Source organism: Lygodium microphyllum, chromosome 8 (assembly GCF_053477565.2).
Source record: "Lygodium microphyllum isolate KBCC chromosome 8, Lygodium_microphyllum_v1.1.10, whole genome shotgun sequence".
NCBI lineage: Eukaryota > Viridiplantae > Streptophyta > Polypodiopsida > Schizaeales > Lygodiaceae > Lygodium > Lygodium microphyllum.
Window position 1 is genome coordinate 102,403,740 of NC_141142.1, and position 72,089 is coordinate 102,475,828.

General features: G+C 39.9%; 1 protein-coding gene across 2 annotated transcripts; it reads left to right on the plus strand.

The window, feature by feature from the left end:
* Positions 1–21,949: 21,949 nt before the first annotated feature.
* Positions 21,950–55,730, plus strand: LOC148032676 (sister chromatid cohesion protein PDS5 homolog A-like). Of its 2 annotated transcripts, none has more exons than XM_087683303.1 (33): positions 21,950–22,392; positions 37,347–37,550; positions 37,652–37,833; positions 42,225–42,342; positions 42,431–42,655; positions 42,738–42,954; positions 43,049–43,197; positions 43,292–43,467; positions 43,544–43,693; positions 43,807–43,855; positions 43,944–44,135; positions 44,235–44,411; positions 44,825–44,979; positions 45,145–45,268; positions 45,370–45,519; positions 45,640–45,684; positions 47,763–47,899; positions 47,997–48,114; positions 48,202–48,360; positions 48,439–48,623; positions 48,704–48,833; positions 48,921–49,061; positions 49,146–49,214; positions 49,397–50,005; positions 50,096–50,209; positions 50,339–50,430; positions 50,604–50,655; positions 50,748–50,834; positions 51,130–51,167; positions 51,509–51,565; positions 51,648–51,814; positions 54,919–55,064; positions 55,156–55,730. In XM_087683303.1, the coding sequence occupies exons 1-33, from the start codon at positions 22,297–22,299 to the stop codon at positions 55,192–55,194; spliced, it is 4,749 nt and encodes a 1,582-aa protein (XP_087539429.1). In that variant the 5' UTR covers positions 21,950–22,296; the 3' UTR covers positions 55,195–55,730. The 2 variants fall into 2 exon arrangements, with proteins under 2 accessions (XP_087539429.1, XP_087539430.1); XM_087683304.1 differs by having other exon boundaries at positions 54,922–55,064.
* The last annotated feature ends 16,359 nt before the right edge of the window (positions 55,731–72,089 follow it).

Here is a 72,089-nt window from a genome sequence, read left to right on the forward strand (position 1 = left end):
AGGTTGAACTCAGTGATCAAAAATAAAATAAAATAAAATAAAAATTAGTTAGCAAAAATTTTCAAGTTCTTTGCATTCCTATTTTGCGTATTTTTCATGCTTAGCTACATTTAGCCATGTTTTCCTTTTCCACTTGTGATTAATGAAAAGTATTTTTGCGAGGCAGGAACCCAAGATGGCTCATCAAGATCGCGCTCATAAGCTTCCCTTCACAGAAGAAGAAAAGCAAAAAATATATGCTGAGTCTGCAAATTCAAGCTTACGGACAGTTGAATTTCCGACTGAATTTCTGAACTGTCCACAACCTATCCAGGGTCGTGGAAACAGAGGAAGCAGCTAAGCAAGTCATAGAAAAGTGCAATATGACCAAATATGTGGAGAAGGTGTAGCAAAATGTGGATCATGCAAGGTGTGTTGAGTTCTTATGAACTTTCGACTCTGCCTCCAAGAGTGCCATGGTGACTGTGGGAAGGCGGGATGCTGCCAGGCAAGTCAGGGTACCCTTAAGCAAGGAACTAGTAGAAAAGGCACTGGGCCTGGAATCAAGGGCCGTAAAGAGACCAAAAAGGTATGTCTTCGCCATGCTAAAAATGGACAGGGTCCAAGTGCGGTCCAACGATGAAGTCAATATCCAGGATATCCCTGATGACGAAATCCGCATGCGTGCTAAAGTCATGCACACCCTCTTCTCCAGCCATCGATACACTGCCTATATGGGCAGAATAAATGTGCATGTGCTCGAAAGCCTCACGGCCAATGCACCAGAAGAGATCGACTAGAATGATTATGTAAGACACACAATCGAGAAGGCTGTCGTAGCTCTTGATCTGGGAAGCCAACCTGCTGGAGGTGAATCCCCAACAGCAAAAGACAGGAAGAATGCCGCCTCCAAAGCATCATTCATTGGATATGGAGGTGTACTAACCGCCCTAATTGAAGAAGCAATAAAGGAGGTAGGAGCAGTAGAGGAGGAGCAGGAGAGACCGCCACCCTCACCACACAATGAAGAATCCTCTGGCTCTGATGAGGAAACAGAAACTGACGAGAGTAGTGATGAAGAAGAAAAGAAAGAAGAACAGCGCCAGCAGTCGCAAAGAGAGCAGCGCACTAAGCACTTCCAACAGCAAAGGGAAGAAGAAAGGAGGAAGAAAGAGAAAGAAGAAGTACAAAAAGTGCAAAGAGTGTCAAGAGCCCAGGAAACAGAGAGGAAAATGAAAGAAAAAGAGGATGCGCAGAGAGTGGAAGAGGAGTCTAGAAAGGCAGAAGAGGAGAAAAAGAAGGGCTGAGGAGGAGGAAGAAGACTTGAAGATAAGGAACAAGAAGATATAGAACTTGCAACTCGCCTATCTGTGGAACAACATCAACAACAAAGAAAGCAAACCCCACCCCAGGAGGATGAGAACCCGGACACGAGCTTGAATGTGCCAGATCCCATCCCGCCGTCGGTCGTAGAGGGCAAGGGCAAGGAGGCCATCACGCCTGTCCCTACCAGTTTTGTGCCAACCAGTCTTGCTGCTTCCGTAATAACCATCCCCACCCCAGGAACTTCGCCAAAGGTCGATGAGAGCAATATGGTCACATGGCTGCAGTTCCTGGTGGAAAGGGAGTTAGCAAGAGAAGCTGGCGTAGCCACCCCAGTGTCAGGAGTGAAGAGGGCAGCCACGGCTGATGTGGAGCCAAGCCCAGAGCTTAAAAGACAGAAAATAGAAGCTATTACCACCGCCGCCACCATGTCCCATCCCCCATCTCCAACAAGCCAGTACGATGAGTACGTTAAAGAGCTGCTCTTGCAGCTAGAAAAGGCCAAGGAATGAAAGAGAACTGCCATGGAAGAGTTGGCAATAGAGCGAGAACCAAGAGCCACTCTCCAGCTGTAGAAAACTAAACAGATAGCAAAGCACCAAAAGGAGATTGATGTGCTAAAGGAGGAAGCCAGAGATGCAGAAGAAGCAAAAACCCTAAAGGAACATGATGCTACCTAGGAGGGAAGAAGAAAAATCCTAATGGATTGCCTCAACGAAGAGAGGGAGACCACTGCTCACTTGCGGCGCAAGAACGACCAGCTCACTGCAGTCAACCAGGAGGCACAAAACCAGCTTGAGAACATCAAATAGGAGACTGTAGAGCTAGAAAAGCTAAGAGAAGAGCAGGTGCAAAGAATGCAAGTGCAGTTGGATTAGCTCAGTGCGCAGATCGCCAATGAAGACCAGGAGCAGCCCTACCTACACCACGAGCTCGAAGACCAAAAGCAACGATTCATGGCTATGACCCTCCATCAGGGGGAGAGCTTGGAAGATATAGAGAAGAGAGCGAAGGAATGGGCTGACCACAACGAAAGGAGGATACGAGACCTGGCACATCGATTGGCTAAAGCAAAAGGAGATAGAGTGTTGGTTAAAAATCAGGCAGAGGTTGCCCAGCTCTCTATGATGGACCAGCAGTACACTTTCCTCAACATGCTGCTTCACTCCACCAAAACTGAAGAAAACGAGGCCAATGATCAGCTCTGCAGAAGAAGCTAGCCATTGCACGTAGAGCCCTAACAGTAGGCCTGCACATACCATTGCAACTAGGAGGCCCGCCACAGAGCCTGGAGGAGCAAAGAAAATACCTTACATAGGTAGGCCTGACGGTGCAACTTGGTTTCACAGAAGAGAAGGTGCAAGAAGAAGTGCAAGCAGAAGGGGGTGGACCAGAGTTTGATCTGGGACCTCAGGAGGAGGACTACATCCCACCACCCTCTCCTCCATGACAATATGAAGTGCAACCCACTGACATGTCCGCTGAGAGAAAAGCAGCCCTGGCTAAGCACAGAAGAGAAATGGTGGAGAAGGCAAGGAAGAAGCTGAACATTAGACCTGTCCCAAGGCAACCTGCGTCTCTTCCACCGCGCCCTGAGGACCTCCATGCTGGATTCCATGCAGAGCTAATCATCTGGGAACATCAAGAATGTGCCTACAACCCCTTCAACTTAAGCTTCAAGCTTCCCACCAAACTAAATAGAGTAATGCCCATTGAAGTTGTAAACGATGTAATCGCTATGGATGCAAGGCTCAAGGACAAGTGGCTTGCGGAGCAAGAGGCCAACCCAACTGCTTGGGGAACCGAGAACTGCGAATTTCGGCATGATAAAGTCTTCCAGGTGCCTAGATCGGTGGAGGGCTACAATTGCCAACCCCACCTGGAGAAGATGCATTTTTTATGTCAACCTTGACACTTGGATGGCGTTTTGTAACACCCTTTCTTCTGAGAGAAACGACCCCACATTCATGCCGTATCTTTGAAGGGTAGGTGTGGATTTTAATCCGTCCATCCACGGCAGTTTTGACTTCCCTATCATCTATAACGCCAATAGCACCTCCTATAAAGATGCCCTTGTATTTACCCTCCCTAATTTGTACAGTTCCATAGATAGATTCCTTAGTGAGTTCACATCCTATCCTGACCCCGCCTTCATAACAGCCTATAATTATCTTAAACTAATTAGGGTCCTAATCTACCAAGAGCCTGCACCTCAAGAACGCCACCTTCCACCCCTTTACTTCAACCCCAATGCCATAGATAGCAGCACCATGACTCCCCTCATGATGCGCACTACTCTTTTGCCATCCTTCTGTATTGCACTGCTTGAGGATCTGAGCGATAGTAAATTCACATAGTGCAACCACCCTTTCCTTTCCACCACCACTCTTAAGACCCACCTCAATCTCAAGGGCTATATGCTGAGCCACAGATTCCTTAACAAAGCCCCTCGCCCTCCACCATCCCCTACCCGCCATTCGGATGACGAGGATTAAACTTCCATCATGCCCTTGTATCACATGCATCTATGTATAACCTCTTCAAAAAAAAAACAAAAAAAAAAAGACACAAGGCAACAAAAGAAAAGGTGAACTGGAAAGAAGAGACAACAGCAAAGAATAGCAAAGCCAAGGGATGAATCTACTACTAAGCAAAGATAAGAGAGAGAAGACTTCACATGATGAGCTTGCAACTTCCCTTCACCTTGTTGTGCACCACAGTCACTGCATCTAGGGTTCTCCCTAGCCCCTTCCCCACTTCACACTTAGGGCACATCAAGGGCAGGACTTTCGGACCTGTCACCCTAAGATTTGCACCGCACCTCCAACGACATATGAACTAGGTCCTCAAGTGTGGAACATTACCAAGGGCTTGCCCAAGGTTAGACCCATCTCCCAGTTCCACTGCCACATGCACCATGCACTACACGGTGAGGCAGACAAACCCCTTAGGAAGTACACAACTTTTCTTGCAGGTTATGTTCATGTTTCAAGAATTGGCTACTCAGCTAAAGAAGATCATCCACGGCATCCTTTAATGACCAAAACTTTTTCCATGTGTCAGACATGACACCATTGCTACTGTTTCAAGAGCTTTTCTGCATTGGATTGGACGGACCAACATGCTTCATGTCGCCAACCATCTGCCTCCTGATGGCTACCATGATTGAACCAAATCAAGCAAAAGGAGTACTCAGTAATAGATCTACCATTGGCATAGATTTCGGAATCTCATCTTTCAAAGATGCATGCCTAACGCCTCAAGATCTATGGATCGCTTATTGATTCCACAAGCCTGAAGATTTTCAATTCAAGGTTGAAGATTTTCAACGCAGCACTGAAGATCTTGAAATCACAGAGAAAGATCTTCAAATAAAAGACAAAGATCTTCAAACCAAAGACACGGATCTTCAATGCGAAGACAAAGCATATCTCTGTCAAGGCAGAGTTCGGGGGAGCTTCTCCAGGATAAATCCCTCCAACACCATCCTCCTAAGGGATTGCTTATTCATCAAGCGTTTCTGATGCTCAAGGGATGACCGGCTACATATTTTTCACTAGCCAACTAGAACCCCTATCGGCCGTTGCAGAATAGAAGCCACAACTGTGTAAGAAATGCTGAGCATCTTCATGAAGCCTAAAGCATGCCGGAATCTCTCCTGGCCATCGTCATTAAACTCCATCACCTCTCATTCACGCCCTCACCTTTGAATCAGTGTCATCTACCCACCAGTTCCGCTTAATAGCAGACCCAACTATCCCACTACTTCCCACCGTAGTGCCATGGGACTGGCACTTGGCTAGGAGGGGGGTAATGTTTACCGTGTTTACCGTAGCACAAAGGAGCGGGAAAATGGAGCAGAGGAGCGGGAAAATGGAAAAAAGGAAATAGCAAAAAAGGCGCAGGATACAAGAAGGAAAAGGTGCCTTGACCAGTAACCAGACCCTGAAATTTTTAAATGTTCGAGCACAACCCCCAGAAAGTCTCAGTGTCGCCCCGAGAAAGCAAAAGAGTAAAAAGCGCACCATTAAATGTGGAAGCGCTCCCGAATTCTTGTAAAAGAGTACCAGGCTCGTTCCTGTGCAAATTGTATGCATTAGTTGGAAATAGGATAAATTAGAATGGTGGGAAATGAGAAATGGGCTTAGGCCAATAGCCGGCCATGTAAAAAAAGGGATGACCGCCCAAAGAAGGGAGGGCATGTATATAAAGTTCAAAAGTGAATGAGAAGCTCATTCTTGTGTGTGGCTAAAGCTTCTTCTTCTTCTTCTCTTGTTTCTTGCCTTCTTGCTTGTGCTTGAGAAAGGGAGTGAGGGAGTGTGAGAGGGTGAGGGAGTGAGTGTGTGAGTGTGTGTGAGTGAGGGATCGTGGAGAAGAAGCTCTCCATCTCCTCTCTCCATCTTCTTCTCTTCTCTTCTCTTCCCTTGTCTCACACATGGCTATGGAGGATGGAGCTCATGGGAGAGGGACTGAGGTTGCTTGAGCTTGCCACAAGGATCACGGAGCTACCGGTGTGCAAGAGAGAGGAGGGTACTCAATCGAGCATCAAGGTAAGCTCACTACACTCGTAAGGTAGGCATGGCGCGTCGGCTATGTGAGAGGTAGCCATGGCCGCTCGGCTTGAAACGCTTGATCAATAAGCGGCTCGTAGGTCTCAGGGTAGAGCTTGTAGCTCCCCTTCATCAGTTTTCCATTGCAAGTCTGTTCAGGACAACATGCTGTCCAGTGTTGTCTAGCCCTTCTTGTTTGGTATTGGTGCCTACCCTTGTACTTAGTTACCTTCTTCCCTCATGCTCACACTGCATACATGCTCATAGGCCACCGTTCCACAAGATTTCACCCCCCCCCCCCCCCCCCCACCCAGCCATACCAATACATCCTCTTTTTGTTTTTTAGGGCAAAAACCTTCCAAATCGAAATGGAATGTAAAGAATGGGATTAGAGGGTACACGGGGTTAGCACATGCAAATACCCAATTACACTAATGGGGTATTTAAGGTGTACAAAGACTTGATTAGGGGACCATTTTGAGAAATACAAATCTGTCTCCTCACCTTCACCCTCAGCTCCCATGGATTCCTCTCTCTCTCTTCCCTCTTTCTCCCTCTTTCTCTCTCTTTTCCTATCTTTCTCTCTCTTCTCCATGTATTTCTCTCTCCTCTGCTCTCTTCTTCTCTCTCTTCTGCAGTCTTCTTCCTTCTCTCTCTCTCTCTCCTAGGTACAGTTGAGAAGCTTCCCAAGGCTTAGCTAAGCCTTATTAAATACATACTAAGCTAAGGAGCAAACATTTGATCGATTTTGAGTGGATACACAGCATACTGTAGAAGTCGTGGACAACTATAGCAACTTAATACCACTATCGTATTTTGGCCATAGCTTTTGCATACAATATCAGATTTAAGCATTCTATAGCTAACAACAAAGAGTTGACGAGAGCTACTTATCTAAGCACTCACAACATTAATTCTACGCAATTTTCTATTCTTTGTTTCACACAAAATAGAATAGTTATTATTTAGACAGCAAACAAAAAATTTCATAATGCATGTTTGATACTTCAGGGATGCTATTTTGGTACTCTAATGGTATGGTTATGCTTTCAGGACTAATTTAAGCTTGAAATAACTAATATTTCACTATCATTTTAGTGATATGATAACAAGTCAACAAGTATTTATTAGTGAAAAGCTTATTCCTAATGCTTATTGATGCTTTATGGGATACTCAGTGATGTATCACTACTTTGGTTGTTATGTATACTTCCTGATATGCTATGACATGCTTTTGAGCTCTATTACATTAATCTTAGCTGTGGTTACATGCCTTGCTTACTTGAATGGCTGATGCAGTTATAGGCTTGAAGAATCTATTAGGTTTTATGCTCCCATTAGCTTATGCTTCATGTATCTTGGATACTCAGTTGTCATGTACTTGATGTTTTGAGCTTGCAATGCTCATTTAACATTCGATTTTGTTCCAATGGGAGTTACCTGCTCTACTTTGGATGTTATATAAAGCTTTGGATTTATGCAGTTGAGCTTAAGCTACTTTCATCAAGACCGTGGGACCCTTACTTCATGTACATGCTCTCTTGACATGTATTGGATGGAATCACCCTACAGTGGGCTAATTTGATCACTTACTTTGGGCATGGCACTTATGCCTATCAATGTATTATTGATGATATTTATATGTTCCTAGGTTACATATTGAGCTTTGCTCTATGGATTATGCATTTGGCAATTCTCTTCTCTTTACCTTGAGATCTCCTATGTGCATGATGTATATGCCTACCACATGCATGGTCACTATCACACTATAGTTGTGACAGCTTTTAGTGTCGATTGTTCCTCGTCTTTCTTTCTTGGTTGCTCACACCTAGTTGTTGGCATATTGCTGCAGCTTATTACAACAACATGTCATTTCAATTTTATGAATTCTATTTAAGGACAATCACTTGGATTTGATAATTACTTGATTATTGTTAATAGATAGCTCATCCTTTTAGTAGTTTCTCCCACTCATGGTTGTGATCTTGGGACTGTTTTGCTATCATTTACACTAGCTTATTTGTCTTAGATTGTGCTTTTATCTCTTGCATTATGGTATTGGGCCATCTAGCATGATCAAAGCACTATATATTCCTACTAGGTATGTATGGATGCATCAGCTTTGATTTTATTATGGTTAACACTAATATATGACTTGATAGCCCTTGGTTTATAGAGAGATTACTTATGTACCCATAGCGGGCCCATTGGGACAAACTACCTCTACTTCTCCTAATTGGAAATTATCTAAGAAACTAAAAAACTAAACTAACAATATACTTCTTCATAGAACACGTAGTAGAGCAAACAACTGTTGCAAACAATATAAAAAGTTTCATAAAGACAAAAATAAACTCCATCATCCAAAAGAAACAATGTTGTATGATAGAACACAAAAGATTTATTTGAATGAATGTAGATCAAGGTGGGAACAATAGTTATGTTCTAAAACTTGATATGCCTAATTGTGCTATAATTGTGATCTAAATTTTCATTTTCATGATTGCATTATCTTTCTTGCATTGATTCCTCATCCATCCTCAATAGGAAGGGGTAGAGGTCAAAAGCATGCAAGGAAATTAGGTTGAGAAAGCAAGCTTATACAACATCAAGCATCAATAGTAAAAGGCAGCCCATTATCACACATGAAATAAAACTCAAGATTTGTACACCCATTGCAACAACACACGAGAGAGAGAGAGAGAGAGAGAGAGAGAGAGAGAGAGAGAGAGAGAGAGAGAGAGAGAGAGAGAGAGAGAGAGGGTTCTAGATTTCTCAAGCTTCCCCCTTTAAATGTATTTGTAAATGTTTTAGGATCTTGGCTAGAGTTTGTAGGCTTGTTGTCTTACCTAGGCACAAGGTGGGATAATTTGGAAAACGAGGATGGATTGTGTGATCACATATAAGTGGTTCTAAAGCATTTACACATGTATACAATGAGAGCGAAGCAATCATGGGATGCAAGGTAGAAGTTGTAGAGTGCAAGAGGGCTGAGAGACAGATGAATACAAGAGAATTATGTGGGTACAAAATGAATGGTACCTTATTCTTTTTTATCTTTACTTATATATGAATATACAATGTGTATATATACAAGGGGTGCTCCTTGGTTATTGGCCATTGACCTTTACCCCAACAACCTTCCATTTAAATGCCAATGCACCTTTGTGGGTGTATAAAAAGAAAGCAAATATACTATCCAATGCCCATCAACATTCTAGAGTATGCAAAGTGTTCCAAAGCTAAATTCACTGTGAGAATATTTGTAGGGTGATCATGCATATGGATCTTGACAAGCTTGATGTGCTTGTCCTCAAGAACCTCCCTAATGAGGTGATACTTTGCCTGAATGTGCTTATTATTGCATGAAAGATAGGGTTTCACACTAATTAAATGGAACTTTATCACAATGGCACCTCTCTTGTAATGCCCAAGTCTCTCACTACACAAGTAAGCCACATAGTTTCCTTGCACATTTTAGTGGCTATAACATACTTTGAATCAATGGTAGATAAAGTCATACGTGGCTACAATCAAGGGACCCAAGAGACTCCACCACTTGTGAAAGTGAAGACAAAACTTGTAGTAGAAAATATTTGGATGTATAGTAACCATGGCATACATCAAGCTACCAACTACAAATGCATAAAGAATCTTGGCCATTTCAGCCTTTTGCTCATCTAACTTAGGGTTGTTGTCCCCTTGGCTAAGTTTCAAATATAGAGGTAATGAAATAGTGATAGTCTTCCTCCTCTTCATATTGAAACACTCCAATACCTTTCCATTGTATTCCTTTTGGGATTAAAAGAGCAATCTTGATCTTGTATAATATGCACACCAAGAACACGACCAACATTCGCTAAGTCATTCATGTCAAAGTTTCATACAACCTTTTCTTTAAATTATCCACATCCAAAATGGACTTCCATGCAATCATCCGCATGAAGAATCAATATCATAAGGCTACCATCTCCAGCCTTCCTAGTATAGAGGTAGTAATAAGTCTCACTTCTAGTGTGCCCTGCAGACTACATAAGGGCATTGAACTTATGATACCATTCCTTGGGAGTCTATTTTAAACCACATAAGCTCTTATGTAGCGTACATACCAAGTATTCCTTGCCTTCCATGACAATTTGCTTAGGTTGATGCATACAAATATCCTCATGCAAGTCCCTATACAAGAAAGCAATCTTTACATCCATCTACACCAACTCCATATCCTCTTTAGCAACGACCATATGAAGGGTAGTCATCTTGACTACTAGTGAGAAGATCTCATTTGCTTAAATCCATTGGCCACATGATCTTGCCTTAGGTAGTGTATCAAATAGAGTTATCTTCAACTTATAGACCCACATCCATATAGCAGTGCATGTTTGCCCTTAGGCAAAGGATCTAATTCCCATTCTTTTCCAAAGAATCCATCTCTAATTACATAGCTCTTCTCCAAGTATGATTGTTATCCCTAGTCATAGCATTAACATAATAAGGAGGCCCACCACAATTTGTGACCATGACATAGTCTAGAGATGGAGTATATCTATATCACATTCTAGAAACCCTTGTAGACCTATGTAAAATTGGCTCAACAGGAGCCTTTGACTATCCCACTCATCTCCTATAAGATATGAGACTATCCACAATCCCATGGCACTCCCATGTAGCATTAGCAAGCTATCCAAGCCCTGCATTATGTGGAACAAGTCATACAATGTGCTCATGTGGTGGATTTTCATCATTCTAAAATACCACTATGCAGAGCTCAACCCTTTTGACACACTACTTATGGATCTTATTCTCATTACAAATGACATCATGGTTGTGTACTACCCTTATAGATTAAGGATCCCACAAGCCATATCCCATTTTAGAGACTCTCTGTAGCCAATAAAAATGCATTTCTTGGACTTGTTATCAAGCTTACTCCACTTATCCTTACGTATATGCATAAATACCTCACAACTAAAATCACATAAGGTCTCTGGCCAAACCATAACTCCTCTAGTATATTGCCGTCCAATGGCTTACCTGGAGACCTACTAAGATCAAATGTATTATTGTCTTTATAGTTTTAGTCCAAAATCCATTAGTGAGACCAACATCAAAGAGCATACTATGGACCCTTTCATAAATGGTCATGTTCATTTTCTTAGCCATACCATTTTGAGGAGGATTTTCAATAGTTGTCAAATCTCTATTAATACCATATCTTACACAAAAGTTTGTAAAGGAATCTGAGTATTCTCCATCATTGTCAATCCTTAAGCACTTAAGATTCTTGTTAGACTAATTGAAAGGTAGAGCCCGAGTGGAAGCACACAAGCGGAAGCAAGAGCAAAGTGAGAGCTATGGCAAATGAAGCAAGAGAGCAAGAGAGAGATATACTGTATGTGGGAGCTCCAACAATCATGATGTGTGATTGGCCTTCCCTTATTCAGATGTCATTGAAATAATAAAGAATGAAGTGATAATGATGGGTGCCTGCCACCTGCACTGTACAGGTGCATGAGTACGATTAGTGTAATAAATACATGGATGGTTAGGCACGAGTAGGAAAATGTGCTCCTAGTGAGGAGAGAATGAGAAAAAAAAGTGACAAAGTACAACAGGATGAGGAATAAATGACATGCCATCCTATGCCCATCATCTTCCTAAGAAAGGCAAAATGCTCCACTAAGAGACTTTTCATGAATAGATTTGCAAGATTATCTTCAGTCGATATCTTGACAAGCTCATTAGACTTGTCCTGTACCACTTCCTTGATGAAATGATAGTGCACCTCAATGTGCTTTATCTTTGCATGGAAGACCAGATTCTTCAGCAATTGAATAGCACTCATAGAATTTAGATGTAGTGTAGGGACCACATTAGAAATACCAAGGTTTGCAAGAGACCAGATTGCCTAACCAAAGAGCCTCCTTGTAAGCGTCAATGGCTGCAACATACTTTGCCTCTGTAGTGGAAAGGGCCGTGCATATATGCACCCTCAACATCTAAGAAACAATACCTTTAGCAAAGGTGAAGACATAGCTAGAGGTGAACTTCCTACCGTTGCATGTCCTACGTAATCAGAGTCAATGTACCCCATGACTCCTGTATCCGCCAACCACCATAACATATGCACATATTTGTAGTGCCCTTAAGGTATCTCATGATACCCTTCACAGTATCCCAATGCCACTTGCCATGTGTAGCTATATAGCATGCCACAACTTCCACTACAAACGATATATCAGGATGAGTGGCTATTATGGCATACATCAAACCGCCCAAACCACTACAAATGCACAGGGGATCTTAGCTATCTCAACCTTCTACTCATCAGATTACAAACAATCGGCATGACTAACCTTCACATGAGAAGGTAAAGGACAACCTATAGGCTTAACATCTTGCATATGAAACCACTCAAGAACCTTTTGAATGTACTCCTTTTGAAAGAAGTAAAGGAGCCCCTTAGAGAAATCGTGCATAATACACATCCCAAGAATATGCAAGGCGTGTCCCATGTCCTTCATCTCAAAGCTCATCCGACCTTTCAAGGTATATAGCATAACATGAGCACTCCTAGCAATCAACATATCATCCACATAGAGTACCAAAATCATAAGGTTGCCAAAATCATATAGCAAACTTCCCATTAAAGATAACATCATAGTGGACTTGCTTAGAGAGTGACAAAATGATTGTAGATTTACATAACTCATCGAGTTTAGCCCAATTCTCTATATCAAAGCATTCGAGCTTTACACCCTCATGTCTTAATGGCTTAATCTATAAATTGTATACTAGAACGTGCCAAATTTGTGCTTTCTAATAGCTATAATTTGTGCCAAGTAAAGTTTGAATGCTAGTACACCACATGCTCAATTGGATGATGCAAGGCAATTATAAATGTTCATTGAAGGTTTTTTATTCTTTTTAGTGTCCAAGTGTGAAAGGAAGAAGAGATGAGAGAGTTTATTGCTAACCATGTTGGCCATTATTCCTATTGGGGAGTGCAACTTATTATGTAATGGAGGTTTCAAAAGATAGTGCACTACAATTCATGTGTTGGAACATCAACGACATTCATCAAAGAGAGGGAATGTTATTCAACTTGCTAGCATTTTTGGCCATCATTACTATTACGGAATATAGCCATCTACAAAATCTAGGTTTCAAAAAATTGTGGACTGCAATTCATGTGTTGGAACGTCTGAGACATTTGTTGAAGAGAGGGATCTTATCATTGAATCTTAGAACCCTACATTGAGAGGATATTCACAGCAATAAAAGCAATCATAGAATATTGGGTGCTTAGAAGATTCTTACGAAGAGAACTTCCTCTATTGTTTGTGTTTTGAAAGAGGCATGGACTAAGTTACTGCTCTTGGAACACAAATGCCAAGGTATGGTCAAGTTGTTGTTCTACTTGAGATATTTGCATGAATATGGTTTGGTAGGAGAAAAAGTCCCATCGCCACCACCAATGTAGTGTGGCATGCCTTGGATAGAAATTTTAGTCACATTAACCAAAAATGAAATTATATATTATGTTCGATGATTTTATACGTAAATAAAAGGTTTGCAAAATGTGTATGACTTTGAAGCATCAAAGGCACACTCACTTCGCTATATAATACAACTATACAATTCTTAAGAGATGAATTACTACCAAGATATATGTTCAAAAGTTCATGATCAAGTAGTTGCTTTGTGTTTTACCAAGAGTGTACGGTCAAGTAGTTACCATGTGTCCACTTTCACTTATGAATAAAAAATGCTAATAAGATTTCAATTACTCATAGGTTCTCAAGTATCCATTCTTCCAATGCATCTTACTTATAAAGAATGTCCATTGACGTGGAAAATCAAAATGGTTGAGTCTTGCATACAAAGTAGATAGCATGTTGCATGTTGTTATTGCACATGTGTATGCAAATTAAGAGCAAATTTACAAAACTAACAAACCTAGTAAAAAATAAAAAACTTATACAAAACCAAAAAAGAAGATACTAGGTGTGTTTAGAGCTCACGCGCGCGCACACACACACACACACACACACACACACATGAAAACAAAATGTAAAATATATTTTCAATAGCTCGTTTGTGCACCACCTATAATGAATATGCAAATATGTATGCTCGCATTTTTTTCCCTTTTAAATACATGAAGTCTTTTACATTAATGCAATTGCTTGCACAAACTGCATATTATGATAGTATGCATGTAATGATGAGCACATATTTTCTTATGATGTTTCTCTCTCTTCAATTAAAGAGTTCAAAATCCAACAATTTTGTTAATAATATCTATTAAATGTCATGTTAGGATAATCAAATTGTGGGAAAAAAAATGCATGTAAACAATAGGGTGACTCTTTGTAGTGCAAAATATAGAGAATGAGACTTGTACAAACCTTAAAGAGAAAATTGATCATACCTACAATAATGAAGATTATCATGTGTAGTTTTCTTGACAAAGGCCAAACATAATAGGCTATTCAATGACACTTGATAGCCAAGTACATCAAAACTACATACCTCTAGAATGTAATTGCACCGAAGTCAAGACACTTTTGACACATGTGCTCATAAGGTCAAGAAAGCCTTTAGCTTGATGGCTACATTATAAGACAACAAAGTTGTCATGAAAATGGGTATGGATTGGAGTTTTTGCACATGATGTCCATCTTGAGATGTTATTTCATGGATAGCCATGTACTTCAATGAATTAGAGCTTAAATAGTTGCTTTGGTAGGCCAAGAAGCATTGGATTGGAGGATGTTGTGTCCATGCATGCCCATACTTTAAGCATATTGAATGACCTCCAAGTTAGAAGTATTCTAAAAGGATGCCGTAAAGTAGCTCTTGTGAAGTTGAGGGAGGTTGAATACATAATCTTATTGCACACAAAACTTAATTGGCCTCATTGCCCTATTTATCATGTATGCAAAACCTTAATGCACATTCATCTTGCACAAGCAAGGACTAGAGATCATAAAGATGTAGGCAAACCATTGTGAAATAAGAGGCCAATGCAATAATAAATGCCAATGAAAGGAAGCCTTGAATATCATTGCAAAAAAATACCTTTCTTATTTGGTTAATGTGGCTAAAATTTCCAATTATCCAAGGCACACCACACTACATTGGTGGTAGTTTTTGAACTTTTTCTTTCAATAATCCATATCCATCCAATTTTCTCAAGCAAATAACTAAGGAAATTTATTTCATGTCAATCTGCTAGGCACCTAGCATTCCTTCATGGCTTTTACTATCAATAACCCCTCAATATAGAGTTCATAGATTCATCAATAATATCCCTCTCTTTGATGTTCCAACATATGAATTAAAGTCCACAATGTTTTGAAATCTCCATTCGTTGCACTTCTCATCATGCAATGATGGCCAGCATGGTTAGCAAGCTGTTGAAAAAAATCCCTCTCTTCAATGAATATTTATGATGTTTGAACATGTGAATTGCGATTCACTAGCTTCTAAAACCTCCATTACATAGTAGGTTGTACGCCCCAACAGCAACAATGGCCAACAAGGTTAGCAATAAATTCTCTTCTCTCTTCTTATCCCAACACTTGGACATTGGAAAGGAGAGAAAACCTTGAATCTTACATTTGTAATATCCTTGCATCGTCTAGTTGAGCATGTGGTGCACCAGTATTCAAACTTTATTACTGCACACTTTACCTTCTTAGACCCTCATCTTGAAGTGTCGTCCATGACCAAGAGCCTCAACTTTAGGCTCAAGCTTCGATGCTAGAAAAAAAGGCCATGACTTTGAGCTCTTGCATAGATGAACGTCACTACTTGTTACACCAAAACTCAACAAAGGCATTAGTTAAAAGTGCCATCTATAGGGTTATCAAGCACGACCAAAGCATTGTATATCCTCACAAATGATGGATTAGTCTAATTTCATTCCCATTAATAGTAATGCATAGTTTATAGAGAGAGATGCTTTTGTACTCATAGTGAGCCCATTGGGACAACTATTCTTCATTCTCCTTCATGGAGGAAAGATGACTAGAAATCATCTAAGAAACAAAGAAACTAAACAAACAATATACTTCTTTGCGAAACATGTAGTAGACAAAAAATTGTTGCATAAAACACAAGAAGTTTTTTTTAACATAAGTAAATTCTCTACAAAAGAAACAATGTTGCCTAATAGAATAGAAAAGATTTCTTTCGATGAGTGGAGATCAATATGAAAGGAATTGTCGTTGTATTCTAAAACTTGATTTGCCTTAGTTGTGTTCTAATAAATGATTTGCTTGATTGCATGATTGTGCTATAGTTGTGCTCTAAAGTCTAATTTTCATGACTATGTTATCATTCCTACACACAAATTTGATAGAGCATCTGTCTTCCATGTGAAGGGCTAGAGATAAAAAACATGTGAGATAATCAAGTCAAGAAAGCAAGCTAGTGCAACATCAAATATCAATAGTGAAAGGTAACCCATTATCGCACATTCACTATTCACGTGAAGAAAATAATCAAGTCAAGAAAGCAAGCTAGTGCAACATCAAATATCAATAGTGAAAGGTGACCGATTATTGCACATTCACTATTCACCTAAAGAAAACATGATCTTTGTACAACTCTTTCAACAATGTGTGTGTGCGTGTGCGCGCATGCATGCACGTGCACGTGTAAGAGTTAAAAAAATGTGTTCCTCCATGGGGAGAGTTCTCTCTAGGGTAAAGGGGCCAATAAAGCGCCCTCCAAAAGGAAAACACACCCCACCCCAATTGAGTTACAATTTTACAAGAAAGATGTGGCTTTTTTAGCCACTTAACAATATAATATGAATTTGTTAAAATCACAAATGCTAAAGTCAAACAATTGAGCCATGTAAAAATTTTTACATTTTAGATTTTGTAAAACCCCAAAGCAATGCATCCTCGAGTGTCACTCTATTGGCCCCTCACTGTCCCTCTTTTATGAACCTTTCATTTGTAACTAAGGCTATTTGATAAAAATATCAAAATATCCTAATATTTTTTCTTTGAGCTCTATATAATAAAAATAGTTTGACCATTAAAAAACATTTATACAACTCACTTGGAAATTTTTTTTATAATGGAGGAGTGTTAGATGACAATCTGTTGGCCCCTTTACCCTATATTTGTCACTAACAACACACCATACTTGTGGTTTTGGGAATATGATAAGAGAAAAAGAAAGTTTAAAAAAAAACATATATTTATTTTTGGAGGTTTGGGAACAATGTGTGATTCCCATGCGAGATCAGTCCTAAGTTCATTAAATTCATCGATTATAATATAGTATAGATGTCCACACATAGACGTGCACATTTGCATAGAGCTCTATATCTAGCGAGCCTTTGCTTCTTGCCCTAGCATTACTAAATGGTATTCGCTAATGCCATAATCATATATTTCATTGGGTGTAGAAAATAAGTTCTATAAATAACAAATTAAGAAAAATATTCATTGAGGTCAAAATGCAAAGTCCAAAATGAGCCCTATATTTAGGACTATAAGATACATACTAAATTAAGTCTAATAGAAGGGTTACGTAAACAACCAATCTAGTGGGTCGTATGGTAAACCGTCTATATAATGAAGTGGAGGAAAGTGAGAGAGTCTCAAATACAAAATAAAAAATAAAAAATCTCCTCCTCTTTGTGTGCTTAATGAGTGAGGATGAGACTACCACATATTGATGATGCCAAGTTATAATGAGTATTGCTAAGCTAACTAAGCTCCTTTGAATATGCATGAACATCTGATGCGACTACGTCTAATAACTATAGGCAATTTTCACTTCTATTATTTCACTCTTTGATTAGAGTTTACTTTCCATTAAGTGTCCCGATTTTGATGTGGGTTGTAAACACCTTAAACAATAGTAATGGACTTGTCACATGTACAACATTAAGCTTGCTTAAATCTAGTTTTGAATCCTGGCAAAAAAACTAGTTGCAAGGGCAATAATGTATACACAAGTAAAGCTTGCATTTGACACATAAATAAATTGACCAATGCATTGCAACAAAAAGTGGGTCCTTGTGACACGTGGTCTTACGAGTTGTTGAGAGTAATTGGGAATAATTGAGAAATTACAACTTGACTTCAATTGTCTCTTAAAAAAAGGGGGGATAAGATAAAGTACAATTACATAACAAATGATTAAGACACTAGTTTCGAGGCTTATGATGCATGATATTGATAATGTTGACCACAACTATCCCTTAGTGAGGTGGCAACAAAAAGGAGACACCTTGTGAGAGAACCACCATCCATATGCATGGGGAGTGTCATTATCCATCATAGTTTCTAACGTAAAACACGCAATGTAATGTAATGAGATGGGCCTTAGCAGGGTGACACTAAATGTATCATTACGCGCTTGCACTTATTGTATAGGTTAATAGAAAACTTGTCTTTGGTCTATCATAAAATACTACCATTCTTGAGAGTTTTAAATGCATAGATAAGTCATTTTTCTTAAAGAAAAAAAGAGAGAGATGAAAGTAATGGTCTTACTAGACCAACCAAAACCATTGGTGCTCATATAGCTTGGTTTTGAGCCCACTAAAAGTTAAAATCCTTGGTTACAATCACTTGCACCTTAAATAAAAGTATAGATAAATTAACAATAACAGTAATCGCAATAATATAAATAAACAATTAGTAGTAAAAAAAGCTATCATTACTAATACAATAGTACAAAGAAACAGAGTGTGAAAACTACTATTGCTAGTACAATAATATACATAGCAAGAAACCCATCTTTGGCCTATCATAAAACACCACCATTGTCGACAGTTTAAAACATATAGATAAGTCATTTTACTTATAAACAAAGAGAGAAATGAAAGTGATGTTTAACATTGCTAGGCCTACCAACATATTAGTGCTCATAAAACTTTGGTTTAGAGCCTAAAGTTAAAAGCATTGCTTCAATTAGTTTCATCTTGATGTTTCAAGATCAAAATGTAGACAATCTTTGCTCAACAATGCATTTCTCATCTTTCTCTCTCCTCTTTTCCCTCTTTGTTTCTAAATTTTTATTCATTCTCTCTCTCTCCCCCTTGAATTCCCTGTCTAATTCTCTCTCTCTCTTTCTCTGCCTTCTATTTTAGTTTATTTTTTCTCCTCTCCTGGTTCTCTCTCTCTCTCTCTCCCTGCTTTTCTTCTCTCTCTCTCTTCCCTTTTATTCTCCCCCCTCTCTCCTCTCTTTTCCTTCTCTCTCTCTCTCTCTCTCTCTCCTCTTTTTTCATTTTTCTTATTCTTCTCTCTTCATTCTCTTTTTAATTTTTTTTCTCTCTCTCTCCTCTCTTTCTCCTCTATTTTTAATTACATATCTCTCTCTTTTTAAATTTAATATTTCCTCTCTCTATAGTTCTCTTTACATGTTCCCTCTCTCTCTCTCTCTCTCTTTTCTCTCTCCTTATTCTTTCACTTTCTTTCCCCCTCCCCCTCGGTCTCTCTTAAAGTATGTAAATTTCATATTTTCCCTATATATAATTCTATTTTTATGTTTATATTCTCTCTCTTCTTTTCCTCTCTCTCTCCGTCCCCTTTTTCTTCTCCTTCCCTTTCTCCTAATTTTCATTTTTTTCTTCTTTCCCTCTCTCTCTTTTAAATTTTATATTTCTCTCTCTCTCTTTCCCCTCTCTCCTTCTCTCTCAAAAAATATTTAAATTAATATTTTTTCTCTTTTATCTTTTTTTCCATTTTTCTTCCTCTTTTCCTTCTTCTTCTTCTTCTTCTTCTTCTGTCTCTTTCTCTTTTCCTTCCCTCTTCTATTTTTTCCTTATTTTTTAAATTTCTCTTTAAATTTTTTCTTTCCTCTCTCTATAATTTTCTACTTGTGTTCAAATCCTCTCTCTCCTTTTCTTTTCTCTATCTCTCCCCCCTTTCTTCTCCCCTCTCTTTCCTTTTTTCTTTCCTCTCTCTCTCTCTCTCTCTCTTAAATTTTATATTTTCTCTCTATAATTCTCGTTCTCTTTGTTCCCCCCCCCCCTCTCTTATTTCTTTTTTGATCTTTGTATATTTCTCTCGGTTTCTCTCTCTCTCTCTCTCTCTCTCTCTCTCTCTTTCAAGTTTTTTTCTCTTACTCTCTTTTCTCTGTATATATTTTTTATTCTCTCTCTATTTTTCTATTTTCTCTCTTTCCCTTTCTCTCCCCCTATTTTCTCTCTCTTTCAAATTATATATTTCCTCTCTGTCTCTCTCTCTGAGTCAAAACTATATAAAAAAGATTTAATTAAAAAAAGACTATTCTCTTTTCTCTTTTCCCCCTCTCTTTGTCTTTTTCTATTTCTTCTTATTTTTTTAATCCTTCTCCTTTATTCTTATTCTTCTTCTATCTCCCTCTTAAAGTGTGTGAATAACTATGTCAAATAACTTTAAATTAAATTTTAAAAAAATATTTAATTAAAAAAAGTTAATCTAACACACACACACAGAACATAGGCCTTACACATGAGAGAGAGGGGGGAGGGGAAGAATAAAAATATTTAATAAAAAAAAGATATTTTCTCTTTCCCCCCTTCTCTCTCCGTCTTCTTCTTTTTATCATTCTTCTTCTCTCTCTCTCTCAAAGTGTGTGGAGAACTATGTTAAAAAAACTTTGAATTTAAAAAAGTTTTAATTTTTAATTAAAAAAATTAAATTAAAAAGTTTAATCAGAGAGAGAGAGAGAGAGAGAGAGAGAGAGAGAGAGAGAGAGAGAGAGAGGATTGATTTAATTAAAAAGGGGAGGGGAAAAGAAAGAGAGAGATTATAAGTAAGAGAGAGGGGAGGGCGAAGAGAAAATGAGAGATTACACGTGAAAAAGAGGGGAAGAGAGGGGGTTTTGATTGAAAAAGGGATAGGTTCGGGAAGCCCTCTGGAGGTTAGGGGGCTTTCCAAACCTACAACGAAAATAATATAGTAGTAAGAAGTAAGATAAAGAAACAACTAGTATAAAATTACTATAATTAATAATACAATAATAAAATGAAACAATGAGTGTAAAAAATTCATATTATTAATATAATATTAACATGATGAAAAAAACTAATGTTAAAATAATTACTACTAATGTAATGATATAAAGAAAGAAAAAGAAAATTGCTATTGATACTAATACAAAATATAAAGAGACTATATGTATATATTACTAATATAAATATAATACAAATATAACAAATTATTAATACTAATAATGTTGTTAAAAGTTCTTTTTTTCTTGAACTCCCTAAAAAAGAATTACTGCTATAAACATAACAAAATTATTGATACTAATATAATAATGTAAAGAAAGAATGAACTCCCTTGAAAAGAATTACTACTATGAATACAACAAAATTATCGATACTAATATAATAATAATGTTGTAAAGAGCCAGTGACACGAAACTCTCTAGACTAGTGCACAAAAAACCCTTTAAGTTTTTAGTGTTGTTAAAATTTCTTTTGTTTTCCCTTAAACTCTCTTGAAAAAAATTACTACTATAAATATATCAAAATTACTCACTAATATAATGATGTAAAGAAAGAACTAGTGTAAAGAGCCTCTGACGAGAAAGACTCTAGGCTAGTCCACAAAAAACCTTTTAAAGTTTTCAATGCTGCTAATTTTTCTTCCCCGCCCCCCCTTGAACTCCCTTTGAAAAAATTACTACTACAAATATAAACAAATTTACTCATATTAATTAATATAATGATGTAAATAAAGAACTAGTGTAAAGAGCCAGTGACGGGGAACTCTCTAGGCTAGTGTACAAAAAACCTTTTAAAGTTTTCAATGTTACTAAATTACAATTATTAACAAAATTACCCCCCTTGAACTTTGAAAAAAATTACTACTACAATTATTAACAAAATTACCTATATTAATTAATATAATGATGCTAATTTTTCTTGTTTTTCCTTGAACTCCCTCGAAAAAAATTACTATTACAAATATAAACAAAATTACTCATATTAATTAATATAATAATGATGCAACGAAAGAACCAGTGTGAAGAGCCCGTGACGGGAAACTCTGTAGGGGCTAGTGCACCAAAAAAGCCTTTTAAAGTTTTCAATGTTGCTAATTTCCTATTTTTTTTTTTCCTTGAACTCCCGTCGCACGCTCGCTCGCTGGCTCTCAGTTTCCCTCTCCTTCGTCCAGAAAGAAAGATTTTGAGTCACCTTGGAGTTTTAGGGTTTAGCAGACGAAGGAAGGACGACCAAGGTGCTCTTGCTCCCCCCCTTCCCTCGACATCGAAGCGTTCTCCTCCCCTCGCACCTTTCCAAATTTAGCTCCGAGACAAAACCCAGCTTCGCTCAACCCTAATTTTGAAGTTCTCCCCCCCCCCCCAAGAAGACCAAAGAATTCCCGCCATGGTGGAATTAAGCTATCCCGGCTCGCTTGGCTAGTCCTCTCTGCCTTTTTGAACTCAAGCGTGATCGAGAAGAAACCCGTCTTCAGACATGGCGCAGGGGAAGAGTATTGAGGCGCAGCTCGTGACCCTCGGGAAGCGTTTGGCCGAGTCTGGGACATCTAAGAGTCTCCTTTCCAAGCTATCGGTGGTTCTTCATATCCCTCTTTGTGCACAAGCATTTGCTTTTTTCTCAATTGCTGATGTAATATATCAGGCTCACGATTGCCCTTCTAGTCGAGTTAGGTGAGAAGGTTACAAGGTGTATACAGCAAAGGCTCGAATTTTTAAATTCCTTCTTTTGCCATCTCCCCTAGCTATTCACTCTACAAACTAGCAAGTATTGTGCGTAGAGAACCAAGAGAGCACCGAAAGAACGTCTCAAAGCCAACTTGTCATGACAACCACATCGTAGAATTTTCCTGGTAGACTCATTACTTGTGTAAGAGTTTGTGGGTATGATATTATTGATGCTTCACACAGCAGCTTCCAGAGGGGAGGCACAACCCCTATGACTAGAATTATTACATTAGTAGCTGGAAAAAGAACAGCTTTCTTAGCAGCAGTTGAATTTCGGCATAAGACTCGTCCTGTTGCAGAGTCTTACAAACATGGAACAAGCTACACAGTTTTCTGGTCAATTACATATTGCGAAGATATGTTTACAGAACTGGTTCTTTCTACTCTCTTGGTTTGGTGGAATTTCAAGGGAACTTGGGTCTCTGATGGGTCAGCCTCCACGTTTTTGTTGTGTGCATTGGACTAGCCTTTCCAATCGGCCTGTGTTTCTGGTCAAAAGATTCTGATCGAGTATTAACCACATGGCTGTCTTCATAGTTTATAAATTAGACACTACGAATCTTAACAGTAGCCCACTATGGATGGCAGGTTGAGTTTCTGTGCATAATGGGAGAGGCTACGACACACTTTCTAGCCATGGGCTTGTACTAATTTAACTCAGCATCATGCTTGGGTTGATAGCACATTGCGAGAGAGCCTTCACTAACATAATGTGTGTGCCAATAGATCAGCATGCAATAGTTGGCGGCTGATTGAACACAATGCTAACAATATAAACATCTCATATCAGAGGACTTATCTCACATATTTATACACATTAGAATTTAAGTCATCACTTGTCTAAATTACTAAACAAACTCTTTTATGTTGAGCAAGCCTTGGATTTGCAAAAGCGGCACTAAAATGTGGCAAGGGTTATGAAAGTGCAAAGTGTCTAGATGAAGCACATGATAGATGTGTACACATGCCTAGTCCAACTATCAATGGATTACCATCAAGTTAGCATTCCCCAACATATCGTTTGAGTGCAAAGAGCAAGATAGTAGATATGTAGAATGGCTTGGATTTTTGGTTAGAATTTGTTCCCCACATGGTGTATGCATGTGACATGGTTGGTAAATGGCTGAAATGCACCTAGGTACGACATTGCCTATATAAGGATGATTTTCAAACTAGCCAAGACAAGTAGTATGTCTTGATGCGAAATCGTGTTGACATAGTAAGATGAGATGATGTGGCAAGTTGAGCTAGAATTATGTCAAATAGTAGGTTAGCTAAGCCAAGAGAGAGGTTGGAGTAGGTTAGACTATGACAATGTTCACAATCTCTTAAAATTAGATGGCTTTACAACTTGAGGCATTATTTATTAGTTGATAGTAGTCTTTAGCTATGGCAACAATGGAGTATAGAGCAACTAAGAGAGTGTGTAGATCAAGGCTAGCAAGAGAGAGTGGTTGGTTGGTGGGTTGATTATGGGTTCAAACAACTATTTGCTCTAGATTGGGTAGGAAGGTGTTCTTTGAGAATTCGAAGACATGGTTACATAGGATTGCACACAAGCATGCGTTTGGTATATATATACATATTATTGCATGGAACATGCTGATTATCCTCTTTTGAGTCATGCATTTAGGAAATGAGCGTCTTACAGTGGGTATTAGAGCCAACTCAATAACCAATGAAGTAGCAAAAGCAATCATATTTAGAGGATTCCAAATTTCTTCATTATTCTCTATCATAGTAGCTCAAGGCTTTCTTCTTTGTAAAGTTGTCACATTGAGAGCTCGTGTGTTGCAATTGGAGGTGTCACATGTAGAGGTCATAGTTACTAGGAATGGGGAACGGAAACGGGAATCCCCTCGGAATGGGGGGAATGCCTAAAGGTAGTTAGGAGAGAACAACACAAACACACACACACACACACACACACACATATATATATATATATATATATATATATATATAGAGAGAGAGAGAGAGAGAGAGAGAGAGAGAGAGAGAGAGAGAGAGAGAGAGAGAACACTTAAGTCTTAGAATCTAGAGAGGGATTATATCAACCATAATTCGTGAAATTAGAGACATAATAATCACGTTTCAATAATAATAAAGATTCAAAACATTGTAATCAGCAATGGATTGTTGCATTCACGATTAGACACTGTAATCAACAATGTTGCATAAGTCCAACAATTGTGCATTGCAAAGACACAAAATATGCACTGAACTTTAAAGTCTAAAGATCCAAGTTACAAGAGCTCCAATTTCCAAGTCAAGATTCTAAAGTTCCAAAAGGCTAGCGGCTAAGTGCTCTGATTCATGGAAGATGGCTCCATTGTGCTTGAATGCTCATCCTGTTGAATATCTTGCCCATCACCATCACCATCATCATCATCATTATCGTCATATTTTTCCCAACGTATAAAAGAATCAGTCTCTGCAACTGATGTACGAGCTAGCAATTGAAGATTGGAGCTCACATAAACTAGGTCATTCGTCCACATTGTACCAAGGTGATTTCTCTTCTTTGAGTGAATGTAATTGAATGAGCTCCATAGTTGCTCTAAACAAGAAGAGCTAATTGCTTGGCTAAGAATACGAATAGCCAAACTCTGCAACTCTGGAGCTTTTACCTTATAGTCCTCCCACCATAAAGCAGCCCTAATATTTGTGCTGTCCTCTAGTGCATTCTTTGTACCAAACATCCCTAATGTTTGCTGATACACAGAGAGCTGATTTTTAATTTTGCGTTGCATTTTACGGCTAGGATAAAGCCTTGCAAGCAATGTGTTCCAAGCCTTGACCACCTCAAGGTCTCTTTTTTGCATCTTTCCTTGAAACTCAGGATCAAGCACATATGGTGCAGCATGCATAGGAGAGTCATACTCATTCCATCTGCTGATGCATAACTCCTTGATCTGCTCATACCTGTCTGCATTGGTTCCAAACTCTCCAACCTCTCAATCATGCAATCCATAACTTCATAGAGCTTCCCAATGTATGGATCCATGCCATCTGCAAGCCTCAACATGTGCATAATAGGATCAACCATTTGGTTGATGCGATTCACCTCATCCCAAAAATCTCTATCAGATATATATGCATTACATAACACATCAGTAGTAGTGGCAACCCCAGTCCAATTTTCATACTCATCACTAGCAAATAGCTCCCTAATTATACCTTTGTAATAGTGCAATTGACCAAGTATAAGAAAGTTATATGCAAATCGTGTATATGAGTATTTGAGAAGTTCTTTGCCACTTCTCTTGCAAAACTCAGCATGCAAGTACTGATGATTACATATAAATGTGATAATCTTGTTGCCTTTCGCAATAAGAGATGCAATTCATGGCAAGTCCCCAATATCCTTCAACAAGTTATCCAAGCAATGTGCCATGCATGGACTAAAGGTGATATGTGGATACATTGCCATTAAAATGTTTCCTGCTACCCTGTTTGTAGGTTCACCATTTGCCATAAACTGCACTACATTTTTTGTCCCAATAGCTTGCACTACCTCACACCACTTGGATGCTAATACATCTGCACTCTTTCTAGTCTTTGAAGCATCATGACTATCAATGAAGTATACATCCCCACGAGAATATGCGACAACACCATGTATGGACCTATGGTGTGTGTAACTCCATCCATCTGCTATCACTGTCACTCCATTTCTTACCCATTGATTGCAAATATTTGCTGTTGCAATCTCTATGGTTGCTTTCTCCTTCTAAAACAATGTAGTCCTGATAGTTTCTGATGAAGGGGGCTTATACATGGGTCCATACTTTGCAATCTTTGTCACCATATTCAAAAAATAAGGTGACTTGGGCTGATTTGAATGCAATATGGTCATGGTAAAAAAAGTGTGCCACTGTTGTATTTGTTCTCTTTTTTCTTTGGTTCCCATGAAGTGTGCAATGAACTTTGTCTAACATCACGACTTGTCGCCACTGATGGCCCATGAGAAGGCTGTGTAGCCACTAATCTTGGTGGTCTTTTGCATGAAGCACTATGCCCTATTGGCCTTGGAGTCCATGTTGTTGGATCCACTGCTATATTTGGCGTCCTCTTGGCATGTGAATTCCCCATAGAAGTGGCTATGTGGTCAAGTAACTCCTGCCTTTTCTTAATTGATACATTGGTGGAAAAATGCAGCTCATTCCCTTCCTCGTGTAGAAGATGGGCTCTCACTTTATCAGTCCCACTAGTGTGAGCATAAGAGCAAAGTTTGCATTTCTAAGGGCGAGCCCCTCCTCCTCTCAATGGCACCCTTGCATCTACCTCATCCCACCATGACCAAGTAGTGCTTCGACTTCGTCCAGTTGTTGATGAAGTACTTGCTAAGGATGATGAAGATCCCATAGACGTCAATGCTGCCATCTATATAGAAGTGACAAAGAATTAATAAACTTCAATGAAATTGCAGAAATTTGCATCCAAATTTTTAATATCTATGTGTCAAAGTTCAATGAAATTGTAGAAATTTCAACTAAAATTTCAACACGAGTATCGAGATTCCTTGGATCTCACCTAATTGCGAGCGGGAGTCAGGCCAGGCAAGTAGGAGAGGTGGGTTGCACGCCAGGTAGGCAGGAGAGGCAGGGCCCAGGCAAGGCAGGTGTGACAGGCGGAGTAGGCGGGAGAAGCGGGAGCAAGTGGTCGACACAAGTGGGGCATACGGGAGTAGTGGGAGCAGGTGAGAGTAGCGGGCGACATAGGTAGGGTAGGCGAGAGTAGGCGAGTGACACAGGCAACACAGGCAGGGCGATTGCGTAATGTAGGTGACAGAGGCGAGAGGCATGGGAGAGATGAGAGGCGCAGGAGAGGCGGGAGAGCCGGCGAGCCAGCGAATCGATCTTAAAAAAGAAAAAACAGCTGCAAGAATGGCTGTTCCAAATAGGAAATGACCTTGGAACGGTCAGGGTTGGTCAGGGAATGGGAGGAAATGGGATAGGGAACGAGTTGGAACGTTCTGTCAGCGTTTCTTGGGCTGGAACTTCCCGAAACGCATTAATCCGTTCCTATGTGCCGGAACGGGCATTCCCCGTCTCTATGGTAGAGGTGTTGATGCTTCACCAAGAACTCATTTTTCCATATGTCTTGAGCACTTGGGACCATTCAAATTTGGTGGATGAAAACTTCAATGCTTGCTATACATGTTGATCTTGACATTATCTTGAGGATGCCTAGTACCAAGAGGGAAAACATAACTCGATTGGTTAAAGGTTCCTTCCCCATTGAGCATGTATGGATTAGGTTTTGGTGAATAGGAGTGCGCTTCTACTTAGTCTCATGTTTCAACACCTCATGTACTTTCTCCATTTTCCTTGATTGAGGGCCAACTAGGGCTCTGAGTATCCCCTAACTTCCAAGCAACACTGAACCATGGGGAGTACACACCTTTAGTGGGTCATTGAATCTCCCTTATGAAGAAGGGATAAGCAAGGATTGCACAAAAACTTAGCATGTTGAAGCAACAATAAGAGGCAAGGGAAGCTCGTATGCACTTGAGTGAATACGATCGTTAGTACCCTTGCCTTCATGTGGCAAAGGGAAGCATTTAAGATTCTTCATGTTGAGAAGAGTTCTATGGATTGAGCGGCTCTTAGTGGGAATTGTACCTCAAGATCCATAGTAAGCCATTGGGTGAAGATGTATTCAACAAATACTTTGCACTCCACAAGTTGTAGAAAAGAAAAGAGTGGGAACTTTTTTGGAAGAAGCAAGAGGATGTAGGCACACAATTTACTTGCTTTAAGTTTCTACCCATGAAATCTTATTCTCTCTCTCTGTGTGTGTGCTACAATGGTGATCCAAATGATGTGTTGGAGGTATGCATGTTTTTGGGATTGATGATGTTTTGAAGGTAGTTTATGGAGGCACCATGTGCATGTGAGGTGTGACATACTATGAGGCTATACATATACAACCAATTGTAGTACTAGTCAAAGGGCAATGGGCATTACCCATATTTGTTGCTGTGATAGTGAGCTAGACTTGGACTAAATTGTGGCCTTCTAAATGGCTTCATAGTTCAAGTATTTATCATTTTTGATATGGTCTTTAGTAAAAGTGTTCATTAATCAAGGTGAGGAGTGTTCTTGCAGGACTGTGGTTGCTAAAGACTTTGCATGGCTGATCTGTCTTGGCCATTAACATGGGTGGGTGCCCAAGATTGCGCATGACATGACGTGGAGTGTGGATCCTAGGCTATGTGTTGATGCCCTTTGAGCCACGCTCCGGGCTTCCTAGGCCTTTAAACTTTCATTAAATATAGTTATTGCCCCTATTGGCCTAGGCACTAAGCGACACTAGGGTTAGGGTTTATTTTAGTGTTTTCTATGACGATTAAGCCGTTAGGGTTTATTTTTTATATTTTAAAAGACACTTTGTGCTTTATTAGCACACAAGTGTGGTATTATTCAATGTGATCACCTTAAGCATTGTACTCTCTCTCACTCATTAATATAGTACTTCTCATTTGTGATGGAGTATTATTGAGCATTGATTAATTCTTTCATGCTTATTCATTTTTCATTGAATTAATTGCATAATTGCTCCATGCTTGGGCCAACAGTGGTATTAAAGTGGCTTTCTTTCGTCACCCTTGTCATCGCTTGTTATCATTTGTCACCAGTCATTGCCATTGAGCTCCACTTGCTTGGTCAGTTGTCCCACAAGCCATTGCCACTGTGTTGATTCAAGCCTTCTTGGCGATTGCACATTGTGCTGCTGTCTTCGCCTATCCTCCTTCAATCGCTATCATTGCCCTGCTTGCTAGACACATGTGGACTACTTTTGCATGAAGTGACCGTCAAAATTGGGAGGTTGCCCCAATTGCTTGTCATGTTGCCCAACCAAGCGTTGATCCGCGGACGCCCGTCCTTCCAACAAGTCTTCGTGTGTCTTATTCAACAAGTCGCGTCCTCTTTGGCTGCCTTGTCATTGACACATCAGTGACCATTCTGAGTGTGCCGCCCTCGTCACGTTGTTGCAGACAAAACTTGCCGTTGCTTGTCTATCGACTTGCTACCTAGGATCCGACATGTCAACTTGCCAACACAGAAGCATTGTTGCCATCTTTAACCCGATGGTCTTTTGCCACATCAACATAGTAAAACGCTGACAACTTGGATACGTCCAATTGCTTTGAAAAGAAAAATAGCACATTATTATCTTATTCCACTATTTCAACATAGGTCCTTGTTTCTACACGTCTATCCTACCTAAGCACAAATTTGGGTCAGTTGGGCTTTTTCATTAAATTCACCAAAGTAAGTCCATATTTTCATAAAAAAGTTTGAATTTGTTATCAATTTTACCAAATTCTTCATCAAATTGAAAGAAATTTGGCACTAGTCTCATTGGTAAATTTGCAACTTTTTATCAATTTGACCAAATTTAGCCCAAAATTCACCAAAAAACTTGGGGCTTTTCAAGAATTTGGGATTCTTCATGAACATTGAGGTTCAATTCACGATTGGGAGTGACATTTGACATCATTCGAGTAAAAAATTCACAAAAAACCTTTGAATCTCTTTTTATTTTTTTGACAAAAAATTGGTCTTTTCAATATTTGAGCCCAATTTTATCCCAATTTCATTGGAAAATTTGGGGCTTTTGCCCAATTTCTCTTCTTTAGCATATAAATTATCTCTTTTGAAATTATCTTTGCACTCTTTCTTCACTGGGTTGCTAAATTTTGGGGCTTTTGCTTCAAATGATCTCCTTTGGCTGCCTACATTGTAGATGTTTGTTATAGGATTGTTCGTGCCTACCTTCGTCAAGATTGAAGAGAAATTTTAGTATTTTGGTGTATTATTGGGCAAATTTGCATTATATTCTATGGTTCTTGTCACAAGGTTGTGAAATTTTATTGATTTGCTTAGCAGTTGATTAAAAGTTAATCAAATGTGCTAAGGTCATTTGCACATGTTGAGATGCAAGTTAATTATTCCATAGTGTAGGACCTAGGACCTTGAGATATCAGTTGGTGCCAAAGGTAAAAGTTGTAATAAGTTATGCTTGATAGGTACTAGGTGGTACCCAATATCAGATTTGGGTCTAGACTAATTTATTGGCCACTAATGTCAGTGATGACATCAGAGACTAGGCATTAAGTAATTAATTAATGCTAGTCTAAGGGTCAATAATTGCTCAAGGATATTCAGAATGCAAATTGGCCTAGCCAATTTAATTATTGGTTGGTGAAATTAAATTTTTGAGTACTAGAATAATTATTAAATTAATGTTCAGAATCAATATTCTGAAAATTAATTTAATATGTTGGATAATGTTGGAAAATGAGATTAGAAGGCCACCACTAGGCAAAACTTGTCCATGCAAGTGGAAAAACGCTTTTAGGAGCTGGTGGAAGTCTATGCCAGTCATTGTGAGAGAGAAGGAAGTTGTCAAAGTGCAAGGAGAGGTTGCTGAAGTGATTTGCAACCACCAGAGATTAGGCCTATAGCATGCGACAGCAGTTTGGAGCTCTGTAGGAGCAAGTGAATGTCCTTTTGGTGCAGATGTCAACATACATGAGGGGATAGTAGTCTTTTTGGTGGTCCTAAGCTGTAGGTGACAGCTTTCATGGCTGTCTGACCAAGGTAGTAGTAGCTTTTCAGCGTTTCTCGCAATGAACCTCTGGAATTGCGCACAAACATGCTAGTCAAAACCAGCAAATACCCATGCTGGTCATTCATATTCTTTATCAAATAATTCCTCCAAGATACCTTCCCATGCTGGACTATTATCTTCCAATCCCTCCAAAAGTACATCCAACAAACCAAAGAGGTGCAATTATTGTTGAAAGATGGGGTGCGACATCATTGAATGTTGTAAGCACATTGCAGCGGAGAAGAAAAAGGAGTTCAACAATGAGACTTCCAACCTCCTATAATCCTTCTGTACATGATACTTGTTCTCTTATCATTGATGTGGCTTCTACTTTGTATTTTGACTAGTGCAGCTTTTACTTGGTATTTTGACAGTGGTGTGTCTAAGCATCTCACTTCTTGTCGAGGATTATTCTCATCCATTTCTCATATACCTAAGGGAAAAATAGTCACATGTGCAAACAATGCCTCATGCAATTGAAGGCATTGGTACTGTGTAAGTTAATACTATTTCTGGCACTTCCATGACGTTACAGAATGTCCTCTATGTGTGAGGCATTAAGAAGGACCTTCTTTTTATCTTAGACATTGTTACTTCGGACTTTCGTTGCCCCTTTGATGGCCCTCGGTGTGCGGTTTGTGATGGTCGGATACCTTCTTCTATTGTATTGATTGGCACTCTCACATTGGGACTTTATTGTCCTAATACTTAAGATCAATGGCATGCTGAAATTTCTCTTGATCGGGCTCCTTCAACAAGTGTCTTTTTATGACACATGTTCCTTGTTTCAGATTTGCTGATTTTTATTCCATATATTGATGATTTGTTTATTATTGGGATCAATGCTGTCCAAATTGCAGCATTACAGGATTATTTCCAGCAACCACTTGTTGTCATTTATGTTGGAGCTCTTCACCCACCTATGGCTTCCCAATTTTTCACCATTGAGAGGGGCATGTTTTCATCAACGGCAAAGCATTCAATTCCCCAATCAAGCATCATAACTAACAGCCCTTTTGTGAATCATTGGCAAACAACGAAGAGTGTCTTCACTTACCTCAAGGACACCAAGGATTTAAGCCTTTTTTTCAAGGTTGTTTCTTAGCTTATGTATGGATTTGTGGATTGTGATTGGGCTGATTATTCAAGAGACATTTTGACAGATCTTTTATGAAGGCTATTCCTCCATCAGAGTTTCAAGCTATTATTCTACTCATGATACCTTCTAAAACATGATTTGCTATTCATTATATTGTCATAGGTTGCTATATCCATCAAGACGAACATGTGCAACCATAATCACATATCTTGTTTTTTCTAGGATTTTGTTATTGTTTCTAGATTAGTCCACCCATTTCATGGAGGGGGGTTTTGTAGGCCATCTCATGGGGTATGTGTTCCTTAGATCCATGATCCATGATCCGGGCTCCCTAGGTATTTAAATTGTCATTAAATGCAGTTGCTGCCCCTAGTATCCTAGGCACTAAGTGAAAAAAAACCAACACAAAAAAAGAAAAGAAAAGAAAACAACCCCAATAAACCCAAAAAACTTCCTTCCTCCCCTCATGGTATCCCCCTTGATCTATTTGTTAGGATCTAGGTGATGTAAAAGGGGGTGAAGATTGGTCATGGCACCAAATATTTGCTTGTTCGACTTTTAATATGGTCTAAGGGCACCATGGCAGCTATGTAATGGCTGGTGATATTAGGTCCAAGGGAACTTGCAGGAAGGGGGTGTTTTTTGGCAAGAAATAACCTTGCAGGTTGCAAACCTCAAGTGACATGTGAAAAGATTGGAATGATATTCTTTTTGTCAATAATATTTTGATGTGAAGGCTCCTAATGTGATTGGAGCACCCACTCATTGAGAGTTAGGCGCTCACCCCATGGTTGACCTTTGAGACAAGCTCAAATCCTATAGGAGATTTCTATCAGAATTTTTTCATTAAAAAATTGTTTTGATGTGGTTTGGAGAGGTGCACTAGCAACTTTTGGGTCCATGCTAGTGGGCTTTTAATATTATTTTGCCCAAGGAGTAGACATGCATGGTCTACATTTAGAAGTTCAATGGCAAGTGTCATAGGAGTTTTGATGAGGGAGGTGGACAATGTGATGGCCTTGGTGTGGAAAATTGAGGGCTTGTAGTATTTTCATGGTTTGAAGAGCTCCTTGAATGGAGTGGCTTTATGGTACATCAAAGTAATAGGAGCATTGTTATGTTTTCTAGACTGCAATTGTAGGTATGCAAGAAATCCAAATCTTTTAGCCAAAGATTGATGAGAGTCTTGACAAGTTCGTTGTTATGTTTTATTTTTCTGGTTTATATTGATTATATAGTAATGAAATTTGTAGATAGTGAGATGAGGCTACCTACCCCTTACAGATCTTTAGTATGAGATCCATTATTGTAAAGTATGTTTTTTAAGAGTTTCCACAATTAGAGAGGTAAGGGATTGCAGCTAAAACGTGCCCATGAGGTGCAAGATTATTTGTTTATTAGGACTCACAAGAATGTGCATTTTTCTAGGTCTCTAGGTTGTCGATATTCTTTGGAGGCCATCCCTAGAACTATTAGTGAGTACAAATGTGAGTTGGTGCATATCTATTTAGAGTAGTTCCATATATGGTGTAGGGGTAGTTTGCAAGTTGGGCTAACCAAAAACTGATTGCTGGTCCCTTGTGTTAGTGCCCCCCAGGTCACTATCATAGCCTTAATTGTACCATGGAACACCATCTCGAGGGCTGTCTAGCATGTCTCCTTGGCCTTCCACATCTCCCATACTAGTAGAAACCTACCATAGCCAAGCCATGTGCCAACTGCCTAGATCGTATATGCTACTAACTGAAAACGGATTACAAATAATAAGGGATACAGGCGGTGTCTCACATTGTTTTTGCACTGTCTCGTATTGATATACATACTCCATTTCTTGAGTATCCTTCGAGTTCTCTTTGCAGTGATCTTCTTTTTCTTTTGCAATGTCTCTCTTTTCTCCTCGTGTTGTGCAGACTATTACTGCAAGTTTACATGCTTCCATTGCTGCTCCCATTTCTGACATGGTATCAGATCAGAGTTGTGGTTGGGGTCTTGATCTTGACATGCTATCAGCCTTTTGCTGGTGCTGCTTTCTGCTGCTGCAGGTCTGCGTTTTCTACTCTTTTCTGGTGTCTGGACCTGTCTTGACTGCCACAATTGCTGATTCAGCTTAGGCGACCACCTGCTGCAAAATTTCGGCCAGTTTACAGCCCCAACATCCTGTGTTTTGACAGCAGTCCTCTGTGTTTTGCTGATCTGCTTCCTCTGCAGGCTGGATGACTGCCTTTAATGCTTGTATGGCCTGCATCTTGCCTGTTTAACCTTTGCAAGGTAGGAGATGACCTGCTTTCTCCAATCTTGCTGCATTTATTGCCTAATCAGCTTGTGTTTTTCCAGGCTAACCCTGCTTTTTTTTTACCTTTATTGTGTGTATAAGCTGGGCAATTCTGTTTTCAGGTCTTTTCTCTTGTCTATCGGTTGTGTTTGATCTGATTTATATATCTGTGCTTTAGTCGTCTTGTTTTCTAATTAGCTTTTGTGATTCACTGCTTATAGCTTTAGAGAGGATTCTTATGTATTCGATCATTGTGCTCAATACACCACACTGTTTATTGGTGATTCACTCTCTTTGTGCTTTCCTTGTTGCTTGAACCCTTGTGGGTTAGTATTCATGGCACACATCTATCCCTTGAGAACCCTTGTCTATGGTCCTCTTCTTTGTATTTCCCTCCTCATGGCTCCTCTGGGTTCTGCTGCTAATGATCAGCATGAAACCATTGTTCACTCATCTACAATCAATATTTTGGAGTCTTGCTGCGTTCAAATTCAGGTTTCATTGAGCATGGTGTCTCTTGGTACTCCCTAGTTTTAGAGAGGGTTGACGTTTGACAGAAGTAGTCTCAGTGCTATTATTGTGGAAGGAAGGGACATTTCTGAAAAGATTGCAAGACATTAGTAACTTTGCAAAAGGAGCAAACAAAGTAGAACAGTTTCAACTCTATCGATGAGTCCTCATCATCTGTAGGTCTAGGTTTAGGCTCCGACCTACAACCTCGATGATGGTTGTAGGGATCTCCCTTGCTTGCTAGTTCAAGTCATGCAGGCACCAAGTCATCCCTCACAACTCTCTAGTGTCAGACGGGGAGTATGAGGGGGTGGTGAGGTGGGATAGTCAGGCCTCATCTATACTTCTATATAGGTACATAGGATCTAGAGAGGGGTTTTCTTTGATGCATCTTTGAAGTTACGCAGTTTGAAATCATGGAGTTGGGATTGAGATCTAGGTTCATGATGAGTTGTTTGATAGAGAGTGGGATTGTCTCCCAGTTCAAGCTCACATAAGGGGACACTTTGGTGGTTTGGCCAAAGATGGGAAATCCATGGTCATTGCATTGGTGCATGGGTGATAGTTTGGTCACGTGTGCTACATCATGGGCAGTGTTGACAGACTTAGAGTGATGCTATGATTCCTTTTTGTTTTTGGGAGTTGTCATGATCAACATTGACATTAGGTTCTCTTGAGGCACCTTGGTGGTGGTTTTCACACCTATTGCTTGGGTACCATGGTCCTATCTAATGGTACATTGTTCTATGTACTATGATGAGCTATTGTCCCAAATCACCCATAAACGGAGAGAGTGTGTGTTAGCAGACGAGTCAGTTCATGTGTGAATTTGCTCATGTTCTAGTGGGCTGTGCACATTTCTTTTTTTGAGGTTTGTTAAAAAGTTGCCCTCCTCTTCTAGTTATCATAGTTATCAGCTTTGAGCACAACTAGGAGGAATTTGACAGTTCTGGACAACCTCCGGGTGAGGGTGTATTGCTTGGAGCAGAAGAAAGAAAACAGCTTGCCGAAGTGTAACAGCCACTCACTGGGTCTCTGTCTAAATCTTAAACTGGAAAATCAAATGCCTCAGTAGTTAAGTTGCATTCAGCTCCAGCAATTTAGAAATTGAGACAAAAAAGCTATCAACTATCTTTGCAGTTACTTAGATTGGGATATGGACTCCGTATTATGGACATGCAGAATGTTTCAAGTACATGAATCAAGATCTGAATTGTTGAAGGTTGATATACATCAGGAGTGTTTCAAACTATGGGTTTCATGATATGGCTGGTGTGATTTACTATTAATATTTGACAGCAGTGCCACATGTATCTTTTGAATTCAGCAGAGTGACCAGACAGGGATGTCCTTCTAATCCCCATAGTTTGCCTTTCATGTCCTCTGGTTTAAAAAAATAAAATAAAAATAATGCAGGCTTGGGCTTTCTCAACAGCAAAAGCATCACATATGCTGATGGGATTAGGTTATTTCCTGGCTTGGACTTGCCCAATGGTCGCTCATGCATGTGATTTTTCTGTTTCAAAAAATAGCAAGGATGAGCTGCAGACGTTGATCAGATTTTGGGTCCCTTTGGAGTTTTGGACTGTTATTAAACAAGCAGATTTCTTGCTATGTTGTGGCTGAGTTTCACTGTTCTTCCCATATGGCATAGCTCATCACTTGGGTTCTTTCTTGGTGTTTGTCTGTAGAGTTAGACTAAGAAAGTGAATGACTAAAGTAAAATACTGTCGAGCAGCTGGAATAAACAGGACAAACAAACCTGACTCTTGAGTGATTTATCTGAGTACAAGGTCAAAGCTAGATTTTTTAGGAATCACATTCAAGAATCACTCTGTGGGAAATCTGCTATTAGCACTGAGACACACTCTACCATCTATATTCACACAACTTTCTCCATACTATTCTACCATCTATATTCACACAACTTTATCCATACTATTAAAAATACTACTTGGGGCTTGTTTAAGAGTGCCCACTCCTAGAGGGGTTTGCTTGGTAACACTCGAAAATATATGATCTACACATTGCTGTGTGTGGCTCTTAAAAACTGCTGCGTATGGCTCATAGGGAGGAATTCTGTTAACAAAAGAATAGTCATAGTTCCAGAGACTAGGTAAACTTTAGCACAGAGTTTGTTTTAGAGAGTCGTGTTATTTATAACATACAGAATACACTCCTTTCTTCTAGCATTACCATGTTTAGACTTGCAACATTGCTTTTTGACAGTGGTACCTTTCTGGTCGTAGAGTGAAGTAAAAACTAACCTCACCTTTTTTTTAAAAACCTATCTTGCCAGAAAGCTTCAGCTGTACTTTCAGATGTTTCTCAATCACCTCCAGAACATATACTTTCAGCCATGCAACCATTGATTGATGCCTTGGTCAAACCAGAGCTACTTAATCACAAGGAAGAAGACATCAGGTTGTGGGTTGCAGCATGTTTAAGTGAAGTAATGAGAATTGTGGCTCCTGAGGCCCCTTACAGTGATGATGTGCTGAGGGTAATGGTCTACTGTCCTTTCTCATGGTTACAGCTTTCATTTTGATAACAATGAGAAGCAAGATTCTTATGCCTGAGACTGACTTTTTTATTCTGCTTCAGGAGATATTTGCCCTTATTGTTGCAACTTTCAAGGGTTTGATTGATCCTTCTAGCCCATATTTTGACAAGAGAGTGGGCATTTTAGAGATGGTGGCTAAAATCAGGTCCTGTGTTGTAATGTTGGACCTGGAATGCGTTGACCTCATTTATGAAATGTTCCAGACTTTCTTCGAAGCTGTCAGGTGTGTGGTGAGGCTAGTTGTTTTCACTGCATTTAGTCGACTTTATTACTACCTTTTAAAAACTGAATTGCTGTATGCTTTGTTATATCAATGCTAACTCTTCTATTGTGATTTAAAAGTTGGAAAACATGTTTTTCAATCATGCCACTATTTGGGCAATCAAGTGTGCCCATCTTGGGGCTTCAAATGGAAATCAATCTAACAGGTGTATTGGCTAGGATAAGGTGCATCTTGCTACTCACAGCTCAACCATTTGTATGCTTTATCTAATTGTTTCTTAAAGTCCAGATGATGAATCATGGACGGCACATGCACATGGAGCCTATAGCTAGACTTGTATCCTCTTATTTGGATTCTGTATGTTCATACATGATGGCTTGGTAGTATTGACTCTGTTTTCTTTCAATTAGGTGCTGTATCAAATTTTTATTTATGGCCTTAACTCTTGATGCTTAGTAAGATTCCCTTACGATTCATGCATGGTGTTAGATGGAGACTCAAATCATGTTACAACTCACGATTTGTAAGACTCCCTTATGATTGATGCACGGTGTTACTCAAGGGGCAAAAGCTGTCAAAGAAGAGCTGTGCCATAACCCCTCTCATCCCATGTTATGTGCCCTCTGTTGGGCATGTACCATGTAACCATGTTATGTGCCCTCTATTGGACATTGAAAATTGAAGCTCTTGCTCATTAGTTTACAACTATTGCAGCTTATTGGTGGGATGAAAAGCCTAATGAGGCCATGACACTATGTCAGATTGGCTCCTCATTTCATACTTTGGCCCTTGCACCTCATTTGGGGGCAATTACAACACGTGACCTTGTTTACTCTCACTTGCCTTGTTGGAGTCTTCTCCACTTGCCTTGGATTACTATCCTTGTGTTATTTCCTTGGACATTTGGATGGGCATTAGTAGTGCTGGTGAGTGGTCATGAAAGTGACCTAGTGTGAATGCAGTAAGGACTCTTTAGGGTGAGGGCAAAATGTTGTGCCATCATGGTGTGATCACCACTCTAGGGCTTCAAGTCTGTTGGTTGACGTGTCTATCCCTTGGGATGGTATGGGTTGGTGGTATCGGATGCCAATTCTAAGGATGTGGTCTTGTGTTGCTAGCCTCCAAGCTTGGGGGAGAGTCTACTTGGCTCTATGGTCGGGAGGCGAGTTTGATGTCCATTCTTCCTTTATGCTCTTTGTTGTGGGTATGGCGTGTTGTCTCGTGTGTAGGTTCGATCCGAGGAAGACATATCACCTTGGCCCTCAAACCTATTGCTATAGTGCCATATTTTGTTGTTCCTCTTCTCATACTTGGTTGTCTCAAATGTAGCCAACCTTTGTGCCTCGTCCCTAAAGTTAGAAGTAAGTAGACTTGTCCACAAAGTTTGTCACCAACCAGAAATAGAAAGGGTGCTCATCTTCATGGGAAGATTGGGTGAGTAGTGTGCTTGTTGGTATACCACCACCAAAGACTTGCTTGCTGATCTTGTAAGATTTTTTGAGCATGGGGAATCTTGAACCCTTGAATTTGGCATATAGAGAATACAAAGTGCCATTTGTCTCTTATACCCATTTCTAGATAAGCCTTGCATTCTGTTTGGTGATGAATTTCGGGAATTGTGGTTGTGAACTTATTGTGTCCTTGGCAATCTATAAACTTTTTAAATTGAAACCCCTAGAAATTGACACTACGAGGCTTTCTCCCACTAGGAGCGCCATGGTAGGAAAGGATTAAGAGGAAAGAGGATGACCCATGGCAAGTGGGGAGAGAGCTTTTTCCTTCCCACATGTATGTTTATACTTGGGAGCTAGGTGAGAACTCTCTCTTTGGTTGAATTCATTGAAGCTAAGAAATGTACCACATGAAATGAAGTCACCCAACTTGGCAGAAAGGGGAGGGCCTTTTTGCCTCCTTTATGTATGTCGCTTCTAATTGCAACATGAATTCTTTATACAAGGTTTTACCCAAATGAAAAAAGCCCTTCAATTGCTACTCATGAAGAGAAGGAAAATTGGCGTGAATCAGTTTTCGCGTTTCCACAATTAGATGGCAACCGCAACTTGAAGTTACTTTTTTGGATGCGGTCTCCCTTAAATCTTGAAGATGATCACCCCAAATGAACTTGCCCAACTTTGCAAGAGGGGCTTTTGGCAACAAGATAGCCTTGTACTGCTGCTATTAGGTCCTTGGACATCCGGTTGGGGGAGTGCAACATTTTCACAACCTTGGGTGATGAGTGACTTAGTGCAAATGTACTAAGGGCACTTTAGGGTTCCACCAGTTGAGTCCTATATTCACTTATCGAAAGAAAATTTGAATCACATAAGCTAGGGAACAAGGATAAGAGGCCTCTGACAAGAGGCATTTTAATATGTTGTAAAAGTTGAAGCATGTATGCACATGACAAACCATACAAGCATAGGAAGAAAGTTGAAACATAAGAGTGATGGACTTTAGACTCATCCCTCAATCATAGAGCCAATAAGTGATACCCAACAGGCTTCAAACAGTAGCATAGTGGATGGCAGGCTAACCTTCAATTGCAAGGGTGAATGTCCCATAGGATGAACCTACACCATAGTGGTGTGTCAATGGAGTGGGTCTAGAGTTCAAGTTTGGTGAATACTTGTAAGGTGGCACAAATGAGCCCCGGAGACCTTCGCATTATAAATGGGACTCCTTGAGTGTCTTAGCCTTTAGAGTATGTTCAGTCTATAGGAAACCTTAACGCATCCTAGCACACCTTTGTGGTGGAGTCTTTAACTGCTTTTGCCTTTAGGGTGTGTTCACATTACAAGAACCCATAACAACCTGGCCTTATGGTGTGTTCACACTTATATCCTAATAATCATTGGTCAGTTCCCAATGCTGTGGGTTCCTATCCAGGATGTCCGGCTTGTGTAGATGACATGATGTAAATTGTACAAGCATAGAGGGATAGGCGTCATATTCACCTCCTAGCAATAGAGCCAATATGCGCTCACCCTCGAACATGGAACAGCAGCAAGTCGGGCATAGCTCTCATGCAAGAAATGATGACCATGCCATTGGTCCACACCATCCGGATGTGGCTTCCAAGGGTCTAGAGTCTTCAAGAAACAGAGTTTCACTGGTAGGCTATTAAGAGCTGTCTTTTACTTTCTCACATATTCAATAATCTTGAATTTGAACCCTCTTTAGGTGACAAATATCTAGCATCTCTCTTCATTTAAGAATAATGAATGAATCTAGCTGTACACCCTAGCGGCAGACCACTTTTGTCTTGACCTCCTATTAGACTTTCTTAGTGCAAATTTACAACAGACCATTGAGGATCACCCACTGTTTAGTGTCTATTAGTTTAGCTATTTACCCATTATAACATATTCCCTGGAGCCATTATGTCCGCCTTGCCCTTTGGTTGATTTTCTTTTCCTTTTTTTGATTTGTTTATTTATTCAACTTTTCTCTCTATCCTTTTGCTTTTGCGAATCACAATATTAACTGTTGAAAGTGGTAAGATTCCAGGCTGAATTTACATACTGAGCATTATCAAGTATTTGTAGCAGATATAGTTTTAAAAGCTACAGTAATTTCTTATTCTGTTGATTCAAATTAAAGAAGAAAAATTCTCAGACTAATGGAAAGTTTTTGGTGACATCTTAAACCCACCTTTATTACCTTTATTGTGGATGAACATGCACTAGTTTGGGTGAAGAGAGCTAATAAATAGTTATCTGCTGTTGGTTTTCATGTCCTACTGTAAGCAGAGCAAAAGGATAGGCATCAAGAGTGATCACATGTTTTAACTTGCACGTTTCTTTAACAGTTGGTTGTTGTCTCTCTCCTAAAGGAAATTGTAAGGCAAGGAAACGAAAATGCACAAAAGATGAATTGAGTGAAAGTGGTGACTGGTCAATGTGAACACTGTAGTAATGATCTTTTGGCTTCGTTTTGACAAACAAAGGGCAATCTATTACTCTTTCCTATGATATCCACTTTGGTTGTCTTGAAGGTTAGAAAAAGGTCCTCCAGTTTTTTATGCTTAGTTATTTTACGTTGAGGTTTTCCAAATGCTCATTTTGGAAATGGGTGACAGTGGTGAGTAATATGTACCGCAGATTATCCTTCACTGTACAAAGCCTGTGCTACCACTATTCCCCCTGCAGATGGATGTGACGGAAATAATGTGAACAGAATAGTAACAATCATTTGGCTTTATTTTGACCAGCAAAGGGTCATCTATTACTTTTTAATGTTCTACAGTCTGCATAAACTTAAGTGCTGTCTCAAACGTTTGAAAAAGGTCCTCCAGTTTTCATGCCTAGTTAGAATGCCTGGAGGTTTCCACATGCTCATGTTGGAGTTGAGCTGCACATTGGTCATTGAAAGGCTGGTTGGAATTTTTGCAGTGAGAAGCCTGAAAACATAATGATATCAATGAAGACCATCATGTGTTTAGTGATAGAAGAAAGCGAGGAAATTCAGCAGCCAATACTCGATTTGCTGTGTAGCATGAGAGAAAGGGAGGTAATGAAGTTCTTGCTTCTCATTTGTGATGTTTGGTTTCACCATTTTTTTCCTCATGTGAATAATGGGTTTTTTTTTTTTCATTTAGGAAGTTTCAGCAGCTGCCAAACAGCTTGCTTTGGATGTTTTCGAACAGTGTGCAAAGTTACTGGCACGGTATGATGTACATTTCAAGCAATTTGTTAAGTCTGAAGGGCAGACTGCTGATGGTGAGCTACAAGAGGAATTTTATGATTTGGCTATTGAAATATACAAGCATTCACCTAAAATGCTTATCCCTGTGGCTATTCGTAAGCTGGCAGAAGAACTTGTGGTATGAAGCTATTTATCTAAGCTCTGGATGATAATAAACTTTTGTCTTGAAGTTGGATGATTCACATATTTTTGTGGTGCAGACTGATAAGGTAGCTGCTCGTGTGAATGCTGTTCAAACTCTAGGATGTGCCTTTACTATACGCGGTCCATCTGTTTTAGATGAATTCAAACAGCTTTTTCCAGAGTTTATTAAAAGATTCTCTGACAAGGCGGTGGAAGTGAGGCTTGCTGCTGTTGATTGTGCCAAGAAATATTTGATTGCGAATCCAGAAGGACATGAGTCTGAAGAACTTCTGTGTAAGTTGCATCACTGGACTTGAGATTTGCAATTGCAAGATCAGAAATGTTAATGGGGTTTCGAGGTTCCAATTTTGTCTCTCTTTGGTGGCAGTGGCTTTAAGTGATCATCGTATTCAAGACCATGACGATAAAGTTCGAATGCATGTGGTCATTGCTATCTGCGATCTGGCAAAGGCATCCCCAGGGATGGTATCAGCTGACATTCTACGGCGCATAGCAGACCGACTACGTGATACAGTGGTGAGGCAGTGAAGCTTTTCCTTGTTTGAGGAGGTTTGATGCCTATTAGCTCCAGTTGACTCAAGAGAGTGTCTTTTACATGTCTTATTCACAGCCCTCTGTTAGAATGGAGACACTGCGGAAGCTGACAGAAGTGTACAGAACTTTCAGCTTGAAAAGAGTAATGGGTTTAGCAGAGGAGCCGGAAAAGACAATTGAGCTGGATGTCTTTTCATGGATTCCTAGTAAGATGATCATGTGCTGCTTTGACAAAGGCTGTGAGGGCCTCAGGTTTGTATCATTATCTCACAGTGTACTGTTCAATCATGTTGTGTTGTGTAGCCACTGAAATTTCTGTGCCTTGCAGGCCACAAGCGATGGAACTTGTTCTTTCAGAAGAGCTCTTTTCACCTATGCTTAAAGAGGAACACATAGTGAATTATTGGATTCATGCATTTACTGCATTTGGGACAAATGAGATTAAGGCTCTTGAAAGGGTCTTGGCTCAAAAACGAAGGTACTAAGGAGTGCAAGATTATTGTTTCATACTATCAAGGCTGCCATTTATTTGTCAATGTGATCTGTCATGTGTTTGTCTAATGAGTTTTCATGAGCTTCACGTCTGTACAGGCTTCAAATGGAGATGCACAATTACTTGCAACTTCAGCAGAAACTGAAGGTTAGGTATCCATTGCTTGACTCAAGATGTAAGGCTGGGCATGACTGTATGTGGTTTATACTAATTTGTAAATGTGTTCGCTCTTCAGAAAGAAGATACTGAAGAGAACCGGAAGAAGTTAGAGGCCTCTTGTAAACTGTTGTCGACGTCGTTTGTGGAATCAGCCAATGCAGAAGAACACTTTCGCAAGCTTAGCGATACATTGGACATTAAATTAATTAATGATTTAAGTGTGTTACTTGATCCAAGTTGTAGCTTTTCGAAGGCCACATCTGTCAGGGTAAGCATGAATCACCACTCAATACTACTTACTTGTCTTCCATTAGCATGACCTGAAATTCTGTGTAATATAAAAAGAAGCCTGATTATAGTTTAACAGGGTCGCATACTTGAAAGAGTAGACAAAGATCAGTATGAATTTGTGCACACTCTTGCGACAAAGTGCTCGTACCGACTTTTTGGAAAGGACCATATGAAAGCTTTACTTTCTCAGATAAAAGATATCAGAGGAAAGGCAGACAATGTGCTACTTGAGGCGAGCGTGGGCTTGCTTGTGGTATGTTCTTTACTTGTGCAATTGTGTCCAGGCAAGAACATTTATGCATCTTGTTTGTAGTTTGTAAATTGACGGAGGTTATTGTCTAAACCTGTGATTGCAGCTTTGCAAGTTTGACTGTTTACTTGGTCGGGGAATTATGTGGTACTTTATCTTATAGTTGGACTGTAAGATAAAGTACCATATAGTTTCCTGACCAAGATAAATTCTCTGTCACTAGCTCTACTACTGGGGGACCAGTAATTTGTATCTTTATGGTGTATGTTTGTTGGTATGGAAGTTTTTAATCAATTTTTCTAGTCTTTAAGGTTTATGGTTGAAAACGTGCACTCAGCTGTTTCTGGTAGGCTTTTTAAAATAAGTTATCATTTAATATCCTAGTTCTGATCATTTCCCACTCTGATCATTGCTAGGTCTTTGCGGGTCACTTCCCTAAACTTCTGGAAGGCGCAGAAGGAGATGTTATATCGTTACTACAGGAGAACAATGAGCATGTTAAGGAAGGGATTGTGCAGGTTTTAGCAAAGATTGGAGGCACAATGCGTGGACAGTTCACTGAAGATTTCAAGTGAGCACTTTTTTTCTCGCAGGGGAGGGGGTGCATGTGATGGAGCTTAACAGGACTCTGTTGCATCACCCTTTGTAATTTTTAGTAGTGGAATTTATACTATGCAGGTACAATCTATTGATGGTAAAGAGTCATTCTTTACCCAATGTCTTCCACTTTTTGCAGTTCAGTTGATTTACTTGAAAAGCTCTGCATTGAGGGAAGTCGCAAACAGGCCAAGTATGCTGTGCAAGCACTTGCGGCCATTTCGAGTGACTCTGGAAAAACAGTTCTATCAGCATTATACAGGGTATATCTTGGTTTACAGAAAGGATTTGGGACAGGTTTATTTACTGTGTTAACCTCTCTATCTTAAGATTACATATGCAATGCTGATGTTGCTTTGTACAGAAACTTATTGATCTTCTAGAGACTGGCACACATCTTCCGACAGTCCTACAGTCTTTAGGCTGCATAGCTCAAAACTCCATCTCAGCCTTTGAGACACGTGAGGAAGATTTAGTGAATTTCCTTGTACGAGACCTTTTCAGAAGAGATGGTGTAAGTTTTTTTGTGAGCAGACCCTGTTCTATGACCTTTGGTCCTAGTTGTATTTGAAGGATAAACTATTTTGCTTTTACTTTGGTCTTTGTTGTAACTGATTGCATTTATCATTCATAGGCTCCTTTGGAAAATGAGGGTGCTAGCGAAACAGCTCGCTTGAAGGTTAGCAATGTTTTCTTGTCAGCCTCATGACTTTTTCTGTGCTTTGAAGTGAAGACTACTGGTTGTGGTGGCTATGGTGATTACAACTGTACTTTTCAGTGTTGTCTCAAATAGAATAAGGCTGTTTCTACTGCTGTGAGAGGTTCTCAAATTGATTTTGTTTCTTACATAAATACAACCTTACAAAGCTACTTGGAGACACATCTTGTCTGGCTGATGTCCTGAGAGTGCTTCATGAGTACCTTCTAGCATTCTATAATTGAGTGGCACAGAGGGTTAGGTTGCTGTTCAAGAACAGGATAACATATAGCATTTGTTGGGAGTGTAGTGGTGAAAGCTATGACAACAAATTAAACTAAAAGGAGTACATAAATGCCTTGAGATGGATAGGAATCTGATGGGAGGTATATGAGGCCCTTTAATGGATAGGAAATGTGGTGATCGCTAGACCGATGATCCTACTTGCTGAAGCAGCTCCTTCTTCTATTAGTGACAGGAAACTTGGGTTTCAGAAGTAGATTTGTTCAATTTCTTGCAATCCCTTAACATGTATATATTACAAGTACCACAGACTCTGACAACAATTTAAGATGAATATTTTCTCCTGGAGTGCACCATACACTTCCCTGCCACCATTTTATGGTGGATGTCCTCTGCTGCAAGGCACCATACCCTTGGGGATTCCTTCCTCTTAGATTCACATATATCCAATGATTCACATTAATTTGGAAATTGAGCGATTACCTTTACAGGTTGACAGGGACATCTTCATATGTGGTGTGCTTAAATGCAACTGTAAAGTTGAAATGATGAGCCTCAAACATTTCTGGGAAGATGGGAATCTGTAGGTGCTTTGTTCTTGACCATCTCCAACAATGATAACATTGGCAGTTGGCCTTGTGGATATTGCTTTCTGTGTTGTGTTTAGCTGAGGATGCAGCTGCTTTGAGTATCAGGACGAGTTGTAATTACTGTCACCTTCCTTCTATCCAATAAGGGTAGTGAAGATCACAGTAGGCCAGATTTTTGTTATGTAGCACTGACGGATCATTCATGGAGCAGTGATAATGCTGTGAAAGAATTAGCTTGTGTGCTCTCCTTCAATGGCGTCTCATTCTTTCCAGTACTGTGCAGTATCGAATCCAGGTTGTGTTAGTATACCCTACAACTGCGAATTCTGGCATAAACTTTCAAGGCAATATACCTTAACAGTGTATGTGATGTGCTAGAGTGATGTGTTCTCTTTCAGGTCTGTGTAGAGATCTACAGGCTTTAACTGTAGTGCCTTTGTTGGATGTGCAGAGAAGTGATGTTGACTGACATCCCTAACAAGTATAGGAAAGTGTTGTTGGACGTGTGGAGAAAGTGATTTTGACTGACATCCCTAACAATTATAGGAGAGTACATGTATTCAAAGCTTTCATCTTCTGAGGCCTTTTGGGAGACTGAAGATGAGCTGACAAGAAAAGAATCTCACCAATGTTTTAGATGGATGGGAGCTGGACATGTTTCATGCTTTCTATGGACTCAGATTGGACAGGTGTTCAAGGAGTGGGAGAAGCAAAAAAGTAGACACTTATACGTCATTAAGCAAGCTTGTGAAAATTACATATGAGGCTATTTAGACTTCAAAATATCGATGCAGTCTCCAGTAAGATGACATTATCTCTAGGGAAAACCCTGAAACCATATCTTTAGAAGTACGAAAAAATTGCAAAATTCATCCCGTCCAAAATCACAAAATCCATCTTTCCTTTCTCTCTGTCGCTAGCTCGTGTGTAGCATGCTGCTGTTTGTTCATTCAAGTTTGCCAGAGATAGTCCACAACACTTCTGAAGAAATAAGTATTTCTTAGGTGTTTTGACTGGGTTAGAAATGGTGCTACAAAGGTAAATCGGGCTATGAAGGTGCTATGCTAAATGCACATTAGTAACAAACATGATTTATGTAGTGAAGCATTGTTAAGGTAGAAATGTTGGTAACAATGACTTAGAGTGTGCATAAAAGCAACCCCTTTCTTGATTGTTCTACTAGATTGCTTTCTTATAGTTTATTCATTTTGGTTCGTGGCATTGTAGGTATTTGGAATGAAAGCACTTATCAGAAGCTTCCTTCCAAACAAGGACACTGAGTTGAGGCAAAGGGTGAATGGTGTGTTCAATATACTAGCGAAATTCCTAGGATGTGGTGAAATTTCTGATGAAATCAAGTCAAGGCAAGGGTTTCATCATGTCTTGTCAATACAACTCATCTGGACTGTTGATTATTAGGAACTGAACTTCCAATTGTATCTGGTTTCTGTGGATTTTCAGTGAATGTGACAAGGCTTACCTCAGGCTAGCAGCTGGAAAAGGGATTCTGCGCTTGTCAAAGCAGTGGGATTCTCAAATCACACCCCAGTTATTCCGATCTACTATGTTACTTGCAAGGGTAAGGCATACAGGCACTTTGTTGGATCTTTGCTGTCACTTAAAGTAATATTTTTGGAACCAGTCCTCATAATGTTGTGAGTTTCAGGATCCCTCAGATGAAGTACGAAGCCAGTTTTTGACTAAAGTACAGAAGTGCTTGAAGGAGCACTCTATACCAAACAAATATGCTTGTGCATTGGCTCTAACTATGCATGATGATACCAGTAATTCTATTTGTGATGATGCAAAGGATCCTTCCAAAAAGGTGAGGTTTCAAATGCTGGGAAATGATGGCATTGTTATTCTTCTAATTCTGAAGAACCTTTTTGATGTCTTGGTACAGGCTAATGAGAAGTTATGTGATTTTATTGCAACTTGCCTTCGAGAAGCCCGGCTAAGAGAAGCTTCAGTAATTTACTCTCCTGAATATGTACTTTTTTATATTGTGCATATCCTTGCTCACGATGCTACATTTCCTAGTTTGAATGATGGAGGTCCTACGTTGGAACTGCTAAAACCATATTCCAAGTAAGAGCATATCACGATAACATTTGTGGTAATTTTATAAAGGCATAGGCGTGCCAAGAGATAACCACTTTCTTTTTCAGGCAGTTGTGTTTCTTTATTTGGGCACTGGTGAGTCAAGCCAGAGAAGAGACGGAAAATGTTGCCTTGATTCTTTCCATTTTACGCACTATGAAACAGGCAGAAGATGCTGTTGATTCTTCAAAAACCCAGGTCTGAGGCCGTTAAAAATTGTAGTATGCTTAGTTTATGCAGTGTCTGGCTTTTGCCTCATGTTCTCATATATGGTAGTTCTTTCAGAACACATATGTTCTTTGTGATATTGGGATTGCAATTACAAAAGTTCTTCCAGCAGTTGGTATATCATCTGCAAATGGCACAATGGAGATCCCACTCCCTATGTCAATCTACAGGCCCATTGAAGGAGATGCCTCCTCCAAGGTATTTGCTGTAGATTGACTAGTGTCTTCTTTTTCTTGTGGGATGCTACTGTCTTAATAGTAAATAACATGTGGCTTTTAACAGGATGATGGCTCACATCTGCCTTCTGGTTTTGGTGAGAGTGAAGTACTATCGCTAATGCTACCTGATCAGGTAACCTTCTCTCAGTTCTTTGCTCACCTCAAATATTTGGGTCGTTAGTTGCAGAGACTACCTTAAACTTTAAAGGTTGCATACCTTGAGAAACAGTTTATGTGTTATCTATTTGCCTAACATAATATTATAGTTCAAGGTAGAATTAGATGTGTTTTACACTCATGAGATCTTTGAAGCAGGTAAAGAGAAAGACACAGGGTCTTCTGGCGGAAGGGAATGGTGTGAGCCAAAATGAAACTGCTCAAACTGGTACACAGCGTGAGACCGTTGTTTCTCCGAAGGTGGGCAGTGAAAAAAAGCAGAATTCAGGACGCAAAGGGAGTCAAAAGGAGAAATTGCCGCCCGAAAATGATGAATTAACATCCTCTCGGATGGATATTGATGTAGCGACATCTCCCAAACGTAAGCGAGGTCGCTCAAGCAAGGAAAATGGAGAACTATCTCCCAAAGCAAAACGTGCTCGATCAGATGAGGTGCTTCCAAATATCCAATTGGAGAAGCGTAAAAGAGGGCGACCAAAGACTGCTAGCCGCAAGGATGATAGTTCAAAAGATGAAGCACTGTCTGATACACCTACTTTAAACATGGATCTTGTTAGGGACTCTACTGCTCCTGGCATCAGTGCAAGTGATGACTCTGGAAAGCGGCCTATACGATTAAATGTTAAGAAGTTAAAACTTCCCGAAGACACTGAAGAAGCACCTTCAGAAAGGCAACCAGCTGGAGAGGAAGCTGTTCTTCCTGAATCAGTAGAAGGCAAAAAGCGGGGAGCTCGTCGGGCCAAGAAGGTGATTCTAAAATTTGTGCCTGTGTTTGTCCATATATCAGTCCCTAGTTCTCGGCGTTTTCTAAAGTCTAATAATTTGTATCTATTTTAGACCAAAGATGATACGGAAGAGCATGCTACTCCCAAGAGTGAAGTGCAAGAGTTGAAAAGTCCACGAGGCACTCCAAGGAGGATGGCCAAGAAAATGAGCATATCTGGTTTGGAGGTGTGAATTGCAATTACTTGTTCCTGCTTTATATTCCAATTCCTTGCTGCTGATGGATGATGTTTTTGTTTTCATGGCCACTACTAGTTTCTACTAATACTGGTTTATGTCTTGCCTTCTGCTTTCAAGAGTCCGGATTCAAAGTCAGGAAATACAGGAGATACTTCAAAGGAGGAGATGGTTGGATGGAGGGTCAAAGTCTGGTGGCCATTAGACAAACAGTGAGTGCATGATTGATTGTGAACAATCTCAGTTCTCACTTCAGCAAGCCAACATTTTCAGTTTACTCTGACTCTCTGATCCATGCTTTTTCACTTGACATGGTCAAACATGGTATTTTACTGTGTAAGCCATAATTGCTGGTGCTATAATTCTGTTAATTTTGTCGTTGCAGGTATTACAGCGGAGTCATTCACTCATATGATGCCTCAAAGAAAAAACACAAAGTAGTTGGCTTGAAATCCCATCCAGTTTGTTTGGTTTGCATGTTATAGCTGTGTGCAGGCATGTTTCTAAGTTCTCAGCTCTTCTGTGAAAGGTGCTGTATGATGATGGAGATGAGGAGGAGCTTAATATGGAAAAGGAACGGTGGCAACGAATAACTGATGACAACAATGAAGAAGAGGTCCTACATGCAGCACATCTAATAGTCTCTCCACTCTGGAGTTCCACTTGTCCTTTGTTGTAGGCGTTATCAGTACTGTTACTGCCATAATTCTGCTGAAACATTAGTTGGATTGTTGGAACCTGGCTACCCGGGTCGGTTGGATTTAGTTAGGACATGTTCTGCCATCTCCCTGAAACTCAATACAATTATAATGCAATGTTGTTTTGGCTGGTTTTTCTCCTGAATTCTGATTGGAAGTGTTTTTCATCAGATGTCTTGATTGGGCTCAACTTATGTTTTTTTTTTGCTGCAGAATCATCCAGCCACACCAGTGAGTATACAGCGCACTGGGTAAGTCTGAACTTGAACTTGGACATAACTTTATGTAAGTAGAGATCCTTTGTGTGTTTATCTGCCTTCTGGTTTGATGAGATGTTGGTGCATTCCTGCACACACTAGTGTCTCATTTGTAGTAAGTGGAGCTAGTCTGTAAGAGGCTTCTGTCTGCATGTTTACAATAGTCGCATTCTTATCCAATCTTACAATATCTGTTTAGTTGCTCACTATCCAATCTTACAAATTTCTCTCTTCATCGCATGTTTTGGAACTGACGTGCTCTCAAGGGTCTTTTGGATTCAGTGTCTCAGTTTTACGTTATTGTTTATAAATATGATTTTTTATTTCTTTTTCAGGCGGCCAAAGAAAGGTCGAGAGAAAAAGGATGCAAAAGGAAGTGTGACTAAAAGGAGGTAAATGCTAATGTCTAATCTATCCGGTATTCGACAAGTGTGCTGTAGGCATTTTTAATCCCTTTTCTTATGTCTTGTTCAGAGCTACAAAATCCCCAAAACCACGCAAAGCAGCTAAGAGTGATAGTAGTGCCAAGCATGCAACAAGTCCTGATGGAGATCGTGATGACTCCTCTAATATAAGTGAAGGGAATGAAGAGCTTGTGAAAGATGTGGAGGTGGGGGATGGTGAACACACTCCAAATGCAGGTTTGCTTTTTTTATTTCTTTGTTGAGTCCTTGTGGAAGCTAAAATAAACAACAAACACAGAATAATTAATCTAGAATGAGAATTTACTTATTTGTCAAAATCTGTGCACTCGTAGTTTGTTTACATGACATCTGAGTGAGAGTCTGTACTTGTTTCAACAAGCTTTAGAGATGGTATCAAGGGCTTCTAGATTTCTCGGAAATAATATTTTTGGAAATGTGCAAGTCATTTTCCTTGTAGTAGGTGTACCTCCAAACTCTGATAGAGCCTGCAGGCATGACCAGCCTCCCAGGCTAAGCACTGAATTTGCCGTCCTCAAAGCTGCAAGCCATCTCTGTGTCTGAACTACCTGTTTCAGACGACTTCTGTCTATCAGCCTCTTCTGGGCAACTCAGGGGGTTGGCAGAGGGTACAGAGAAAGGATGATCGGTGAAGAATGATATGTATTTTAGTGAAGGTCCATCTTAGAGAGGCCTCCAAATGCCACCAGGTGCAGTTGACTGTCTGGAAGAGAGACTTCCAGGTTTATCCACTTGGCTTGAGGTCCCTTAACCCATTTGCCCAACAGGGCCTTACTTTGATACTCTAGATCTATGATCCCTAAGTTTCCTTTGCTTTCTGTTGGATGGTGGTATTCTGGGCCACCTTAGTCTGGATCCCACGATGTCTGAAACACACCACAAAAGATTCCAAACTAGGTGGTGTACTGAGCTGTACAAGGTGCCAAGAAACACTAGCAGGAAGTTATGTAAGAGGCTATTGCTAACAGGATCTTCCGATCTTGTTGACCACTAGAGCTCTATGTGCTGGTGAGAGGTGGGCTCTGCCCCATATGTCAACTTTTGCCAAATGGAATTAATCACTGATTTGAACTGGTGTGCGATTGTGATATTGAGCCCTACTTGGAGCCGGAGGTATCTGAATGTCTGTCGGCTCTTCAGTTACGTTGCCCTTGTATGCAGAAAATAGGACATTGCCTCTGCAAATATAAAGAAATGGTAGGGGTTTATGGGGAATTGTGCCTTATTTTCTCTAGACAAAACTCCTGTCCATTTAGAATCACCTTGCTGCTAGTGCTAAAAAACTGCTTATCTATTGTATTGTCCTGGCCCCGTAAGACGCTGGGACACTGTCTTGGACAAATTTGCTAGAGGAAATGCTAGATCAGAGTAGGGGACATCCCCTGTTGCCATAGCTGTACCCCTGTCTGAGCTGTCTTATGCTTCATCCCCTTGTTTGGGATGGTTTATAAAGGACTTTTTTGGGTTTTTCAAAGGTTGCAAATGTTGATTTTTTCAGCAAGTTTTCTCTTGTCAATTACTTTCATTTCTTTCCTTCTTCTCATACATAAACACACATGATATTGTCCCACATCTCAGATTTGGATACCAAATCAGTCCACATGTTAGACACGCTTTGAAGAAGAATGGAATGCAGAGGCACAGATGCTCACATGTTGACTTATACGAGTGTGCGCACATGTTTTGTAACCCAGGGATGTTTGCCTTGACCTCTCAAGACATGGAAATGCCATCTCAAAGGAACACAATAGTGGTGCCTCCTCATGAATCTGAGTCAATACCATGCAGCAAGTTACAACATCACAACTTATGCTTACTAGACAGCTTGACCTCCAAAGGCCCATTCTATGGTGCCAAACCTGAAAGTAGCATGTGATATGGAACAGGATAGATTCATATTCACCAAAGGCCCATTCTATGTTGCCAAACCTGAAAGTTGCATGTGATATGGAACCGGGATGGATTCACATTCACCTAAAGTACGCTTGTGATGCGGTGGATGGAGGTGTCAGTGGATGTGTACTGTCAACAGAACATGGGTGCATGCACTTGTTTTTTGCATTTCTGAAATCATTGTCCGCATGTTTGCATGCAAGCAGGTGTGTGATGTGGGCTGATATGATAAATGTCTCTGTTGATCTTGTGTGTGTGTGAGACAGAAGCGAAATAAAGGACAGCTAACACATTAAACTTTCTAGAAAAAGGGGTTGAAATGTACCCAATAAAGAGAATAAAAGGTCCCTTGTCGGTTGTCCCTGTTAAGGAAGGGAATAGATGTCACTGACAAGGATAAGGAATGTCTCCCATTCCATTTTGGCGTCCCCACCACCAGATCTGTCCAGGATGGTGTCCTTGTGTTGCTATCCTCCGTCCTAAGGGACAAGAACAGCCGTCCTCTGTTGCTATGGGTTGCAGGAGAGCATCCCCTCCTACGCCCTCTGATTAGTTGGGGGGAGTGCCAAGTGGACCCTCCAAATCGATAGGTGTATGCCATTGCGGGTCCCATAGCTCACCGTCATCCTCATCTTCAACCACACTGGAGAAACCTGTTCATCCAACCTCAACCATCTTCACAACTATGACCTAGCATCTTGAAACATCAATACCCTTCAGATCAATAGTTTGGCAGGAGCTGCAACAAGTCCTTGCAAGGCTTTTGTTGCTGCTGTTGCTGTCCCATGTGACTGGGTCTAGGATATTGTCAATATGCTTATTCTAGGAAGCCTGAGGTTTTGTTGGTTTTAGGATATAGTCAGGACACTTCTTTCCGAGAAATCTACAGGGGCTTGAGAAGGCTTGACACTATGTACATCTGATTCCTTGGCATTGAACTGTGTACTTGTAAATCTCTGTTATTTTGCCAGTTTTCAATTTGTTTAGGCTGGTAAGGTTTGAAAGACAGCCATTGGTCAAACAGCTACTTTTGATCTGTAATGTCTAGTTTTGAAACACTCTTCAAAATAATTTTTGGAAGGCAAATCTATGCTCTGTGTACTTTTAACATCGGGGCTGAAGGCTTTAGGAAGAGCTTTGGAAGTAGCATATAATACTGTAAGCAAGTGTAGTAATTCTCTTAATGATGGAGTTTTTTGCCTCGAAATTGTATAGCACTTTTGTGTTTGTGGGCATGATTGTTTTTTGCAATGTCTTCTGCTTTCTCTTGGTGTGATGCTTTTATGTTTTTGGGTATGATTGTCTGTGCTGTGCACATGCGCGCGCGTGTGTGCGTACTGTCTTCTATCCATTTTATTACCTTTATGGGGGTAGAATGGATGATACTTTATGTTTCTGGGTACGTACAGCAGGGTCCAAGCGCAATCTCAAGGCTTCTGGGCGATCAGAAAAGAAAGGAATTTCTGGGGCAAAGATTGGTAATTCCAAGCAAGATGATGTTTCGAAAGGAACACCCAGTCCAACAGCCTCCAAAGATTCTGATGATGTACCCTTGGTATGTTTAACTTGCTGCATGATGAGTCATTTAGCGGCTAGCCACTTTACAGGCCTCCAGATATGCTAATGCGTCTTTCTGTCACATTCAGGATGCATGGAAAACATCATCTAGGCGGAAAGTGCGTTGAATTGGCAGATTGATAATCTAAATGGTGATGGTCATATGCTGTATGCAAGGACGTGCTGCTTTGTACTTTTCAAACGAATTCATCCAACAGGTCTGCTGTGAGTTTGGTTACCTTCCACATAAAAAAGGGTATAGCTTGATCTAAGTGACAGAGTTGGTGTCGTCATGCGATTCCACTTAAGCTGCTGGCACATGTTTCTTGAGGAAGGTCAAATTTTAGAGACTTGTGGATTGCGTCTGCTCCGGAAGTTTTGAATCTGAGCAGAAGGGATGGGAGAGAGGCATCATGTATGTACATGTATTGACATGCAACTAACCAGAAGAGAACTAGTGTAGTTCAAGGAAGCTCTTGATGTACTATATACAGTAATGGTTTCTGTTGTGTTACATCTTCACTCTGTGCTAACGGCTACTCATACATAGGTCTGTCCATCTACTGACATTCCTCTTTGAAGCTGAAGCTTTTGTTGTGGTAAGAGAGGTTGTAAAGATTGCTTACATTGTCAAATGAGCCAGTAATCAGGATGTTTTTGCATCGATGTTTGTCCTTGCACTCCGAGTCTCCTCTTTGTATGCATCCGAGTTTCTGAAACAGCCACCTTGGTCTTGTAATAACGTCGACGATGTATCAAAGTTACCTTTCTGTGCGCATGCGTGGAGGATCAAAATGTTGAGACAAATTTTACTTAATGTGACATGGAGAACTTAGTGTAATAGATTGAGCTATGTCCATTTGAGATCTTTTGAAATTAGTAGTTTATGAAATTGTGAGTTCTGAATAGACTATCGCCTTCCTCCTGTCTTTGTAGTGTTTTCACCTAGTTTTTGATTCCTCTGGTTAATTGTACCATGGTCTTATGGTTCCACCCACACACACACACACACACACACACACACACACACACACAAACACACAAAACAGAAGAAAACAAAGAAAGATAAAAAAGTAAAAAAAATTAGATGGTTAGCGAAGGGGCTTCAGAGATCCGAATTTTGAAAGGGATATCCTACTCTTTGCAGTGCCACTGAATAATTCACTTGCACTAAGGTTCGACCTTTCTGCATTACGCTATCATTTGGAAAATGCACCATCTGAAAAGAAATTGAGAGCAATGAGTTTGTATGCTGTATAAAACAAGTGTTCCATTGCAAGTCAATTTTTTGAAAGAGATTGCTGAGCCTTCTTTGTATTGTGCATAATAATAGTGTGCAAGAGTAGGATGCTTGTGCGAACAATCCACAAGATGGGCGTATGACTCAACGATTGTGCACAATGTACGCATAAAGCTAGAAACTTGGAAAGATGCAGCTTGCATATGTTGAGCAAATAGCAACACGAAGGTGAGCCGAGAAAGTGTGAAGTGAATGGTGTGTAAGTGTATTGGTAAAGAGTATAAGCATAAACTATGAAGTATAAAGGGGAAGGGTGTTTGAAATGAAGGGAATGTAATGATATTGGTGGAGTGTTGGCGAACTATGGAGGACAAAGGGGAACATGGGCCTTAGCTCTTTCTCTCCCCCTGTGTGTGCATGTACGTACAAAGTACATTGAGTTGAGAGAGAGAGAGAGTGTGTGTGTGTTGGGGAGGGTGTGTCGTATATGACTTGAGGCTAAAATGGCCTATGACGCAAAAGTAGTGATACATCCGAAAGTTGGGGAAAGTTAATGATTAGCATGAATGGGGAAAACAAAATTAATGGTAATGGACCTTGGTGCCAAAGTATTTGACAGGGGAGGTCCCAACAAAGAGAGAAGGTTTCTTAGGGAGGATTAGGATTACATAATCTAAAACTAGCAAACTATAAGCTACAAAGAGGAATGATTTTTCCACTTCATCATGGTGAAGTATTTGGACATGTGGATAGGTAATGAATAACTAGGTGAGACCTTGTCTTAGGGTAGCCTAGATTTAGATTTAGATGACTATGCATAGCACAGACATCTTTCTTGGTTGAAAGGATTGTAAGTATAGATGAAACCACCTCAAGGAGTTGCAATAGAGAGACCCATAGTAGCATCTATCACTATATTAAAATACATAAAGCTCTACAATGAAAAGTAAGATGACGTTGATTTACAATGATAATCTCAAGTACAATGGTCATAAGACCCTTGTCGTAATGAGTATCATTGGAATTATTTTCATCTAAAGGTAACTTTATCCTTTCAATTTTTGTAAATGATTGAGAAGATTAGCTGATTAGAGTGTATCATAGGATCTTCACATGGTGAATGTTATCATTCTTTGTTGGTGATTGTGGATTTGATTCACTTGAGTGTAACATTATATCATTAATCACATGCTCACACAATACCAAAATGAAATGATTGAGGATGCTTTAAGGAGTATTCAAAATTGGGCAACAATCACACAAGATTGCATCTTTTGAGGGCATGGATGACAAGGGTTGTACTACTGCATTAAGTTATTTTAGCTAGGAGGGTGTTAGTAGAGATTTATGAGAAGCCTTGTGAGATGAGTTCTATATGTTAGATTACATGTTCGCTAAAGGTAAAATGTGTAAAATATGCCTTAAAGGAGTTCCATATTCTTGGGGTAGTACAGATAGGCCTTAAAGGAGTTCCATATTCTTGGGCTAGTATAAATATCTTAGCCCGCTTCCATTTAGTGCTCACCTCACCATTGGGAAGGTCAATGTTCATACTTATGAGTTATTATTACGACAGAACTTGATTGCATGAATTTTTTAATGAGAGTTCACTCAGACCTTATGTACAAAGTGCACACTAACATTTTGGATAATGAATTATTATACATTCATGAGGAATTCTAGGGTTCTACCTAGTGTACATCTTTGGCAGTAAGGCAAATCATGATAAGGCAATACCTTGTATAGTGGAAGGGTGGAGATATCTTGATAATTTCTTCATTGATATTTATGTTAGTCAATCATTGACATGTTAACCATATGATCATTGTAAGACTTTATGTGACTAATATATGTTTTGTCACGTTTTCAAGCATTCAAAAGCATTCAATGAATGCCTTTGTTGAACTAAAAAGGGGCATGTTCAAAACAAGTAACCTAGATTTAAAATATCTAGGTTTTGGAAATGGTTCACCATTCAAGAGGAATAAGCAAGCATAACCAAATTTTCTCAAGTTTGTTTGATTGGAATTAATGGCAACAGGGAAAAGCTAGAATACAAGTGGTGATGGAGCAAGACAAAACTTATAGCTCCAGGGAAAAGCAAGAAAAAGCACCATGGAGGAGTAATATGCATCTCAGGTTTGTACCATCAAAGATAATGAAAAAGACGAACAAAAAAAGATAATTTTACAACCCTTCAACAAACAAAAGTAGGGTGTATACAAGCATGAGGGAATGATGGTCTTTGAAATGGTGTTCATGCATTGTTGCTATAGTATATGCTATCAATGGCCTAAGCATTGAGGTTGTTGAACATTGTTGAGGTCCTCATTATTTATTGCAATCATCATCAACTCAATTAGATTTGGCATAACCTCAATTGCTACATTTCATCCTCACAAACTCATTTATTTCACGTTTTTGGATTAAGAATTTGAATCTAATCTTTTAGCTTGCAAGCATGATGACCAAGGAACTGACGTACACATCTCCATACACTTGTGTATGACCTTCTTGTCTCCTTAAATAAGAGTTGAATTTTGTAATGAAGAGAATGGCCCATACTACTTAACTCTCCCCCATTTATATAGGCTTAAGACTTCCCAACATTTGAAGCTTTCCTTTGAGCTTTTTAAAGATTTTGTAGTTTACAAACTTGAAAAGCCTAAAAGCTTTCAAACGTTTAAGCTTTTCTTCAATTTTGGGTGTAGGCTTATGTTTTCCTTCTTTCACCCAAAAAATAACAAAAAAGATATTTACCAAACGTCACATAGCTGCACCTGTAAAGATAAAAACTAAGAAACGAAAGCTTCTTTTTATGTGTGCCAAATTGTGTCTCTGGCTCATGTCTTTCATGCTTGTTAGAGAGAGAGAGAGAGAGAGAGAGAGAGAGAGAGAGAGAGAGAGAGAGAGAGAGAGAGAGAGAGAGAGAGAGAGAGAGAGAGAGAGAGAGAGAGAGAGAGAGAGAGAGAGAGAGAGAGAGAGAGAGAGAGAGAGAGAGAGAGAGAGAGAGAGAGAGAGAGAGAGAGAGAGAGAGAGAGAGAGAGAGAGAGAGAGAGAGAGAGCACTCCATACGATCCACCATCTTCAGCTCTATCTTCTTCTTCTCCACCTTCTTCTTCACCTTGCAATGGTGGTTTGAGCTTGAATTGGGTTGGGAGCATAGATCCAACACTTTGAGTAAGGAGACCACACAAGGATCATAAGACCACCTCCAACTCTAGACCAGATCAACTAGAACTAGAGGGAGAATGAGGTGTATTTACTATAATCTCAAAATCATCGGTTTGCTTACATACCTATGAGAGTGAACTCAATGGTTTAAAGAGGGCAAGAGAGTGACTAGGTGAGAGTTGGTTAACTAAAGAAGGTTGGATTCTTGAAAGAATAAGAGTTTTGCTCATCTCCCACTATTTAGCATGGGGAAATCTCGACATTTTTGGCTTCGTTGTTGGACCGAGTGTAACCAACCAACAAAGGTGTAGTTCTCTATGTTGTGCATAGGAATAGGAGCTAGTGTTACTCACTCTTAGTTGAGAGTAAGGGTGTAGAGAGAAAGCTAAGAATAGACAAGGGGGCATGAAGGGTTTTTGCAAGTAAATGACATATGCCATAGTTGAGAGAGGCAATACCAAGACGAGTGGCGAGCAAGATAGTACATGAGAAGAATACTCCAACCAAAGCATGAAACATTATGAGGAAAAGTGCATGGCAACAATGATGCCATAGCTGATCATGGACACCATAGGCACACATCTCGTTCTCCATGCATGCCTTCCTTTATTAAGCCTTGACTTCTAAACGTTTGCACGATAGGATCACATTTTAAGCACTCTTATATAACGTGTGCATGAGGATGAGAAGAGTGTTAGAATTAGGCCCTTCATCCAAGTTCATGAGAACAAACATTTGCTTAGTAAGAATAAAAGTTGAAGTCATCTATGATGTCATAGGTCACCTACCCATCCCTTCCCTTAGCTTATAAAGAGGCCATTGATCCTTCATTTGTAACAAGCCTGAGAATCAATTTGAGAGTGTCAATCTCAACACACTAGTGAGAATGTGAGAGTGAGCCTACATCATTTTTTATCTTCTTCTACTTAATGGAATCTTGATTTTGTATATTTCATTCCTCAGGCAAGTCTCATGTCCAATTTACTTTGACAACGTTTCATTATTATCCTCCGTAGCTCAATTAGATTAATGTGTCATTCCCATGTTTCTAGCATGGTATTAGAGAACGTCAAATCCATTAGGAAACTCTTCTAATCGAGTGTCATTGCATCTAGTCAAACTCACAATTAATGGAGAGAATCTAACACAAGTTGGTAAGCATCTTTCTCCTTCAATTACTCCCAAGAATATAGGCAGTAACCACTTGCCCAACTTGGATGACTCATAACTCAAGATAGAGAGTAAGTTAGCTCTTGGTGTAAACTAAGAAAAGTTTCTCCAACTCAAGGCACTCCCAACTAGAAGCCCCAACATTGCACCTTGTATAGCCCACCATTGCCCAAATCCCCAAATCTTGTGAAAATTTCACCTGCCTACAAATAACCTAATCTCTTTCTCCATAGAGGGTATTATTCCTAGGGCTATCATAGGGCATTTGAAGGTCACATAGTAGTATAACTGTAGCTAAGAGGGCTTGAAAAAATCCTAATCTAGTAGAGAACTATAAGAAAATTACTTTGAGTACCCCTTGTAGGTAGCCATAGACAAAAACATAAAGAACTCTCTTTCTCTTATGTTTCTCATTTGCTGAGCCTATCTAGTGAGTTAGAGCTTCTCTAAAAGCGTTTCCCAACTATTTTCCACTCATTTTACTTTTGCTCAAGCCTTAGTGTGGATTCAAAGACAACCAAGTTTGATGGAACTGCCTTCCATACTTAGGAAGCTAAGATGAAAGGGGATACCTCATGAAGAAGAAGCTGGGCATGTTATATCTTCTACTCAAAGTCAACAATCTAGAGCTCCATCAAGTTCTTTTGGAGTCACTACAAGATCCACCATTCAACCTCAAGTAGCTCAAGTGACCCTTGAGCAAAAGGAGAAAGATGAACAAGTTCTAGGAATCATTGTGACTAGTCTTGTAGATGAGCTTGTACATCATATAGATGGAGCAAATACTACATTTGAAGCATGGCATACATTGGAGACTACATTTGGAACCAAAAGTGTTAACCAAAGATTCAAAATCCTAAAAGGAAAAGAACCAATTCCAAGCTTAGAGAGTGTGATAAAGTCTCTCCTTGAAGAAGAGAAGAGCATAGGATTGATGCCCTATGTAGGATAGCTAGCCTATGCTGTCAAAATGAGAAAGCTGGACCAATGCAAACAGTGCAAGAAGACAAACCACAAGTTAGAGTTTTGCTTCACAAAGTATTATTGTAAGAATTGTGGAAGATTGGGCCATGGAGCAAAGAATTGCAAAGCACCAAAGGAGTCTACAACAACAAACATAGTGGAAGACAAAGAAGGAGAAACTACAACATATGCTGATCTTGATTATGCATTCCAATCTACATCGATATTAGAGGCTAGGTTTTTATGTTGGTATTTGCTCTTGTAATTGTTAAGTTCCATAATTATTTTGTCTTCTAATTCTAGATTTCTTGTTTTTGAAGTTCCAAAAGTAGTTTTTCTAGTATTCATGGACTTGCTGTTTTAAGTTCCAGAAGTCTTTTTTTGTAAACTTGGTCTTCATGGGTACTAGAAGGAAATTGTCTTGTAATCCTGGACTTCTTGATTTGAATTTCTAGATGTTATCTTGTTTAGTCAGAGTGAGTACCACCTAGTCCTTGTATATTCTATTTGAGTAATATCCTATCTAAGTAATCATCCTATCTAAGTAATCATCCTATTTTACTCTACTTTCCCTTTGCAAGATATTTGGGCTAGGGAGGGTGTTAGAATTAGGCCCTTCATCCATGCACATGAGAATAGACCTTTGCTTAGAAGATAATAAAAGTTGAAGCCATCTATGAAGCCATAGGTCACCTACCCATCCACTTGCATCAACTTATAAAGAGGCCATTGATCCTTCATTTGTAACAAGCTTGAGAATCAATGTGAGAGTGTCAATCTCAACACACTAGTGAGGATGTGAGAGTGGGCCTACGCCATTTTGTATCTTCTTCTACTTAATGGAATCTTGATTTAGTACATTTCATTTCTCAATTACGTCTCATGTCCATTTTACTTTGATAATGCATCATTACCATCCTCCGTAGCTCAGTTAGATTAATGTGTCATTTCCATGTTTCTAACAAAGAGGTCAACATGTACCCCTCTCCACCATCCCCCTTGACACAAGAAGCATGCCATCACACCACTCAAGCATGGTTGCACACAAGCTTGGTAGTCAATACGTAGATGCCCCTTAGTGGTGTGCCTTACTGCTTTGATGTCACACTTATCAATTAACCTTTTGGATACCGCTTGAGCACTCAAGAGCCAGAGTGTTGGGTACACTTGATTCACTTATCACCAAGATTGACTAGTTCAACACACTTGAACCTCTCCACTCAACTCTTGTGTTGCACAAACTGTGTACTTCATCTCAATGTACTTTGTCTTTGCATGAAACGTAGGTTTTCATGCAAGTGAATGGCACTTTGAATGTCATAGTGCAATGTAGGCATTTCTCCTATAATGTCCAAGTCTCCCACTAGATATTTTGCAACTCAAGGTTCAACTTCTCTAACTCCTCCACTATTTGTTAACTAATCTAAAATGGCTTGCTTGCAAGATAATTCCTTATGCTTCATCTCGATACATCTAATTCCAAGTGGACAATTGTTCGACATCAATCCAAAGCTAGGGTCAAAAATGTTGTCCCCTATCCACCAAATTAGTATTCCTAGCCTTATTCAAGGTAAGTCTTTGAATCTCTTGTAGCAATTTGGGAAAGAAGCTTTGTAATAAGGCTATGATGTAGTGGATTATAAACCTCCTGCTTGTTTGATGGGTTCTCCCATCTTTTAGAGAAGATGGTTTTTCCCCATCTACTATTATGATTACTTGCGTCATTAATGAATAATAATAAATATCACGAAATAAACCATAATCAAGATATTTTCTTAATGACATGCATATAATCCTTTTCCGAGTGAAAGATTCTTTTCACTAAATAGCTAATTATTATATTACTTAGGTTATTTTCCTAAGCGATTGTTCATATGCATTTTCTTTAGAATGCGTTTATAATTGTTTAAAGTCAAATATAGTGATAAGCTTATAAAACATTATTTTTTTCCAAACCGACGAGATGTTACCTCTCTCACATTTGCAGTAACGGGGGTTTCGCCAATCCCTACCATGCCATTTTATCCATCGATCACATTCCTTGCTTCCCTTGCTTCAAATGGGCTTTTTGAATTTTTGCAAATCCTTGTGGTGGTTTATTATGTTATCCCTTTTGAGAATATCAAACTTTTGAAGAGATTTTGTCTAAGTCATAGAGAGATCTTATAGAACTCTCCTCCATTTCAGTTCCTTATTAGTGATATAATGTTAACCTAGATCAACCCTCTTCCACTTAACTAATATCCTTGCTCTCATGGCAAATGCACCAAAAAATAACAGTCCCCTAAATGCCTTCTAGTTATGTAAGCAAGATGACAAGACGTAAAGTCATTGCATTAATTAGAGATAAAATATGATATATTTATGACCTATCAGTCTTGAATTAACCATCCAAATGGTATCCTTACTTATAATTTGTAGTCCAAGTTTCACATAACCCATACTTTAGACAAAAAGCCCTAAATTTTATTAATTAGCCATCCAATTTGAACTAAATCTATTAATATTCTAATTCTAAGGATTTCAACACTTAAAAGAGAGATGGAGTTTAATATTAAAAGAAATTCCAACCTTAATTTTCAATAATAAGAATTCTTAACTCTTAATATTTTATGTTAACCCTTAGACGAACAAGGTGGAAAATCCAAAAAATAATAAGAATAATTAACCCTTAATGTTTTCTGTTAGCCCTCAAACAAACAAGGTGGAAAATCTAGAAAATCTAAAGCAAAAGACAAGGCCAGAGCAAAAGTGAAAGACAAGACGAAGGCGTGCCCAGAAAAATATGGAAACATAAGAAGTGCAGAAAAGTCCTAAATCAAGGAGAAAGGCACACAAGAAAAAGCGCAAGTCAATACTTTTGTAAAAGAGCGCAAAGCGCATCATGATTTATTTTAAGAGTGTCGAGCTCTCACTCGTGCAAATTGTAAAGGTAGATGGGCAGTAGGAAGGAGGCTAGGAAGATAGGAGGACAATGGAAAAAAGAGCCTAGGCCACGGCCGTCCATGTAAAAAAGGGGATAAGGGGATGACCACCCAAAATGGATTTAGAGTTTTGTATATAAAGTGAAAAAGTGAATGAGAAGCTCATTCTTGTGTGTGGCCAAAAGTAGCTCTCTTCTTTTCCTTCTTCTTCTTCCTCTTGTTCTTACTTGCTTGAGCTTGTGCTTGAGAGAGGGAGTGTGAGAGTGTGAGGGAGTGAGCGTGTGAGGGTGAGGGACCATGGTGGAGAAGTTCTCCATCTTCTCCTCTCTTCTTCTCTTCTCTTCTATTCTCTTGTCTTGCTTGCGGCAATGGAGCTTGGAGCGTGGAGCTTGAGGATCGAGTTTGCTTTAAGCTTGCAGTTGGTCGTGGAACTACTAGAGTGCTTGGGAGAGAAGGCAACTTGATCAAGCATGGAGGTAAGCTGACTATACTCCTAGAGATAGATAGCATGTCAGATATGTGAGAGGTAGCCATTAGTGCTCGGGCTTGAAATACTTGAACAATAAGCAGTCCGTGGGTCTTGGTTGTTGAGCTTGAGCTCGCCTCTACATTTTGGTTCCATTGCCAAGACCAACGGATTCAAGCCTTGATTGCTCGCACGCTTCGAATCAAGTATTGAAGTAGGGTTTTCCCCAAACTGATGCTTGAGATAGATAGGTAGGAAGCGAGGGAGTTTGAAGAGCTATTCGATCTTCTTAGCAAGTAAGTTTTTGGATTTGGAAAGGTAGGTTGGAGTAGTGTAGGTGTTTGCTTTATGATTTGGATGTATTAGGATAGGAAAAAAAAGGAGAAACAAGCATTAGGGTTTTTGTTGTCATAACAGGGCAAGAGGGTTTTGATTTGTTTGCCAATTTGTATTTTGGAGTTTATTTACTATTCCAGGTATACAAAATCCTTCATTAGGGTCTATTCTTACATTCTAGAAGTTCCTGTGACCCCTCATACCAAAATCATTAGAATCGAGTTGATTTTTATCATTGCTGGAAACTTGTCTCTACAGGAATCAGACATTGTTACCAGAGTCTGATTCCCAGAATCGCTTGGACCGTCCGATTCCCAAAATCGGTCAGTTTGATTTTTGCACTCAAACCAACCCATCCTATCCGAGTTTGAAAATTGGACACTCCATAATCGAACATACGATTCCCAGAATCAGACTCGCACAAAAATCAGACCATCCAAAACCAGATACTCAAAAATTTGACACCTGTCAAATCGGATGTTCGATTCCCAGAATTGATCGGACGCACGAAAATCACACACACAAAAATTGGACACAAAAATCAGACCATCCAAAATTAGACACTCCAAAATCTGGCACTTGTCAAATCAGACGCACGAAAATCGGACCAAATCCATAATTGGACCACTCGGACTTGGACCGTTCGATTGGCCGATTTTGGACCAACCCAAAATTGGGCGTTCGATTCTGATAATTGGACTCTTGAGAATCGAACCTGTGAGAATCGGACATAAAACTATCAAAATTGGACAGGTGAACACAATACAAATTTGACACATCTGGTTGTGCAGTTGGGGACTTAAGGGCATGTATCAGAAGGCTTCAATTTATAAGCCAAGATTCGAAAGATGAAGACATAGTACTGCCTACTTACCTTATGGTCAAACTCACCACAAAAAGAGAGCATAGTGTTGATGCTCTCATTGATGAAGGAGATGATTTTAATATCTTAACCTATGATGCATGGACCCTACTAGGCCAACCAGAGCTCACACCGACTAATGTAACTCTTAGTCCTTACAGGGGACGCCCACAAGCACTTATAGGGAAGTTCAAAATCCTTGTAACTATTGAAATGGAAGCTTGCCTATCCTATTCCATGTTCCTCCGAATAGTGCTAATTGTGGAAAGGAAAGCCTCCTAGGAAGACCCTTCAAAAGGGCAATAAAGTGTGAGGGAAATTATGTAGCATAGAGGATACACTTAACACTATCGGTGTGAGGATAATCACAACCTTTAGTAAGAGTGATCTCATCAGACCTCGAGGGAAAGACAAGGAATATCCTAACATACCAGGCAAGCCTAGTAATGAGAGCAAGGACTTGTTGAAAGAGTTGATACAAGGGCATGTTAAATAGAGAGAACTAGTGAGCGAGGCCATGCTTGAAACGAGAAGGTTAGGAGACAATGCCAAGGATAGGTTTTAAACTTACAAATATTGTAGAGGACCACAAAAGAAGCCCAAGCCTTATAGATGAAGGTATCGATGGAGAGCCAGCACAACACCGTGATGGATATCCAAAGTGTTGCTACGTACTCAAGGGTATTACATAGGTAACTGATTGATTTGAGTACCAAAACCCTCTGCTAAACCATCTCTTTCAACTAAAGACAAGATTGTATCAAAAGCGAAGAAGCATAGGAGGAAATCTAAACGAAAATCCAAGTCTCTAGTCAACAACATTGGAGTGTCCGAGCCCCTCATGATTGAAATCAAGAAACCAAACATGACTATTCAAAAGGTAGATCCTCAACCTAGTGCGCTTAACAAGTGAATATCAGACGTAATCGTCGAGTGTGCACAAAGAACACTAGTGCCCAAGGAGCTTTTGACTTCTGAAGAGGATAAGGAGCACCACATGCACAATGCTGCTCATGATAAGGCTGATTGCTCAACAAAGCAAATGGTAGAATTGTCCAACAGCCACCACGAGCAAATCCAGCCAGCGCCAAGTCCACCTAGGAGTCCCAAATCTCCTACACCTTCTTTCCCTAAACGGACACAGGAAGCAAAACATCAGTTGTCACAAGTACAATTTCTCAATCCCAATATCTATCTCCATCTGAGCTTCCAAATGTCCAAGATGCGGGACATGACACCACCCTTAGCTCTCAGCCTAAGGATATGCCTGTGCAATCCATTGGGACAAGCTCAACTGATACTCGATTCGCATAAGTGAATGCACAAAGGGAAACAAAAGACATGACCACTTCTGATATACTTAAGGATTTGACACCGCAATCTACCAACATTAGCCAGTCCACTAAATTAGTTGCTACTACTTCCAATCAGGAACTACAACAGTCACAGCCTTTGGCCATGATGATGCCCCTTGCGGAATGTGTCCTTAGCAATTCATTTGCAGAAGAGATGTTGCAACCAACATCCTTGACACCTCCAACACTTTCGAAGCACCTAAAGCCTAGGCTTAAGGAGAAATCTGTTGGCCAATGATATGGCACATCTGACCAATGAACCAGAGATGAAGTGCCTGATGAAGCTTGATCACAAGTTGATAGCCATCACACATGTGTACATCCATGTGGAAATTGGAAGGCCAACACCAAGGCACACAAAGCTCATAGTCAAACCCCTAACTTGGGATGAGCAACAACATGTTTGCTCCCACTATGTAGCTATCACATGAAGAAGTCATAAAGGACATCCCAAAAGCCACAACTAGAGAATTGTGCTTGATACCCTCACTCTATGCTGCTCAATGTGTGACAAACAAGGAAAAGCTCGAAGCAATCAAACGAAAAGGAAAAGGACAAGGTGACTTTGTGCAGAAATAGCACTTCGACCAAAGTTTGGCAGCCAAAATTGGCCACGGACTAATGACACTCTTTGAGCAAAGGAAAGCCCTTTGGACATCAATACATGATCCCATGTACATTGCTCCAACCTCATTACGAGTGCTGGCAACGGTCCATGAGGTCTAGCTTTCATGCCACTGTCCAAAAAAATCCCTTGTATGATAAATTGCTTCTAGAAGACAATCTACACGTGGTTAGTAGTTGTTGATGTTAGCGCATATATCTTCAGCCTCACTCAAGACCCTACATTCCTAGATCTCTATGATTTCCATCAATACAACCCTAATTTCTTCAGTTGGTTCCATCAAGCTGAAGAGCTAGACGTAGGGAAATCAGTTGAAGAGCTAGACTCTCCAAGAAGAGAGGCAGTTGTACCCTCACAGCCTTGCTAGGCTGTTCAACAGGCCGCGGTTATGTCCTGTAAGGACATGCCAGAAAAAGAGAATGCTGAGGCCCAACCAATCATATCAACGGTTGACCTAGTTCAAGGTCCTGAATCTTTAAAGGATACACCTCAATTGCCCAAGAAAAAGAGGAGAAAACAACAAAAAATATGACAGTTGCAAGTGGTTGTAGATGCCAAGAAGATTGAGACCAAGAGTGTTGAAGAGCTGAGGAATACATCATCGAGTCCACCCACAAATAAACCCATTTCCATCTCTCCTAATAGAGTGAAACCTCATACACATCTGTGTGTTTTGATAACTCAAAGCAACCATTACCATCAACGGTTGCTTGAAACACTCAATCCACTGACAAAAGAACTTGCATTGACAGTGTCACAACAGGTTGACAAAACTATACCAGTCACATTCGAGGAGAACCATGACACAATAACATTAAAGCCTTAGGAGAAACATGAAAACCTTGAGGACATAAGAAATCCTAGCATTGACCAATCTTGCTCATCTAGGCATGAGTCCCTAGCTATGTTAAAGCCTAGGGAAACTCCTAGAACCTTACATGAGAAAGCAATCGAGCAAGAGCAAGCCTTCAAAGAACATAGAAGTGTCACAGGGTGCTTAACCGAGTTGGAGGCTAAAAACTCAAATTATTCGCATGTGCTTACGTCCTTGCACACATGGGCACATTCCCTAGGGAGTAGCTAGAGGAATACTTACCATATTTGCTATCCTAGGAAGAGCAAGAATATCTTAACAAACATTATGACAAGTTCCTACATGAACACATGCAACTTATCTATGATGAGGAGGTCGACAAACTACGCTTAATTGTGACATTCAATGAAGCACTTTGACAACCAAATCTCTTAGAGATAGAGTAACTAAAGCGACAATCAGAGGGTCCAAGTCAATTTGAAAAACATTGATTTGAAAACCGCACTACAATGGCCGAACTTGGAGCCCAGATTATGACAGTCTCAGAGTAGCGATTGGCCAAATGGCGGTTTGAAAGAGACCCAACCTATGTGGCGCCAACTTCCTCTCGAGTACTAACTATTGTTTGGGGTATGGACTTAACCGAAGCTAGCCAAGAGAACTCTTTGATTGATGAAATTCTCATTGAGGAGGAGCTACATGTTGCTAGTAGACTCGGACAAGGTACCATGCTACTCGATGTTGCAAAATATCTATTGTTATTGAGTGGGTTGCCATGAATACTAGATGCGTGTGCCACACTCCAGTACAATCCTGAGTTCTACAATTGGTTTTTATCCTCAAGAAGTGACATGGATTTATAAACGTGTATATAAATAAACAATGTGTTTTGTGACTGTGTATAGATAATACAAAAAAAAGCCAACACACACACAAGCAATGATAATCAAGCGTAGGTGATATGCATCGAAGTCAACACCATGGGATTCAGATAAGTGATATCTCTTTGAGCTACACCTGCTCATTATGGTTGAAGCATATGACTTGCATGTACTCTCACGAGTTGCCAAGTGAATGTAGGACGACGTAGGTCTCTGTACAAAAGCGTTCAATGTCCAAGTCACCATAAGACCACCAACCCCACAAAGAACCATTATGGAGAAAGTGAGATAAATACTAAGAACAAAGAGCCATGATGGAAGCCTTGCTGCTAGAAGAGAAGGTCACCCCCATAGAAAGCACACATTGCATTTGGGCATGGCCCATAGCCTAGTCATTGGCTACTCTCTCTTTCTTGGCCAGACTCTACATCTGGGGAAAGATTAAGGTGGCAAGCTCCCATTCACGGTGGAAGAGTAAGAAAAGTATGGCTTACTGGTGGAAATGAGGGGTTTTAGCCAGTTTACATTCAAGCTTACCCTAAACCTAAAAGATGACATCATGGAGGAGCCAACCGTAAAACAACTCTTGGACCAGTGCAGTCTACAGAAGTATGTAGAGAAGGTCGGGCAGGCTATCGATTACAGCAAGTGCGCAGAATTTTCAAGAGCTTTGATGCTGAAAGAGACAGTGGCATGGTGACGGTAAGAAGAGGAGAAGAAGCTTGTCAAGGAGAGGTGGAGATGAGCCGTGCGATGGTGGAGAAGGCTCTGGGTTTAGGCAAATGAGGTATGTGCATAACATGCTAGGGGTGAGCCATTCACCAATTTGGAAACAAGAGGGAGATAAAGTCCACAAGGAATAGTAGGACAACATGGAGAGAGTTACTAATAAAAAGGAGAATGACCAACCATCTCAATAACAAGAAAGGACAATCCGTGAGCAACAAGGCTAAAAAATTGTCAAGTCAAGCAGAAAGGAAAGATCACACTCTCAAAATCCCCATAAGAAGAACTCGATCCACCTGCAAAGAAAATAGAGAGCTACAAAGGGTGGAGGAGGAATCGAAGAGATTAGAAGAAGAGCACAAGCAACAAATGCTGGAAGAGGAGGAAGAACAACTAAGGCAAAAGGGAGGAGGAGATTACTCTAATGAAGATGGAATCAAAGATTTAGCCTACAAGTTGGCACATCACTGCAACATGGACTCCATGCCGTGAAACCTTAGCCTAACACTAGCTTAGGAGTGGAGGTGCAATGTGCTCCCCTAATCTCAACTAGCTGAACCTCACAGGAATTGTCCTTGCTAGGGGTTTGGGGAGCCAAAAAAGCAAATGCAGCCATCTCAACAGGAGACATTGGAGCTGGTCCACGAAGAAGGGTGTAACTCTAAATTGGATCAACGAAAGAAAGAACAAGTGCAGAAACCAAGCCCCCTTTGTGGCCACAACAAGCACAGTCAGAAGAGAAAAGCACTCCATGCCAAGCCATGCATTCCTTGGTAAATCTCTTAGGCCTCCTCGGAATGTAACTATTGCAGAGCATCAGGATGATGTCTAGCGTACCCCCTCCCAATGCATCTCCAAAACAAAAAAAGAAAAAAGAGAAAGAAAAAGAAAAAGAAAAGGAAAAGAGAAAACAAACAAACACCCACTCAAAGAAAAAAGAAATGAATAATAAGCTTTTCCATGTATATCAGAGTGCCACAAACACTGCACCTAGGGGTCCTCAGGTTACGCATGTCCGGTGGCCTTGGTCAGTTAGCTCCATGCCTAACCCCCTAGCCCTTATTGTCCCCCCACTTCACACTTAGGGCACATCAAGGGAAGGATACACCTGGGGAGTTTGTGCTCGCCTATGGTTAGATCTGTCTCCCTAAGTGACACCCACATCACCTCCCCCTATACACAAATTGGGTTCTCAAGTGTGGGACAACACCATAGGCTTCCCTGAGGTTCGACCCAACTCCCAGTTTCACTAGGAAACCATGCAACACTGCACAGTGAGGTAGACACACCCCCATGTAGTGCACTTCCTTTTTCTTTTTTCAAGTAGACTCAACAATGGCGATCCACCACCGACATTGAAGGCCCCCACTACTCGATCAAATCTAATCTCAGCATCAATGAGCTCAATTGACAAAAGCAAAAATAATGTCTCAAGAAGCCTTCAAGTGTACTTCTCCTCAACATCGACAATCTTTTTCACCCCATTG

Excerpts from the sequence above, each read along its gene's own strand:
- LOC148032676 (XM_087683303.1), top strand. The coding sequence starts at position 22,297 with ATGGCGCAGGGGAAGAGTATTGAGGCGCAGCTCGTGACCCTCGGGAAG. Across the intron at positions 37,834-42,224 it reads ACTTTCTTCGAAGCTGTCAG|TGAGAAGCCTGAAAACATAA; the intron begins GTGTGTGGTGAG and ends GAATTTTTGCAG. Across the intron at positions 43,198-43,291 it reads ACCGACTACGTGATACAGTG|CCCTCTGTTAGAATGGAGAC; the intron begins GTGAGGCAGTGA and ends TCTTATTCACAG.